Source organism: Gorilla gorilla, chromosome 7 (genome assembly GCF_029281585.2).
Source record: "Gorilla gorilla gorilla isolate KB3781 chromosome 7, NHGRI_mGorGor1-v2.1_pri, whole genome shotgun sequence".
Classification (NCBI taxonomy): domain Eukaryota; kingdom Metazoa; phylum Chordata; class Mammalia; order Primates; family Hominidae; genus Gorilla; species Gorilla gorilla.
In genome coordinates, this window is record NC_073231.2 from 25,467,636 (window position 1) to 25,539,724 (window position 72,089).

A 72,089-nucleotide genomic window follows, 5' to 3' on the forward strand; every position below is an offset into this window, starting at 1 on the left:
ACACAGGCTGAGCTGCATAATCCTGGGACTAGCTCCCAGAATTGCATACACATCAGGGATCTTGAATCCAGGCACTCAGAAGAGCCATATTATTGGTAGTCAGGAACTGGAAGGGCTTTAGACATATGAAAATCATGCCTGTAAAGGAGGTAGCTTCTGCTCAACTCCAGACAAGTGTTTCCATGCAGGAATACAGGTTCTGTGTTGTCAACTTCTCCAAAAACGTAAAAGAAGTTAGAAGTTTGGTTTGCTGTTTTTTTGGTTTCTTAAGGTAGGTATTTAGATGATTGAGACCTTTCCTTTTTTCTAATATGGGCAAGTAAGCCTATAAATTTTCCTCTAAGCACTGCTTTAGTCACGTCCAGAAAATTTTGATATATTACATTTTCTTTTCCATCAGTTCAAATATTTTCTAATTTTCCTTATGCATTCTTTAGCCTGTAAGTTATTTATAAGTCATTTTGTTTGATTTCAAAACATTTGCTGATCAAATTTATTTTGTTTTTAATTCTGTTATAAACAAGGAGCATACTTTGAATAATTTTAATCTTTAAAACTTTACTGAAATATATATTAAAGGCTAGCATATAGCCCTTTTTCGGAATTTTTTTTTAGATGGAGTCTTGCTCTGTTGCCCAGGCTGGAGTGCAGTGGCACCATCTCGGCTCACTACAACCTCCACCTCCCGGGTTTGAGTGATTTTCCCGCCTCAGCCTGCCGAGTAGCTGAGATTACAGGCGTCTGCTGCCACACCAGGTTAATTTTTGTATTTTTAGTACAAACAAGGTTTCATCATGTTGGCTGGGCTGGTCTCAAACTTCTGACCTCCAGTGATCCACCCACCTCGGCCTCCCAAAGCGCTGGTATTACAGGTATGAGCCACTGTGCCCAGACTAGAAAATGTTTTAAGTGCTCTTGAAAAGAATACATAATCTTCTCTTTTGGGTTGGTATGTTCTATAAATATCAGTTAAGTAACATTGATTGGTAAGGTTATTCAAGTCTTCTATTTTGTGGCTGACTTTTCATCTGTTTTTTCAAATATTGTAAATGTGGTATTGAAATCTGCATCTCTAATTGTTGAATTGCCTACTCCTTTCAATTCTGTTTTAGATTAATATACTTGGGGCCTTTTTGTTATGTGCATGTCTATTTTAACTCTTATATCTTTCTCATACATTGGACCTTTTATTATGAAATGGCTTTTTCTCTAATATTTAAAATCTATTTTGTCCAATAATGATATAGCCATTCCAGCTCTCATATGGTTGCTATTTGCATACTATATTTTCAACCTGTTACTTTCAAATTCGTTGTTTTTGAATCTGAAATATGTCTTTCATGGGTAGCATATAGTTGTACTTTGCTTATTTTAATCCAATATGAGAATCTTTCCCTTTTGATTGGATCATATAGTTCATTCAAATTTAATGTAATTATGTTTGGATTTACATCTGCCATCTTGATATTTGTTTTCTACATTTTCATATCTTTTTCCCCTTCTATTCCCCCTTCTAATGCTTCTTTTAAGTACTTTGTGTTCAATTCTTTTGCTTTTAATCTGTTTCAATTCCTCTATTGAGGAATTAACATTTCTCATTGTTACATTGTAGATTTAACAACATATTCTTCAGTTATTTCCTTGCTCTGTGGATTATAATATGCATCTTAATTTATTACAGCATACTTCAGGTTAATTTTGACTTAGAGTAAAACACAACTTTGCTCCAGGATAGCTCCATTTTCCCCTCATCCCCTGTGCTGTCATTTTCATATATGTTACATCCATGTTATAATCCCAAAACAGTGTTGTGAGTGTTGCTTTATGTTCTTTTAAATAAACAGAAGTAAAAAAATGTATCTACACAATCTTCTATATTTAGCCACATATTTCTAGTGCTCTTCATTTCATCCTGTGGATTTTAGTTATGTGTCATTTTCTTAGTCTGAAGGCTTCTTTTAGTGTTTCCTGTCTGCTACTCTCAGTCTTTGTTTCCTGGGAATGTTTTAATTTCAGTTTTGAAGTATGCTTCTAGCGGATATAAAACTGTTCCTTAACAATATTTTTCCCAATGTTTAGAATGTCCTTCCACTGCCTCCTGGCCTCTATTGTTTCTTTTGAGAAGTCAGCAGTTTAAAATATTGTTGTTCCTCTGTATATAATGAGTCATTTTTCTCCTGTAGCTTTCAAGATTTTCTCCTTGTCTTTGGCTTTCAACTTTTTAAATATCATGTGTTTAAGTGTTTATCTCTTTGTGCTCATCCTATTTGGGACTCATTGCATTTCTTCATTTCATAATTAAATGTTTTATACAAAATTTGAGAAGTTTGGGCCATGTTTCTTTGAAATTTTTTATATCTTGGTATGCTTGAAGCTGTCTCTTGGGCCTCTAAGGCTCTGCTCATTTTTCTATTTATTTTTAAATATGTATATTGAATTTTTATTGACCTATCTTCAAGACCACTGATACTCTCTTCTGTCATCTCAAATCTGCTATTAAGCCCATGTAACAAATTTTTCATTTCAACCATATTTTTCAACTCCAGATTTTCCATTTGTTCTTTTTAAAAAGTTTTGCCTTTATTGAGATTCCTTATTTGTGAATTATTGTCACCACTTCTTTCCTTTAATTTTTAAAAGGTTTATAAAAGTTGTTTTGAAGTCTTTTTCTGTTAAATACCCCATATCTGAGCCCACTTAGACTTAGTTTCTGTCAAATGTGTTTGCCTGAAATGTTTGCCTGAAAATAAGTCACACTTTCTGTTGAATATTGCATGTATTTACTCAATATATTTGAGCAACTTGGTCAAGCTCTGATGCTCCACAATGAGCCACTGCAGCTTCCCTACCCTGGCACATATCCTTACCACACTTGATCCTGCCCGTGTTTTGAAGACTGAGTTGTTGGAGAAAGGAAGGTGCTAAAGGAGATAGGAAAGGGGAAGAAGAGCCCTTTACTTTTTTGAGCCTCAGTTTCCCATTTGTAAAACAAGAAAACAACAACTATGTCACAGGTCAATGCAAAGATAAAACAAGATTTTACATATAAGAGATATATATATACAAAATTATATATTTTATGCACATATACACATACATACAAGCATTTTGTAAATTCAAAAACATTATACAAACATGATGAAATAATATTTATAATAGTTATTTTTATTTTTTTTTTTTGAGACAGAGTCTTGCTCTGTCACCCAGGCTATAGTACAGTGGCATGATCTCAGCTCACTGCAACCTCCGCCTGCTGGGTTCAAGCAAGTTTCCTGCCTCAGCCTCCCAAGTAGCTGAGATTGCAGGCATGCACCACCATGGCTGGCTAATTTTTGTATTTTTAGTAGAGACAGTGTTTCACCATATTGGCCAGGCTGGTCTTGAACTCCTGACCTCGTCATCCACCTGCATAGGCCTCCCAAAGTGCTGGGATTACAGGAGCGAGCTACCACACCCAGCCTGTTATTTTCTTTATTCAGCAGTCAGATAATTAACCAATCACAAGTGTGACGGCTGGGAAAAGAGTAATAGGAAAAAAAAAGAGAGAGAGAAACAAGTACCTAGGAAATCTATGTACTTAACAAAGAGAAAATCATAAGAAGAGACAGAAAAAGAGAAAAGAAACAAAATAGGGAGAAAAGGAAAGTAAATTAGGAAAAGAGAGGAGGGGAAGAAAGAAAGGGGAAAAGAACAGCCTTTAAGCTTCTTCCCTTTTATCTCTCCAGAAACAGAGCACAAAAGTCATCATTAGGCTTGTTAACCTTGTAGTAAACGTTTTAAAGATCCCATGGAGCCCTGTAATCAACTTATTCTAGGTCTATAAATAAGACTCCCCTGAGAAGCCAGAGTTAGTACTTGGCTGAAAGAGGAAAAACCATGGTCCTGCCTGCAGAGTAATGGGAAAGGTGAAGTTGGATCCAGAAAACTGGTTGACTCAGTACCTGCCATTCCCCTTCCCCGTCTGCTCTTCCCCTTACAGAAATGCTGCCCTGCGGGCTTACTTTTCCTTACTTTATCCTTGCAGCCTCCTATGTGTCTCCAGCAGTCTGACCAGGAATTCAAAGCAATCTAAGAGAAAATGGAAGCCTTTTAACCTGTTGGGATGTTGGCAGGAGATGGGTTGACAAGCAGCAGTACTTCATGTGGTTTAAGGTAGCTGCTTTTAGCTTCCAATCTTGTCTCAGTAATGGCTCCTGGCAACTGTTAACTCCTTTTAATGGTGGGAGAGCGTATTCACGCTCATTATCTCTGTGATTGATCATGGATATTCCCAGAGATTCCCACGTTTTCTCCAATAATTTCATTTTGAATATTTCTCCAATCATTTCTCAAAAGATTCATTTTGAATGTTTTATCTTCATAATCTAAAACAAATAAAAAGCATATTTCATACAACCAGATACGACAAAGTAGTCTGGCACATCATTTTCATGCCCAAGCTTAAATTTGTCTTAATACAGTAATCACAAGTAAGAATTACCATACTAATTGTGTTGAACTAGTGAGAAAAGAAGAAATTATGCTTAGTTACCAAACAGAGGCTAAATACTGTCATTGAAAACAACTGACACTAAGGCAGCCAGTATGATTGCAAGTAATAATTCATTCTCATTTTCAAAAATCCGTTGCATGTTGTTAATTTTGTTTATTTGAACTCTATTGGTTTTGTGGATTTGTTTATATGTAACTTATAAATTTGATTTGCTTTTATAGACTATCACAATACAAGCATAAGGAGTTTACTCCTAGTTTCATTTTGTAAATACGTAAGATATAATTAAAAATACTTTGAGTCAACAATTAGAGAGGAGGGAGTGCAAAGGTATTCTTTTTCTAAAAGGATTTCATATATTGCTAATTTTAGGTGGGGTGGGGAGGGGCAGGTATTATTTTCTTACTCATTACCACAGCCCAACAAGGAAATAAGTGGGAAATTATGATTATCTAAGTTGACTAGAACCAATGTTCAGACAAGTTGAGTGACAAGTTCAACATGAGCAGCTTTATTAACCAGGTATTGGACCCTCCCACAGGGCAGCCCACCCACCTGTATCAGGCAGGCTTCTCTCTTGTCAGGAGTCATGACATCATAGAATCTAAGCATAAGAGAGACTAAAGGACCATCTTGTCCTGTTCCTACCCAATGTAAGAATCTCGCCTACAATATTTTTTCCAGGTGGTCTGCAAGCCTTTACTTAGAAAGAAACAGAGACAGGGACCTATAACTGTCCCATTATGAAGTCTTTTCAACATAGCAATGTGGTTTAACAAAAAGGGCACAGAAAATTAGCATCACAGGTACAGAGTTTGAGTCACAATTCTGCCATGAGCAATGGATATGTTTAGATAACATTCCTTGAAAGTACTATTCTGATTTATTCCTCCCAACAACCCTATTGCAATCTATCAGGTTAATTAATTCGGTACCAATATCATCCACATTTTACAGATGGGGAAACCGAGGCACGGAAAAGTAAAAGTGATTTCCCCAAGTGCTTGTAGTTAACTATGTGATAGAGCTAAAATGAAAACCCAGGTAGTTCTGATTCAGGAGTCGTTGATTTATGGCAGCCATGAACGTATGCCCTGAAATCTCCTGCAGTGGGGAACATAATGGACAGGAAACCCAGCTATCCATCACCCACACAGTGACTGGGAGAGGCAATGACCTCAAACTAGTTCCATTCCTGGGAATCGCATGTCTCCTCTGATAGGCAACTTTAGCTCAAGGACCCACACCCCTTGTCTATAGGCAAAACTTTTTAAAAAGTGTGCTGCAGTCTGAGATCTTTACTATCCACTTCTTCCTTCCCTCTCTACTTTACAGAGGAAAGATTTTGTTGCATGCTCAATAACAGGCCCCCAAACTTTCCACATCCTAATTTCCAGAACTTGTGACTATGTACCTTCTATGGTAAAAGGAACTGTGCAGATGTGATTAAGTTAAGGTCTTCTGCTGGCGATTATCCTGGATTATTCTGATGGGCTTCATTTAATCACCTTTAGAAGACATGGCAAAAGTGTCAGAGAAGATGTGACAATGACAGCAGGGGTCAGAGTGATGTGACTGTTGGCTTTGAAGATGGAAGTAGCCACAAGCTAAGAAATGCAGATGGCTTCTAGAAGCTGGAAAAGGTGAGGGATTCTCTCCTAGAGCTTCCAGGAAAAACACAGCCACACAAATATCCTGACTTTAGCCGGTGAGACTTCTCACCTCCAAAACTGTAACATCATCAATTCGTGTAGTTTTAAATCACTAAGTTTGTGATACTTAGAGCAGCAATAGGAAACTCATAGGGACCTACAGCATAGCGTGATTGCTCTTCCTGCTTCATCTTCCTCCCCTTTTCCCCCTCACAGGTGTTTCTCCTCAATCATATATTGTATGTCTAATCTCGTCTTGACATCTGCTTTTAAGAAGACCCAAACAAACACAAGTGGTACCGAGAGCAAGCTTTTAGCAAACAGGCAGTGAGTGTAGGACTTTGGACTGGCCCATTCACCACACTCCTGATCCCAAATGGGAAGTGGTGCAAGGAGAGGCCACAGCAAAAAAGGATGGCCCAACTGCTCAGAACTCCACTGGGGCTGAGCTAGGAAAACATCTCAGTAGACGAGAACACTATTGCAGATGAAGAAAAATGTTCTGGTGGACAGAAGCACCAATGCACACACAGTGATCCATGCATTTCAAAATATGTGGAAACATTGTCTACAAAGAAGCTAGAATTGGTTGGTTACTGCTAAATTGTACTGATGTCATGCAAAGGAATGATAAGAAACAAGCAGTTAATGGCTAGGGGTGCATGTGCTCTTATACTCTGCTATGGAAGAGCATACACAGCTGAGCAACATTTGAGTGCTCAGACAAGGAAGGTATTTTATCTAAGATCAGAACCCTACTGGGGAAAACCTGTGGCACTGAGAAATGAAGATGTTAGTCCTCCAGGCTGCCTTAAATCCTCAGAGTTACAGAAACTAGGGAAGGTTCTCACTCTTCCCTAACAAGAAGATAGCACTTTCACTGGGACTCCTTCCTGAAAAGCAGCAGGTGCCTTCCTCAGGGGCTTCCTCAACCTGCTCCCCACAAATGCAAGTACTGGCTGCTAGGCTGATAACTAGGATTAATTGGCTACAGATATACTGAGCATAATAAGGGAGGAAAAAGACTGCACCAAAGATGTTCCAAGATTCAGCTAGCAGTTGCAGGCAGGAGCCAAAGAAGTATGACTAGATTTCGATTTTAAGGGTGCCTGATCAAGAGAGTCAGAATGTAAGGCTGAATAAGAAGCCTTGGGGGTTCTTTCTTGGGAGACATCCTAACAGGATGTCTGCTGCTAGGAAGTGGGGGAGGGGATATCTTAGACGCCTAGAGAAAGAAAGAGTCAGCACTGGTAAAATGGAAGTGAGTTGTTCTGGAAGAAAATAGAGGAGGGAATAAGGAGGATGAGAAAGTGGACATACTGGCAGGGATATATTATGGAAGGTCAGTGACCTACCACCAGGAGACTCTGACCCATGGAAGGACCTTAAAGGCAGACTAGGAGGCTTGACTCAAGGGCATTATGGAGACAGTTTATACAGCATGGTGTCCATAAGGGAAAAAAGACATACAGCCAACAGGATGCTGCTTATCATCAAAACTCCCAAAAAGGCAACCACAGAGGAGGTGGTGGCTGACCGTGGTCACCCTAAGAAGTCACAACCTTGTAGTCAGTTCTCAAACCCGAGCCAATATGCAGGTCCAAAACCCACTGAATGACAAGGAAGGGCCCTGCAGTACTATGGCAAGAATATATAGTTGACCCTTGAACAACACGGGGGTTATAGGTACTCTGTTAGTCCGTTCTCACACTGCTATGAATAAACACCTGAGACTGGGTAACTTAGAAAGGAAAGAGCTTCAATTGACTCACAGTTCTGCATTGCTGGGGAGGCCTCATGGTGGAAGGCAAAGAAGAAACAAACACCTTCTTCACCAGCAACAAGATGGAGTGAGTGCAACAAGGGGAAATGCCACACACTTATAAAACCATTAGATCTCGTGAGACTCACTCATTATCACGAAAACAGCATGGAGGAAACCGCCCCCAAGATCCAATTACCTCCACCTGGTCTCGCCCTTGATATATGGGGATCATGGGGATTAGAATTCAAGATGAGATTTTGGGTGGGGACACAGCCAAACCATATCAGGTACCAACACCCCACCGTGTCCAATTCGAAATCTATGTATAACTTTTGACTCCCCCAAAACATAACTACTAATTGCCTACTGTTGACTGGAGGACTTTCTGATAACATAAACATAGATTAACACATATTTTTATATTTTATATGTATTATATTCTGTTGGGGTTTTGTTTTTGTTTTGTTTTTGTTTTTTGAGACGGGGTCTCATGCTGTCACCCAGTCTGGAGTACAGCGGCACAGTATCATCTCACTGCAGGCTCACTTGAGCCTCTTGGGCTCAAGTGATTCTCCCACCTCGGTCGCCAAAGTAGCTAAAACCGCAGGTGTACACCACCACGCCAGGCTAATTTTTTAAAATTTTTAAAAAATTTTTGTAGAAACAGGATCTCCCTATGTTGCCTAGGCTGGTCTCAAACTCCTAGACTCAAAGGACCCTCACACCTCGGCTTCCCAATGTGTTGGGATTACAGGTGTGAGCCACCACTCCTGGCCATAATCTGTATTGTTACAATAAAGTAAGCTGTGAAGAAGAAAATGTTAAGAAAACAGTAATCAAGAGAAAACGTATTCACTCTTCATTAAGTGGAAGTGGATCATCGTAAAGATCTTCACCCTCGTTTTCTTCATGTTGAGTACCCTGAGGATGAAGAGGAAGAGCAGGGGTTGGTCTTTCTTTCTCAGGGTTGGCAAAGGTGGAAGAGGTAGAGGAGATGGAAGGGTAGGCAGAAAAGGCAGGCACGTCCCATGTAACTTTTATTGACAAAAACCCACATATAAGTGGACACACACAGTTCAAATCCATGTTGTTCAAGGACCAACTGTAATGTGATGATTCCCTCAGTTCTTTCCCAAAGGAACGGGTGGCCATTTAATTGGGCAACTGTACACTGGAAAAACGGGGAAACTGAAATATTTTGAGAATTATTAGACACAGGGTCTGACCTTAGCATTGATATTCAAATATGCAAAGCATTAACCTGGTCTTCCTGTTAGAGTGGGTACTTAGAGTGGCCAGGTAATAAACGGAATCCTGGTTGAAGTCTGACCCAGGGAAGGTCTCTGAGCCCCACCCAGTAGTCATTTCCTCTGGCCACTAGTATGTAATTGGAATTAATATACTTGACATTTGGAGTAACCACCATATTGGGACCTTGCCTGTGAGGAAAACGTTATCATAGTGGGGGAGGCCATCTGGGAACTTCTGAAACAGCTCTGGCACTGGCCACAACAGTAAATCAAAAACAATATTGCATCCTGGAGCCGATGACAGAGATTGGTGCCATCCTTAAAGGCAAAAAATGCAGGAAGAGTGGCCCCTATCTACCTCCAGTGTGACACTGTGGCCTCTGCAGAAATTAGATGGACCCTGGAGACTGGATGCAAACTAATATCCCAATCATTGCCTCAATCACAGCTGCTGTCCCAGGCATGGGGTTTTTATTACAGCAGATTAATATGGTTTCGGGTACATGGTGTGTGGCCATTAATTAGGCAGATGTGTTCTTTTCCACTCTGATGTGAAAAGAGAATCAAAAAGTTTGTATTCACATACGATGGACAACGATAATTGTTTTAGGGTTAGCCTCAGGGCTGTGTTACCTCTCCTACCCTCTGCCATATTATCTGAAGAGACCTGCACTGCCTGGACACCCCACAGAATGTCACACTCACCCATTACATTGATGGGATCATGCTGACTGAACGGGATAAGCAAGAGCTACTCTTCTGCAGGTCTGCCTAAGGCTCATGTGTTCCTGAGGGTGATAGATAAGGCTGATGAAGATTCAGGCATCTACCATTTTAGTGATGTTTTTAGGGTACACAGTGATCAGGGGTGTGCCAAGATATCCTCTCCAATGCAAAGACAAATGACCGAATCCTGAATCTCAACCGTAAGAAGGAACCATGGTGCCTGGCTACGCTTTCTAGGTTCTGGAAGCAATGCATTCCATACCTAGGAATACTGTTCCAACAAGTATACAGGGTAATATGACAGCTACCAGCTTCAAGTAGGACAAAGAGCAGCAAAGGGCTCTGTGGAAGTTTCAGGCTGCTGTGCAAGCAGCCCTGCACTTGGGCCATACACTCTGGCAGATCCTGAGGTGCCAGAGGTGTCAGTAGTGGGAAAATACACTGGATGGGGCTTTTAGAAAGGCCCTGGAAGAAACCCATACCATAGGTTCTTGGGATCTGTAACTAGGCCATGCCATCTACAACAGAGAATTATACACCTTCTGAGAAATAGCTCTTAGCATAATGCTGGGCTTCGTTGACCATGAGGCACAAAGTGATCATGTATCCTCCAGCACTGCTCACCACGACCTGGTTCTCCTGGACCTGCCAGTCAAAGTCAGACGTACCCAGCAGCCATCACCACAAGATCAAGCCTAAGCAAGTTCTGAGGTCATACATGAGCTGTGTGAGCAGTTGGCCCAGAACACCATGTCAGCAACCACAGTCACACCAGCCGTGTGGGGGTCCAGTATGACCAGCTGAAGGAGGAGCAAAAAACCCCAAGCTTGGCTTATGGACCAGTTGGTTTGGCATATGTGTGCAAGCCAAACTCAATGATGGCTACATTATAGCTTTATTCATGGCTATCCTAAAAAACAATGAAGAAGAAAAATTGTCCCAGTGTGTGGATATGTGGTACACCTTTTCATGTACTTTGTGTGGAAGGGGAAGCAACCCAAGGTGAAGATATGTACAGATTACTGGGCAGTGGCGAATGGAGCCTAGAAGAGAAGAGACTGAAAGATCACTGACAAGGAGGTCTGGGGTAAAGGTATGTGAATGAACACATCAGGAGTGGGCACAAAGTGTGAGTATTTTTGTACCAGAAATCAATACACATTAGAAAACATCCACAACAGAAGAGACACGGACCAAGTGAACAGTGAAAATGATGTAGTCATCTTGCATTAGGCAGCCTTCATCACTGGCCACGTTGAAACTAGCATGATGAGCACATAAATGGAGTAGTTCTAGTGGCAGAAACGGAGGCCACACAGGGTTCCAGGAGCATGGACTCCCACTTACCAAGATGAATTTAGGTCTTGTGGCCTTGGAACATCCAGCCTGTCATCAACAGAGACCAATGCTGAACCCCTGATATGTCATTATTCCCCAAGAAGACCAACAGCCACTTGGTGGTACAGTGACTATAGTTGGCCCAACACATCCTTAAAAAAAGCCAGCATACCCATGAGGACAGAAACTTATTCTGGGTGTGAGTTTGCCTTTTCTGCTCTTAGAGCCTCAGTTGGTGCCACTATTCAAGGGTGTATGGATGTCTGATCTACAGGCATAGAATCTCATGCAGCATTAACATCCAAGTAGGAGACCCACTTCTGAGGTATGGAAGCAGATCTATGCTATGATTTACATGTTTGTCCCTGCCAAAACTCATGTTAAATTTAACTGCCATTGCAGCAGTATTAAGGAGTAGGACCTTTAAGAGATGATTAGGGCACAAAGGCTTCACCCTCATGGATGGGATTGGTGCTGTTTTAACAGGGCAAGTCTGGCCCCCTCTTCCTCTCTCTTACCCTCTCACCTTTTCTCATGTGATGACACAGCAAGAAGGCCCTTGCAAGATGTTGGTAGCTTATATTGGGTTTCCCAGGCCCTAGAACTGTAAGCCAATAAGTTTCTGTTCATTGTAAGTTGTCCAGTCTCAGGTATTCTGCTAAGTGGCACAAAATGGACTAAGACAACCTGTAACCACCCAAAATCAGCTGGCCTCATAAAATGCTGGAATGGCCTTTTAGAGGCCCAGCTGATGTACCAGCTCAGAGGCAACACACAAGGGATGGGGCACCATCCTTCAGGGTACAGGATCTACATTATATCAGAGACCACTCTAGGTTATGGTACCCCAACAGGAAGGTCACACGGATTCAGGAACCAAGACAGCAGGAGTAGTCCCAATGAGCTCCTGGGGCACTTTTATGCTTCTTGTCCCTGAAACCCTGAAACTTTTAAAAGAGTTGCAGGTCCTGGTATCCAAAGGGGACACACAACTTCCAGAGCACACAAAACAGATCCCATTGAAATACAAGTTATGGCTGCTGCCAGGGCCCTTGGGTTTCCCTGTGTCCATGCCCCAGGAAGAGACCAGTCAATATACTGCTGGGCCACTGGCCCTGAGTAGTGGTGCTTTCATACAATGGCAGCATTGAGGAATATGTGTAGAACCCAGCTGATTCAGTTGGGTACCTCCTGGTACTTCCATGCTCCCTTGTAATGATGAAACTCCTTGTATAGCCACCTGTTTTAGAAACTCAGACACCTCAGGAATGAAGGTGTGGGTCACATCACCAGTAAGCCCCCCAATATCTTCTGAAGTTACTGCTGAGGTTGAGATAGTTTAGAATGGACAGTAGAAGAAGAGGAGGGAATACTAGTTGCAGCCTTGAGGTCAACCACACTAATGGGGCTGTAGTTTGTCTCACTAAACTCCTTCTTAAACTATGCTTCCCATGGGCCTGACACAAGGATTTTAGCCAAATGTTATACTACATTATCTGTAAGTGACAGATTTACTCAAAGTTTTAGTTTCCCTTTCTGAAATGGGAATGGTGTTCACAGGGAAGGTTATGTGAAATGTGAAGGCTATGTAAAGTTTTTGGTAATTTTTTTGCTGGATTTTGAAATCTCCTCTTGCTAACCTCCATGGTTTTTGTTCCATCTTCCAGCTCCAAACAGAACAAATCTAACCCCTCTCTTGTAGTCACCCTTCAGATATAGCAAGTCCTCCTTAATGTTTTCTATAGGTTCTTCAAAACTGCTAATTTAAGTGAAACAATATATTATATCACAGGTACTCAAATAATGCTCTTTCATTCAATGCTTCACCATAACATTGGATAAGGAAAACAAATGGGTCTTGTTGGGCATCATTTTGCTTAAAGTCATAGTTTCCAAGAACCTATTGATGCCATTAAGTGAGGACTTATTGCACTTGAAATTAGCATTGCTCATTAGCCACCAGACCAGGCCCCAGTCTTAAGCTTACACTGTTTCTTCTTCCTCCTGCTGTTAAGTTGATCAGCCTTCTGTTTGCTGCAGTCATCAGTGTCCTTTCGAAACATGGCACCCATAATGACTCCCTGCACTCTTAATATGGACTGACAGGTGCAGAAAACAGAGAACCTGGCCCCTCTGGGGAGCTGGTAGATCTTCACCTGTATTGCAGCCAAGGTCTGCATCACAGAATTAGTACTTTGATTATGTAATTAATCTAAAAACCCTTATCTGTCCCTAGAAGCTGCAGCATTGGCAGGTTACCCCTATTCTATACATATGTAATTGATTTTTTGAGCATGAAAATTGGCAAAACTTTGGAATCTGAATTTTCAGTGGCTGACAGTGGATATCTGCAATTGATATCTCCCCAGCATCCTTTCCACTTTTGGAAGGTCCTTCTCTCATTCTTTGTGACTCTTGAGAAGTCGCTGTGGCAAACACCTACTAGCTTTCCCCACTTACTAGCTTTTCCTCCCTTTTCTCTTTCTAGAGACCTGACGTTTATCATATGGCCCATGGCTCTGTGCTATAGAGGGGTCCGAGCCCTTCCCCAACCCCAGGGATTGAAACACTATTGCAGTATCACAACCATCCGCAAAGATTGGGTAGACAGTGGGCCAATGGTGCAATCCTGACCAAGGAAACATGAGAGTGTCTGCTCAGAGACCCCTAAAAAGACTTCTAACAGGCAATATTTAAAAAAACAAAAACAAAAACAAAAAAAAAGCAGGATAAAAAGGAGAGAGAGAGAAAGGTACGAGAGAAAATCCTTCTGTTAAAAGAAAAACCTTGGACAAATTAAAGAGTTTAATTGAGTAAAGAGTGATTTGTGAATTAGGCAGACCCCAAAGCAGAATAGGTTCAGAGAGGCTCCAGTGCAGCTGCATAGTAGAGGAAATTTATGAACAGAAAAGGGAAAGTGATATGCAGAAAATGGAAGTGAGATATGGAAACAGCCGGATTGGTTACAGCTCGGGAATTACGTTATTTGAACTTAGTTCGAAAAATTGGCCACCTGTGAATGGCTGAAACTCTGTGCAATCAGATAGAGAGTAAGAGAGGAGGTTACAGTCTGTTTACACATCCAGTTAGGTTGAGTTACACATCCAGCTACATGGTGGAGGAAATTACCATGGCTCACTATGGCCAGAGAAACCTTTAGGCCAAACTTAAAATATGTCAGGAGGCAGCTTTAGACTAAACTTAACACCTTCTTTGCAGCTTCAGGAAGTGGTTGCTGGAACATCATCCCCGGCCCACCTGACCCATCTGAGAACGATGGGGAAGGGGCGGTGAGGAGGGCAGGTAAGAAAATGAGCCACAATGTTAAGATGACAACATGATTTCTGATTATACCAACTCTGCAGCCACCCTGCCTGGCAATGCTTTTAAATGGGAGATTAAAATGCCCTTATTGTTTCAGAGGACTTTGGGCTCCCAGAGTTTCCTCTCGTTTCTGGGGATCAAGTTTTGGGCACTTCGTCTGATCCCATTGAGCTGGCCAGTATTTCTACCAAAGTCCCTTTTCGCTATTAAATGTGCTGTGTTAATTTCAGTTGCTTAAATCTAGAACCTCAGCTCAGGTACTGTTTGTAAGGAAAGGGAAACAAGACAGAAAGGTTAACACGTGTCAGGAGAGGAAAGGACAGCCGCACACATGTCACTTAGCCTGAAAACAAACAGCCATTTATGTATACGGAAGTACATTAATTGCCAAAATTGAACTAATGAAAGAGACATAATTAGCTTCTGAGAACGGAAGAAACCAAGTTGATCTCCTAATGAGGTCTGAATAGGCCTCTCATTAGCCACATGGCTGGGGACTGACATGAGGTGGCAGAGCTCAAAGAGAACACAGAAAAGAACAGGTTGGAAGGCAGATGGGGACCTGGGGGTCCCTGGGTCCTGGATCCTCCAAGGGAACTTCATCCCAACAGGAATAGAGAAGCCACCCAAGGAAAAAAATGGCTCATAGATAGAAGGTCAATGGACATTTCCCCATAGCCCCTGCTCTTGCTCATAAACCTACTTCCCTCATGAGCTTTTATTTCCTCAGGTGAAAAGGGCCACCAATTTTTCCCACAACCCTCAGCCTGTTGCCTCCTAGGGTATACTGCCTGGGTGCCCCTAGCCTCAGAATCAGCTGAGCTGTTTCGGGGCCCCACTCAGACTTACTTAATTGCATCTCTGGGTGTGAGTCCCTAAGCTCTGCTATGCAAGATGCCACCAAAATATTATTAGGAAACTGATGCAAACACCAAGTTAATTTATCATTTTACAGAAGCCAATGGGGGAAAAATTTAAATGATTGACCCAAATTAATAAATCTCTAATTTTGAAATCTGCCTTGGCTTGGTAACAGAGAAAACCAGACATGAGATGGATAGTTACCCCACATAGATAAAATCTGCTTCCATCTAAGTACAGCCAACGACAGTCAGGCCCCACATAATGACCTTCTGCTTAATGATGGACCACACAAATGACATTGGTCCCATAAGATTATAATGAAGCTGGAAAATTCCTATCGCCTAGTAACATTGCTGTTCTCATCATAAAGTACAACACATTACTTACATGTTTGTGGTAATGCTCAGGTAAACAAACCTACTGTGCTGCCAGTCATATAAAAGTCTAGCTTATATGATTATGTACAGTACGTAATACTTAATAAATGACTATTATCATTCACTGGTTTATGGATTTACGATACTATACTTTTTATTGTTTAAGAGTAGTATACCCCTTCTACTTAAAATATTTACCTGCATAATGTCCTCAGGCAGGCCCTTCTAGGGGTATCCAGAAGAAGGCATTGTCATAGGAGATGACAGCTCCATGCATGTTATTGACCCTAATGACCTTCTACTGGGACAAGATGTGGAGGTGGAAGACAGTGATATTGATGATCCTGACCCTGCATAGGCCTAGGCTAATGTGTTTGTTTGTGTCTTAGTTTTTAACAAAAATCTTTTAAAAGTTTTTTGGAAGGCCAGACACGGTGGCCCACGCCTGTAATCCCAGCACTTTAGGAGGCCAAGGTGGGTGGATCACCTGAGGTCAGGAGTTCAAGACCAGCCTGGACAACATGGTGAAACCTTGTCTCTACTAAAAATACAAAAATATTAGCTGGGCATGGTGGCAGGCGCCTGTAATCCCAGCTACTTGGGAGGCTGAGGCAGGAGAATTGCTTGAACCTGGGAAGCAGAGGTTACAGTGGGCTGAGATCATGCCACTGCACTCCAGCCTGGGTGACAGAGAGAGACTCCATCTCAAAAAGACAAACAAATAAATTAAAATTTAAAAAAAATACAACTTTTTAGAATGGAAAAAAGCTTATAGAATAATGATATAAAGAAAGAAAATATTTTTGTACATCTATACAATGTGTGTTTTAAGCTAAGTATTATTGTAAAAGAATCAGAAAGTTTAAATTGTTTTTAAAGTTTATAGAGTAAAAAAGTTATAGTAAGCTAAGGTCAATTTCCTATTGAAAATTTTTTTTTTAATTTAGTGTAGCTTGAGTGTATGGTGTTTATAAAGTCTACAGTAGTGCACAGTAATGCCTTAGGCTTTCACATTCACTCACTGCTCACTCCCAGACTCACCCAGAGAAACTTCCAGTCTTGCAAACTCTGGTAACAGCCCTATACAGGTGTACCATTATTTTTATTTTTTTGAAATGGAGTCTCACTGCATCACCCAGGCTGGAGTGCAGTGGTGCAATCTCAGCTCACTGCAACCTCTGCCTCCCGGGTTCACGCCATTCTCCTGCCTCAGCCTCCCAAGTAGCTGGGATTACAGGCATGTGCCACCACGCCCAACTAATTTTGTATTTTTAGTGGAGACAGGGTTTCACCATGTAGGCCAGGATGGTCTTGATCTCTTGACCTCGTTATCCACCCACCTAGCCCTCCCAAGGTGCTGGGATGACAGGCATGAGCCACAGTGCCAGGCCTCTTATCTTTTATACTGTATTTTTACTCCACCTTTTCTATGTTTTGATACATTTAGACAATCAAATAATTATCATTGTGTTATAATTGCCTGCAGTATTCAGTATGGTAGCATACTGTATGGGCTTATAGCCTAGGAGCAATAGGTTTTACCATCTATACTATAGGTTATACCACCTACAACATAGCCTAGATGTGTGGTAGGCATTCTACCCAGCTTTGTGTAATAAGTGCACTCTATGGTGTTAGCACAATGACTAAACCGCCTAACAGTGCATTTCTCAAAACGTTTCCATGTTGTTAGGTGACACATGACTGTACTGTTCTTTCCATCCAGATCAAGACAGGTACACTTTCTTCAATTCTCCCAAACTGTTTTCTATTACATTTTGTTAAAATGATTTCATCAACTACACTAGGTCAAGCACTGCATTAGGGGCTCCATCCCCAGAGCCCAGTGCAATTTCTGGGGCACAGTGAAGTTCAATGCACTCACTGAACATCAACAAACCTGGCTATCGTCCTCTCTGTGTTCGGCACTGTGCTGGATACTTGACACATATTTACTCATTCAATCCTTACAACCACTCATTTACAGATTGAGAAAATAAAGCTCAGAGAGGTTCAGAGACTCGCTCAAGGTCACACAGTCAGCCAAGTACGGAGCTGCTTCAAGCAGGCCCTCTGCACATTGTCCCCTACTGCGCTACCTTCATACAACTCGTAGCTTCTCAGAAAGACAGGCTTACAGAGAAGGAACCATGTTTCCATGTTTTCATATAGCTCATTGCTTTCAATTTTTTGTAATGTCTTTTTTTTTTTTTTTGATGGTGTCTCGCTATGTTACCCAGTCTGGTCACCTTAAACTCCTGGGCTCAAGCCATCACCTCATCTCAGCCTCCTGAGTAACTGGGACTACAGGCACACGCCATTGCACTTGGCTAGTCATTGCCAGGTTGGTGCAAATGTAATGGCGCGTCTTGCCATTAAAAGTAACGTCAACAACTGCAATTATGTTTGCGCCAACCTAATAGTAAAAAGTCATTCACCTCAAAACATTTTTGGAACGAAACAAGGTATGATTAGTCAGGAGAGCATCGCGTTAAAGACATGGAGGGAAATGGCATGGGTTTGGATCAGGGCTGCAACTGTTGTGGCCCCTCCCTAAGGACTGAATTTCCTCCTGTGGTTATTAAAATGGAACCAACAAACACACACAAAGCATTCAGAACAGTATCTAACACTGAGGGAGCAACAACAAATGTTATGACTGTTACCTAAATAACAGTAATACAGAATCATGAGCCCTTCCAGTTTAAATGAACCTTAGACAACACCATTTTTCAACAGAACATGACAACACTAAGGCTTTCTATGATCATTTAACACACCCCCATATTGCCTGTTATTAAAACACTTAAAGTATAATAAATATATATATATAAAAGAAGAATATGCAATCAAAAAAATAAAACAAAATAAAATAAAACACAATCCACATGTAGAGGTGACTACATTACGGCCATGTGGCCTAAACAGATTCTGACAATAGGCACGGATAATAAAGAGTGGCATGGCTTTTCAATCTTTTGTTGGTAGTTTTTTGTTTGTTTGTTTTTTGTTTTGTTTTGTTTTGTTTTGTTTTGAGATGGAGTCTTGCTCTGTCTCCCAGGCTGGAGTGCGGTGGTGCGATCTTGACTCACTGCAACCTCCATCTCCTGGGTTCAAGCAATTCTCCTGCCTCAACCTCCTGAGTAGCTGGATTACAGGTATATGCCACCATGCCCAGCTAATTTTTGAATTTTTAGTACAGACGGATTTTTGCCATGTTGGCCACACTGGTCTCGAACTCCTGACCTCAAGTCATCTGCCTGCCTCAGCCTCCCAAAGTGCTGAGATTACTGGCGTGAGCAACTTGTCCCCAGCCAGTACTTTTTTGTTTTTGTTTTTGACTATAAAATACAGCTTTGTCTAAACTGTAACTGATTTTTAAAACATGTACACTAAACCTAGTGCTTAACAAATGAAGAGATAAGTATAATTTGATGTTCTTTTCACTGATTTCTGTTATTATCACAGCATAATCTAACTATCATTTCATCACTGGGCTTCAAATTAGTTATAAACATATTCCTCTTGACAACATGGAAGACGCAATGTAGGCACTGAAAATGCATACATTTGTTGCCCTGAACAATTGTATAAGGCAACACTAGAAGCCTGCGGAGGGTCTGAAAGGAGAGGCTAAGGAAAGAGGGAGGCACCTACAGGCCAGAATAGAATAAATATTTAAGAAACTTGCAAACTACATGTGTGTGTGTTGGGGAGGGCTGATCAATAACGATTTTATAGAAAAGCTACCATTTGGGGTGAGCCTTACCGGACCCTTGGGACGCCAACAGGCGGAGATGAAGAAGTGTATTCCAGGTGGGGATAGCCTCTGCCCCAGTGCCTGGGGGCATCCAGGTTCCTCCTGCTGGGCTCTGCACAGCTTCCTGCTGCCGCCCTCCTCTGCCCTGGCCCAAGGGGGGGAGGGGCGGCAATTAAAGGCTGCGACCTGGGTGCTCCCCTGGCCCCTCTCTGCTGTCTTCGTGTTGCCCCCCATTCCCTGGCCTGGTGCCCACCTGCCGTCTCTCCCTCTCCTTTTTCTCAGCTTCTCCCTCCCCCCACTCTTCCTCCCTCTCTTCCCCTTCTTTCCCTCTCCTCTCTCCTGTATCTCTTTCCTTCCTCACTTTTTCTCTCTCCCTCCCCTCTCCCCCCGGCTCTTTCTCTCCTCTTTCCCCTATCCCTTCTCTCTCCCTTTTTCTCCCGGTTTTTCCCCCTTCTTTCTTTCCTTTCCCTCTCCTCCTCCCTCTCCCAATCCCCTTTCTCTCATCTCTCCTCTGTGTCTCTCCCCAGTCTCTTTTATCTCCTTCTCTCCCTTTCTCCCTGCTATTTCCCTCTCTACCTGCTTTCTTTCCCCTGCTCCTCTCTCCCTCTCTCCTTTGTATCTCTCCCCCCTCCTTTCTCTCCTTCTCTCTCCTCTAATTTCTCCTTTCTCTCCCTTCTTTCCCTCTCTGTATCTCCCCCCTTTTCTCTCCTCTCCCTTTTTCCCTCCACTTTATTTCCCTTTCTCTTCCCCCTTTCTTTCCCCCCTCTCCCTTCTCTCTGTCTCCCTTTCCCTCTTCCCCTCTTTCCCTCTCCCCCCAGCTCTCATTCTCCCTCTCCCCCCAGCTCTCACTCTCCCTCTCCCCCCAGCTCTCACTCTCCCTCTCCCCCCAGCTCTCATTCTCCCTCTCCCCCCAGCTCTCACTCTCCCTCTCCCCCCAGCTCTCATTCTCCCTCTCCCCCCAGCTCTCACTCTCCCTCTCCCCCCAGCTCTCACTCTCCCTCTCCCTCCCTCCCTCATCTCACCTAACCTGGATTCTTCGTGACTGATTTTTTTAATTCTATGGGAAAAAATGTTTCGTTTTCAGGAACAAGAGAGAAAAGCATTTCTCCTCCCCAACAGATCAACTATTTGAAATGCACATAAACTCTAAGTTTCTCTCAGCAGAGAAATTGGTCCCTAGAAACTGATATTTTCCCCCGAAATTTTCTTACGGCACCAGAACTTTGTCTAGCCTTATTTACCATAAAAACAACATTGTACACTCTAAAAGTCAAGACAGGATAAACAGCAAAAATCTCACCTGTAATCTCACCTTAAACCTAACATACTCTTCCCAGCCTAACAAAATCATTAGCAATTCTTGGATTCCCTCCAAGTCTTCACTCATGCACTGACTTCACGTAGCTGTAATTGTTAGCAAAACTTATTTCACGAAGAGCATCTATTCCTACAAACTCAGGTTTAAAGCATTTTAAGATGAACTCAGTATAACAAGATAAACCCAAGTGACACCAATTTTGAGATTTTTTTTTTTTTGAAACCTGGGAATTCAAACTGCAGTGGGCTGAATTGGAGCTGCCTCACCTGGACAGGGTGTTGTGCCCCTATTTAGGCTAGAAAACCCTACCTTTGGGTAATTTGATGATTGGTTGCATTGGAGCTCAGAGCCTGCAGGTGGGAGTAAGCTTCTCTTGAAACAAGGGAAAGGTCAATCCTGGGACTCGGAGGGGTTGAAAGGCCAATCTTGGACAGCTGTGAGCAAAAGAACTTCCTCCTCTCTCTAGGCTGAGGGGTAGAAATTGGGCCAGTATCTCCACACCCCGACAACTTCCAAATGCCGCTCTGGCCACAGGGAGGCAGGAAGTATCCCTGGTGAGGGACAGTCCTGGGAGGGTCCCAGGATGGCTCTGGGCCTACTTTGTGCTTATAAATTATTCTCCATACTCTTCTTCCTTCCATTATCCATAGACTTCCCCCTCAAACCCCGAAACGGAGTCTCACTCTGTTGCCCAGGCTGGAGTGCAGTGCCGTGGTCTCGACTCACTGCAACCTCCGCCTCCCAGGTTCAAGCGATTCTTGTGCATTAGCCTCTGAGTAGCTGGAATTACAGGAGTGCACAACCACTCCCGGCTATTGTTTGTATTTTTAGTAGAGGCAGGGTTTCACCACGTTGGCCAGGCTTGTCTCAAACTCCCAACCTCAGGTGATCTGCCCAACTCCTAGGCCTGCCAAAGTGCTGAGACTGTAGGCGTGAGCCACTGCGCTGGGCCTATCCTCAGGCTTTTACTAAAGACACTTAAGGGTTACAGCCTGGTCTTTATTTGAGTTAGTTTCCAATGACTGCTGAACAGATTCACAAACTTGTCTTAACACGACAGAAATTTGTTATCTCGCAGTGCTGGAGGCCAAAAGCCAAAATCAAGGTGTCGGCAGGACTGTGCTTATTACAAGGGCTTGGGGAGAATCCTTCTGTCTGTCTCCCGCTTTAGGCCCCTATGTTCTTGGCTTGTGGCAGCATCACTCTACGCTGTCTGTCTCCACGTGGCCTTGCCTCCGTGCCTGTTTTCCCTCTTCTTCTCCTATGTGAACACCGTCACTGGAATTAGAGTGCACCCTGGTAATCTAGGATGATCTCATCTTGAGATGCTTAATTTCATTACTTTGCAAGGATCCTATTTCCAAAGGTCACACTCACAGATTCCAGTCGGACATGATTTTTTTTGAGGCAGGTCCATTCAACTTGCTATCATTGTGGTGTGGGAAATGCAAGACAGAAACTGCACCACCTTGGAGACAAACTGGACTAGTGGAGAGCAGTGTCCCTTCCCCTACAGCCAGAGCTGGGGGAACAACTCGGCACAGTGGAGGTCTCACAAGGCACCAGGAGTAAAGCAATAGGCAGGGCTATGACAGCAGACCCGAATCCCAGGACCCGGGGATAGGTCGTATCTTAGGAATATCTGCCCATGAAGGCAGTGGGCCGCAGCATCCCACTTTGAGGTGCCAGTGCTGATTCTCATTCCTTCCAAAATGGTAAACCATTAGGACGTCTGGATCCCTCCCTAAGATCAACCCTGGAGGAGCTGCAGAGGAGAAACAGGGCACAAGAGGACCAGACAGGGCTGTGGGGAGTGGGGAAGAAGAAAACGAATTGTTAAAGTTCTGTTGCTCCCTCTCCCCCAACATCCTCCTGGGACATACAGTGATGGCCCCCACACCTGGAAGGACTCAAGCTCTGAATCCAGCACCTTCAGGAAGCAAGTGATGGCATCCCAGAGGCCCTATGCTTGAGACAGACTGACGAAAACAGGTGGATCTAGGTAAAATCAGTCTCTGCTACCCTCCTCATCTAAACCCTCAGTGCAGGTGAGTCAGGATGCAAATGTAAGGAGGGTTCCCTCCTGATACTGCTTCTCCCCAGCGTACGGACAGAAGAAGGTGACAGGGTGACTTGAGGAGTTATTTAGGGGCCGGGGTGGAGGTGCCACTCCAGCTCTCTGGTGCTGGACAGTCCTCTCCGGGCATATCTTCTCCATTACATCCACACTAAGCTCACAGAGACTCACAGTTACAGGGTCTATTTCCCTGAATACTCATTTCCTTACAAAATACCCAGTATCTCTGTTGCTGAGGGAAAGGCATATATGTCAAAATAAAAAGATTTTGTAAGGCCCAATCATTTCAAAACAAAAACATGTTAGGTTATTGTGTGCACTGGAAGTAAAATAATTAGAAGCAAAATAATTAGAGAGCCAATCATTTTAAATTAGCCAAAAAAACTTAAAAGGAGGTTGCAAAGAATAATTTTCAAACAGTTAAAGATATGACTCTCATACAAATCATAGTGAGATGTATTTTAACTCAGATTTAACTCCAAAAGAATGCTAAAGTTGGTTCAAATGAGAATTTCAAAGATGGGGTATATATGTATAGTCAATGGAAGACAGATTACTAGAATATGATTGCTAAATCAGACACCAAATCAATGTCTTACAGAGCAAAAGAAAACAAAAATAAAACCTTTAAGGTATTCTTTTCTACTAGACAGAAACTAGTTTTTATTTATCAATTATTGACAGATTAACCTGTAGCTTCACACAATATGAGCCCTAAGCAGTTATAAAGAATAAGTCAAAAGCAATTATCCTAAGAGTTAGATAATCTTTGAATGGAACTAAACAATGCTCCAGTATGACACTAAAAGGACTTGTGCTTTTCCTTTGCCTTAGTTCCAAGTTTCAGACAATTTTTCTTAAGAGAGATAAAAGAGGCCAGGCCCAGTGGCTCACGCCTGTAATCCCAGCACTTCAGGCAACTGAGGTGGGCAGATCACTTGAGGCCAGGAGTTTGAGGCCACCCTGGCTAACATGGTGAAATCCTGTCTCTACTAAAAGTACAAAAAAATGAGCCGGGTGTGTTGGTGTGTGCCTGCAATCCCAGCTACTCAAGAGGCTTAGGCAGGAGAATCATGTGAACCTGGGAGGTGGATGTTGCAGTGAGCCGAGATTGCACCACTGCACTCCAGCCCAGGCCACAGTGCAAGACTCGGTCCCACAAAAAAAAAAAAAAAAAAAAAAGAGAGAGAGAGAGATAAAAGAAGATAGGAGATAGCAGACTGAATGAATGAAGAACGAAAAGGCAAACTAATAGAAAATATAAAAGAAGTTAAGAGAAATGGAGAATAGAAGTTAAAGTGCTTAAATTTCAATTAAAAAGAAGTACCAGAAAGAGAGAGAAACAAATAGAAAAGAGAAAATATTTGAATATTTGAATAGTGAGCTATATTGTCTAAAATTGTCTTTTAAATAAAGATCTCAGATAAAAAAAAATCCATAAAGGAAGAGATAAGGAAAAGCCCACTTTCAGACGTACTATTAAAAAGTTTAAGGATATATCCCTAATTATATATGTGGAAATTATAAAAATTTACAAAGGAAAAGAGCATATAGCATTCAAAAAACAAAAATCTAAAAACAAGAAACAGATTTTATAAAAAGCAACACTGAATGCAAGATGATAATAGAGTAATAATTTCGAAGTATTCAGAAAAATAACCATAAAATTTAGTATATTTAGCCAAAGAGTCCTTTGAATATGAGGGCATGACAAATAATATTCTAGGCAGACAAAGGCTCAGATAAATGACTGTAGAAAGACCCACACTGAAAACAGTTCTGAACAAACTTCCTAAATAAAGGAGAGAAAATTCCAGATGTTGCAAAAGAGGAATGAAGTAAGGTGATGAAATCTTTTGTAAGCAGAAAATACAGGACAAATTGAAATATCAAAATTTTATAAATAGGCCCAAATATGTAAATAATTAAAATGTATTTTAGACAATTATTAAACAAAAAATTGGCAGGTTGAATTTTTTCAATACTGGCATCTGTTGTCTAAAACAGAAATTCTAAAGAAAAAAATGGTTGAAAAAGAACGGAAAAATGTATCAGGAAAAATCTAAAGAAAGATTATATATATATTTTAATATGATTTAAACAAGATTACTAGAAAAAAGTTATTAGTGATGAGAGCTATTTCATAGTGATTAAAAGTTTTGATATACCAAAACCATTTAGCAATTTTTAAAACTTTATTGCTTTAATATTCTCAAAATATACAAAGAAAAAGTGATAAAACTGCTAAAAAGTTTTTGATTAAATCACCATTATGGTAGGAAATTTCAACATACCTCTCTACTTGATAGGTGAAATAAAGGAAGATTATCCAGAATAAAGATAATATATACAACACAAAGAACTTGACTTAATGGACATATGTAGTGTCTTCAACAACTTTATAATGTATATTTTCAAGCTTATATAAAATATTTATAAAATTATGAGTAATAGAGTAATAATTTCAAAGTATTCAGAAAAATAACCATAAAATTTTGAGTATTATATTTAGCCAAAGAGTCTTTTGAATATGAAGGCATGACACTCCCTAATTATATATGTGGAAATTATAAAAATTTACAAACAACATTTGTAAATTTCCTAGGCACACATGAAAACCCTCAACAAATTTCAAACTGTATCATACAGACCTGGGTTTCTGATCGTAGCTTATTTATGTTAAATATAAACAAAAAAATAAATTTCCCGAAATTTGAAAATTCAGAAATGCATTGTGCTTAGTTAATAAGTTAAAGAAGAAATTGTAGTAAAAATTATGTCTTATGTAAGTTTTTATATTTTTATCTTTTAATTGTAAATTGACAAATTATAGTTGTATGTATCTATGGGGTACAAAATGATGTTATTATTTATGAATACCATGTGCAATAATTAAATCAATCTAATTAACATGTACGTATCACCTGAAGTAGAGTCATGCACCACATAGTGATGTTTAGGTCAATAAAGGACCAAATATATGACAGTGGTCCCATAAGTTTATAATACTATATTTTTTCTGTACCTTTTCTATGTTAAGATATGCTTAGATACATAAATACTTACAATTGTGTTACAATTGCCTGCAGTAATTGGTACAGTAGCATGATGCACAGGTGTGTCGCCTGAGAACTATAGGCTGTTATCATATAGCCTGGGTATGTAGTGGACTATGCCACCTAGATTTGTGTAAGTGCACTCTATGCTGTTCATACGATATAATTGCCTAACCATGCATTTCTCAGAATATATCCCCATCTTTGTGAATTTCTTACATTGACATTTTGTAATCATTCACCTCCTTGGTTAAATTTATTTTTCTAAGTATTTTTTAAAGCTATTGTAAATGGAACTGTTCTCTTGATTTCTTTTTCAGACAGTTCATTGTTAGTGTATAGAAATGCTACTTGTTTCATTGTTGATTTTGAATCCTGCAATTTTACTGTCTTTGTTTATTAATTCTATCAGTTTTTTGTGGGTTTTTTTGGTAGAAACTTTAGGGTTTTCTATATATAAGACCATATCAACAAATGGTGACACTTTCACATCTTTCTTTCCTATTTAGATGCATTTTACTTTTATCTCTTGACTAACTGCTCTGGCAAGGACTTCCAATACTTTGCTGAGTAGAAGTGGCAAGAAGGAGTGGGAATGTTTGTCTTGTTCCAGATCTTAGAAGAAAAGGTTTCAATTTTTCACTATTGGGTACAATGTTTGCTGTGAACCTGCCCCACATGGTTTTTATTGTGTTAAGGTGCATTCCTTCTATACCTTATTTATTGAGAGTTTTTGTCATAAAAGGGTATTGGATGTTTTCAAATGCTTTTCTGCATCCAATGAGATGATCATATAGTATTTGTCCTTCATTCTGTTAATGTGACGTATCACATTTACTGAATTGCCTATGTTGAACTATGCTCACATCCCAGGGATAAATCTCCTTTGATCATGGTAAATGATCATTTCAATGTCTTGTTGAATTTGGTTTGCTAGTATTTTGTTGAGGATTTTTGCATCTGTTTCATAATAAAATGTTTAATGATTCAGAATTGAATGACAATGAAAATAATTGATAATGTATTAACAATTGATAACATATGATAATGATAATCAAAACCTTAGGGTACAGCCAAAATAGTAATTCAAGATGTAAACACCTGTGTTGGAAAATAATGAAACCTCAGATTAATGAGCTAATTGTTTGTTATTTCAATGAACAAAACAATAAGCCAAAAATAATAAATAAAATGGAAGAGATAATAAAAATACTAATGGAAGTTAACAAAATAGGAAACAAACGTATAATACAGGATGTCAGCAAAGCCAAAGTTGATTTGTCAAAAACAAAAAACTTGAGAAGCCTCTGAAAACTAACAAGAAAATGAAAGAAACCACAAGTGAAAAATATTGCGACTAAAAAAGGGGAGAATCTGCAAAAAAGTACTTGAGATAAAGAGATTAAATGACATGCCCATGTTCATAGCAGCACTACCCAAAATAGCTAAAACACAGAAGCAACCCAATGTCCATCAACAGATGAATGCATAAACAAAATGTGGTATATACACATAATCAATTATTCAGCCTCAGAAAGGAAAGAAATTCTGACATATGCTACAACATTGAGGAACCTCAAGGACATTATGCTAAATGAAATAAGGCAGTCACAAAAAAACCAATATTATATGATTCCACTTAAATGAGATACTTAGAGTAGTCAAAATCACAGAGACAGAAAGTATAATGGTGGTTGCCAGTGGCTGAGGGAGAGGGGAATAGGGACTTATTGTTTAATGGGTACAGAGTTTCTGTTTTACAAGATGAAAAAAACTATGGGAGATGGATGGTGGTAATGTTTGCACAGCATTATAAATGTATTTAATACTGCTAAGCTGTACACTTAAAATGATTAAGATGGTAAATTTTATGTTATGTGTATTTTGCCACAATAAAAAAATTAGGAAAAAATGTAAGTGATAATAAAATAATACTACCAACAACTGCTTGCCAGTAATTTTGAAAACTTAGATGAAGTGAATAAACTCTTACAAAAAAAGTAATGAACTAGAACAACTCAAAAAGACATTAAAACATTAAACAGCCTTAGAACTATTAAAGAAATTAAAACTGTGTCTTAAAATCTTCCCACAAATAAAATATTTGACTATTAATATTTTTCTAAACTTTTAAGAAATAAGCAATTTTGAGTTTTTCAAATACTTGCAAAAAATAGAAAAGGGGGCATGTTCCCCAGCTTATTTATGAGTTCAGAATAGCCCAAATACTAAAACCACAGAAAGCAAAAATGTCATGCCATTCCATTTTTAATATGAATGCAAATAGTTTTTAAAATGTTAAAAATGTCCAAGTAACCTAAAAACATATTTAAAAGAAAATACACTTTGACCAAACTGATGTTATCCCACGTATGCAATAATGATTTAATACTTTGAAAATTAAGAAATATAATTCACCACATTAAGAGATTAATAGGAATACATATAAAATTTTTTAGTTAATACAGGAAAATAATTTCATAAAACTCAACATCCACTCATAATAAATTATCATTAAATTCGTAGTAAACAAAAACTTTCTTATGAAGAATATCTGTTTTAAAATCTAGGTAAAATATGATCCTATGTCTGTAGATTGTAGAATAATTACAATTCCCACTTATACTCCAGCATGTAGGGGAAATCTTAGACAGCAAAATAAATCAAGAAAGAAATTAGACTCATAAGGATTTGTAGAGGATATAGTTTTTTAAGTGGACAACCTGCAAGAATATATGGATAAATGACAAGAATGGGAGTTTAGCAAAGTGTCTGGATATATAATAACATCAACTGATAATGCATCAAGAAACAACTGGAAAATATAAACACAGAACACCATTTATAATGGTATCAGAGAATAGCTAAGAATGTATTTAACAAAAGACATGCAAGATTCTACAAGGATAATTTTTAAATTGTATTAGATATTTTACTAGAAGCAAAGAAATGGAGAAATTGATAGATTCGAACAGAAAATAAGCAAAATAGGCCGGGCGCAGTGGCTCACGCCTATATTCCCAGCATTTTGGGAGGCCGAGGTGGGTGGATCACCTGAGGTCAGGAGTTTGAGACCAACCTGGCCAACATGGTGAAACCTCATCTCTACTAAAAATACAAAAATTAACCTGGCATGGTGGTGGGTGCCTGTAATCCCAGCTACTTGAGAGGCTGAGGTAGGAGAATCAACCTGAACCCGGGAGGCAGAGGTTGCAGTGAGCTGAGATCGCACTACTGCACTCCAGCCTGGGTGACAGAGCGAGACTCCATCTTAAAATATATATATTCTTCAAAATATTATTTAAGGAAAGTGAAAAAAATTTACAAATTGGGAGAAGATATTTCTATTATTCAGCTCCAACAAACACTTTACATATAGAAAATAAGTTTCTTTCAAATCAATAGAAAAAGTACAAATGATCAGTTAGAGAAACAGACAAATGTACAAATGGACATTTCAAAGAAGAAATGCATGGCTAAAAATCATAAGATGTATTTAATAACAGAAATGAATACTAAGACCACTATGAGGTACCATTTTATAGTTAATTAACTGGCAAAATACATACAAGTTTAGAAAAATCAAGTATAAAAAAAGATGTGAATTCACAGGATCACATTGCAACTGAGACTGATGCAATAAATTGCATAAATGGTTGTCCATCAATGGTTTTTCAAAGTGCAACTACTTTAAACAACAGTTTGGTAATATTTCCTAAATTTGATCATTTATACAACCTATAAGCCAGCAATTCCACTCCTAACTAAATACTCAAAAGAAATTTATGAACATATACAATAGGAAGTAGATACAAAAACATTCATATTGTCACTGTTCATCTTAGCAAAAAAAGTTGAAACTACCCAAATGCTCATCAATGGGAGAATGAATGAACCAAGTATAAAAGGGTGAAATGATCGCATATTATAAACAGAGGAAGTGAATAAGCTATAATTTGTGAAAATAGAGATAAATCTTAGCAATTTAATGTTAAATAGGAAAGTTACCCCCCAAAGATTACATAAATCTCCATATCATTTTTATAGTCTAAAATAACTAAAATCAAAATAGACTTTTTAGGACGACAAAGAGGTGAAATAAAACCATTTTTTAAATAAAGCAAAAACATGATGCATACAAAATTCAGCATAAGACTTGCCTCAGATGGAAGAAACTAGAAAAAGTGAACGGGCGGAGGTACCCTTATGGTTAGATTAGGTTTATTATCAATGGCTGAGCTTTTATTTGCATTGATGGTTTTGCGAGTGCTCATTATATTATTAAAAATAACGAAATAAATCCCCATGATGAAACTGAGTGAGGTACTAAGGATAGGACTGATCTAATTCTGTGGACCTAAGGTCCATAGAGAGTTTAAAAATAGGACAAACATTAAAATGCAATTTGGTGGAGATATTATCAGATGCGAAGTCACTTAGGAGTAAGGAAAAAGTTGCAAAAGAAAAAGTACAATGGAATGAAATAAATAAGCAGGAAGTAAAGGAATAAATAATAGATGGGAAAGGACTTTCACCACCATCTTTTGAGTCACACGTCCAGATGTTTGCTGATCCGCAATACCATTGAGCCATTCTCGCCTTTGGTGATAAAGGCAGTTACTGTGAAAACACGCTGTTCTATTATAAAGAGATATTGCTAAGTTGAACTCTTCTTTCTGGGGCAGCTTCTACTAGAAGGCAGTTGCTAAATGTTTCTAGAGGGAACCAGCTGTGGGAAAACTATTAATTAGCCTCAGTCATTATATGCAGATTAAATTGGTTAATTCAATATAGAAAGCAGATAGGAGGAGTTGGGGTGATGTTCTTTTGATATGGTAAGAAAAGCATACAAGGTTTTATTATTCCCAGTGGAGCAGAAAGAGGATTTTCACTCAGAAAAAGCTGAACGTAGCTCCAAACTAAACAAATAAGACAGGATAGGCTGGGCACAGTGGCTCGCACCTGTAATCCCAGAACTTTGAAAGGCCGAGATGGGTGGATTACCTGAGGTCAGAAGTTCGAGACCAGCCTGACCAACATGGAGAAACCCTGTATCTACTAAAAAATACAAAATTATCCAGGTGTGGTGGCACATGCCTGTATTCTCCGATTTGGGGAATGAACACACTATCCCTGAAGGAGGAGGTAATCTGTCAGCTGAGATATGCTTTGAGTCTTTAGAATCCCCAAACTCACAAAGCTGAGGTCCAGAAATGGGTAGAACATAAACAACTAAAATAAAGTTTTGTGTGAGTTCCAAAACATAAGTTGATACTTAGAATAATTACAGTAAAGATCACTCAGAAATTACACACAAATGTATCACGTAATTTTTTCATTAAAAAAATCTAAACTATCTTAAATCTTCCCATCACTAAAACTAAAAGGAGTGATCTTGAACTCCTAGGTGTCCAAGGGTCTGGCAGTGCCCACTGCAAGCACGTTTTTTATTTGAAGTGCCATTTTTAATCTTAAAATTTCAGACCAATTTTGGATTCCTCTATACATATATTCAGGTTTTGTTTTCAATAGTAAAACATTTAAAATATCTTACTAATAAGCAAAAACTAATAGTTTGGGTATACCACGCTAAGTCTACGGTCTTACATCCACTTGTTTATTAACACATATTCTATCTTGAGAAGAATCACTATAATTAACTTTTTCTGATTTAACTTTTGCCTGAATGTGATCTTTTTATTTAGTAAAAATATGTTATTTCAGATGTGTACTTGGAAATTTAGAAACATAATTCTCAGAAGGTTGAAAAGAAATGGAAAAAGTGCCCAAATTCAGAAATGGGCCCTTGTTTGCTTTTGGTACCCACTCATTTTCACACCTGTAAAATGTGGATATGAATACCTACCTTTGATAGAGAGTTGGCTAGCTATTCACCAAACCCCTTCCACTCTTACTGGGAGTAGACTACATTTCCCAGCTTCCCCTGCAGTTGGGTGTCGCCACGTTCCTGAGTTTTGACCAAAGCAATAGGAAGAAGAAGAAAGGATAACTCATGCAGGATGGGAAATAAACCAAAAATTTTAAGAAACACCAAAGTTATTCCTCTTTCTCTCTCTTCCCTTTTTGACAACCTTTTTTTCCACACCTAGGGCCACCTTGGAAGCCATGTGTTAACACTGAGTGATCCTCATCAGCCAAGTCCCTAATGCATGGAAAAGAACCTCCTGACCCCAGTCCCCAAAGACTGGACTTTTCCTTTGCAAGAAATAAGGATGTATTGTATTAAGCCACAGTGCTCTTCTATTACAGAAGATTAAGCAGTGCTTAAATTAACATATATCCCCCAAAAAAAACATGGTCAGGAGTGAGATAACTCTTATAAAGTAATTAGCACCTAGTGTCACGGAACGTGGATTTCTGTCAATGTGAGGCCATGGGACCCTGGAACAATGCTGCCACTTCCTATCAATCTGTTTCTTAAATTGCAGGGTAAAGTTCACCATAAATAACAAAGTCATGGAGTCAAGCTGTCACAATTGGCCACCGTTTCTAACGCAGTTGAATTGTATGCATTGACAGGAAAAAGCAGGAAGGAGTGAAGACAGAACAAGGGGAGAATGTAACCTGAGTTGGAAGGTGTAATATTTAAATGTATTTGCAAACCCGTTTTGGGCCAAAAGGGGTAGGAGGAAGAGAAGACGCATTTGCTGAGATCTATTATATGCCAACTGGAGGACTACAAAATTCACAATTCACATCTGTTGTCTTATTTCTTTCTCATAATCCCAAAGTTAATTCTCAAGTTACACATTATCATCTCCATTTACAATTAAGAATTGATGCTCCAAGAAGAAAGATCTCACAGTGTGTAGGCAACAGACCTGGGATTCAAACCTATATTGGTGGGTGTTAATGTGCTTGTTCTTTCTGATGTAAGCATGTAAGCTTTCCACATCTCTGATTCCATGCTCAAGGTGGGCCAAGCCATGCTGCTTGTAAGACAGGGTGCCTGTGATGACACGAGTCATTAATGCAAGTGTCAAGTGCCATGCAAGCACAGAAGCCACTTAAAATGGGTTTTCAGAAATGAAAGCTGGGCTCAAACAGAGCCCACTTTCAAGGGGGCCTGGTTTAAGTGGCCAAACTCTCAAGAAGAAAGGCATTAAAGGAAGAGCCTTTCTGCTGGGCTGGCAAAACTTTAGGTTCATGAATTCAGGAGGAGACTGAGGAGGAGAAAACAGGGTTTTAGAATGCAGCCTCAGGAGCTTCCTGCACCTCTCAGGCCAGGAGGTTGGCTTTTCCAATTGTGCGATTAAGCTATTCTACCCAGCCCCACCTCTCATTTTCAATTAATCTGCACTAATGAATTCAACAACCAAAATGCATTTGCTAATTGAGGTGCTTGCTGGCCAGGTCATCCCCGCTCCCTTGTCTAACAGCTGGTACTCCCCACTGTGCCACGGTAAAGTAGGGTAGTAGAGGCCTCTGCTCCCCTCATCCCCTGCTGCCCCTGAGGGGAATACCCAGTGGGCAAGAAAAGGCCCAGCCTGGGAGAGAATGCTCATAATATATTACTAAGTCACAGACAGAAATTGCTCCTCCGGGCAGTCTTTCACTTTTTGTTTCTAAGTGAAAGCTCATGACCATCCCAGCCATATTATCTCCCTGGCCCTTGGAAGCTGTTATGTAATGGAAAGGGCATTAAACTCAGGCCAGGAAATTCTTGATACAGAACCCAGACTGTTGTTTATAACTGGGTTGACTTTGGAAAGTGACTGCCTCCCTCTCGGTTTGCTCATCTGGAAAATGAAACTAATGGAACTGACCTTGGAGTCATGGTGAAGTGCCCGTGAATGTAATCAGAACATCTCAGTTTCTTCTTCTATACTGAGGGGCATGGCCAGCTGGGCATGGGGAGATGGTAAACTAAGGGAAGCTTGAGTTTACCAGTGGGTGGTAAATGTACAGAGTACAAAGAATGGGGGTGAGGGTGGGTCAGGGGGAGCTGGGAGTAAGGCATCAACTGGCAGGAGATGGGTTGGAAGTGATGGCAGTGGAGAAGGTGGGTGGCTGAGGAGTTGAGATGCTCATTGAAGGAATAAACAGACAAGACAGGGGAATGAGACTCCAGGCAGGAGTGGAGAATGAGAAGGAAATAAGAACAGAACAAAGCAGAAAGACAGAGGAAAGCTGGGGGCTCAGCCTCCCCTTCTGTTCCTGCATCTCACCCTCTGCAATGGCAGCCTTACAAAGGATGATGACTTTTGCAGGCGCCACCTGTGAAGATGGGTTAGTGGACTCTCCAAAAGCCATGTGCAGCCTTAAGATTTCTTTTCTTTTTTTTTTTTTTGGCAAAAAGGGCCTGACAAAACCAGCCCCCGGCCAAGATTCCTTTGTCTATGTGGATGCAGAGAAAGGGAATGAGCCAGACCCGGGGGAGTCACTGTCACCATCACCTGGGAACCAGCTCTGGAGGCAGAAGCCCAGACCATCCCCTGATCCTAGCACTGCCCTTGGGGCTGAGGATTTTAAAACAAAAAGAAAGAAAAAAAAGGCCTCAGTGCCTTTCCCCAGGGGAGTGAAGGGGCTTAGAACACCTGGGAAGTTACCTCAGACACTGGGGTTTCCCTAAGTCAGAACTATGAGCCACCAAAGGGAAGGTTCTGGAAATTTGCAATTCTAAGGATGAGGCTGTAGGACAACACCAGAAAGTAGTCCGGGGCTGAGAGTCAGTGAGAAAAGATACACCGTAATCCAGTCTGGGGCTGGTAGTCAGTGGGAAAGGACCACACTGGGATCCAGTCGGGCTAAGAGTCAATCAGAAAGAACAACACTGGGATCCAGTCCAGGGCTGAGAGGCAGTGGGACAGGACCACACTGGGAGCCAGTCCGGGGCTGGGAGTCAGTGGGAAAGGACCACACTGGGATCCAGTCCAGCTGGGAGTCATGGGAAAGGACACACTGGGATCCAGTCCAGCTGGGAGTCAGTGAGAAAGGCCCACACTGGGATCCAATCTGGGGCTCGGAGTCAGTGGGAAAGGACAACACTGGGATCCAGTCCGGGGCTGGGAGTCAGTGGGAAAGGACACACCAGCATCCAGTCTGGGGCTGGGAGTCAGTGGGAAAGGACCACACTGGGATCCAGTCCGGGGATGGCAGTCAGTGGGAAAGGACACGCCGGCATCCAGTCCGGGGCTGGGAGTCAGTGGGAAAGGACACACCAGGATCCAGTCTGGGGCTGGGAGTCAGTGGGAAAGGACATACCAGGATCCAGTCCGGCTGGGAGTCAGTGGGAAAGGACACACCAGAATCCAGTCCAGGGCTGAGAGTCAGTGGGAAAGGACATATCAGGATCCAGTCCGGCTGGGAGTCAGTGGGAAAGGACACGCCGGCATCCAGTCCGGGGCTGGGAGTCAGTGGGAAACGACACACCAGGATCCAGTCTGGGGCTGGGAGTCAGTGGGAAAGGACATATCAGGATCCAGTCAGGCTGGGAGTCAGTGGGAAAGGACACACTGGGATCCAGTCCGGGGCTGAAAGCCAGTGGGAAAGGACACACTGGGATGCAGTCCGGGGCTGGGAGTCAGTGGGAAAGGACCACACTGGGATCCAGTCCGGGGCTGGGAGTCAGTGAGAAAGGACCACACTGGGATCCAGTCCGGGGCTGGGAGTCATTGGGAAAGGACACACTGGGACCCATTCCAGCTGGGAGTCAGTGGGAAAGGACGACACTGGGATCCAGTCTGGGGCTGGGAGTCAGTGGGAAAGGACCACACTGGGATCCAGTCCGGGGCTGGGAGTCAGTGGGAAAGGACACACCAGGATCCAGTCTGGGGCTGGCAGTCAGTGGGAAAGGACACACTGGGATCCAGTCCGGGGCTGGGAGTCAGTGGGAAAGGATGACACTGGGATCCAGTCTGGGGCTGGGAGTCAGTGGGAAAGGACCACACTGGGATCCAGTCCGGGGCTGGGAGTCAGTGGGAAAGGACACACCAGGATCCAGTCTGGGGCTGGGAGTCAGTGAGAAAGGACACATCAGGATCCAGTCCGGCTGGGAGTCAGTGGGAAAGGACCACACTGGGATCCAGTCCGGAGCTGGGAGTCAGTGGGAAAGGACCACACTGGGATCCAGTCCGGAGCTGAAAGTCAGTGGGAAAGGACACACTGGGATCCAGTCTGGGGCTGGGAGTCAGTGGGAAAGGACAACACTGGGATCCAGTCCGGGGCTGGGAGTCAGTGGCAAAGGACACACTGGGATCCAGTGAGAAAGGACACATCAGGATCCAGTCCAGCTGGGAGTCAGTGGGAAAGGACGACACTGGGATCCAGTCCAGCTGGGAGTCAGTGGGAAAGGACACACTGGGATCCAGTCCGGGGCTGGGAGTCAGTGGGAAAGGACCACACTGGGATCCAGTCCAGCTGGGAGTCAGTGGGAAAGGACACACTGGGATCCAGTCTGGAGCTGGGAGTCAGTGAGAAAGGACCACACTGGGATCCAGTCCGGGGCTGGGAGTCAGTGGGAAAGGACACACTGGGACCCATTCCAGCTGGGAGTCAGTGGGAAAGGACGACACTGGGATCCAGTCTGGGGCTGGGAGTCAGTGGGAAAGGACACACTGGGATCCAGTCCGGAGCTGGGAGTCAGTGGGAAAGGACCACACTGGGATCCAGTCCAGAGCTGGGAGTCAGTGGGAAAGGCCCACACTGGGATCCAGTCCGGGGCTGGGAGTCAGTGAGAAAGGACCACACTGGGATCCAGTCCGGAGCTGGGAGTCAGTGGGAAAGGACACACTGGGATCCAGTCCGGGGCTGAAAGTCAGTGGGAAAGGACCACACTGGGATCCTGTCCGGGGCTGGGAGTCAGTGAGAAAGGACCACACTGGGATCCAGTCCGGAGCTGGGAGTCACTGGGAAAGGACACACTGGGATGCAGTCCAGGGCTGGGAGTCAGTGGGAAAGGACCACACTGGGATCCAGTCCGGAGCTGGGAGTCAGTGGGAAAGGACCACACTGGGATCCAGTCCGGAGCTGGGAGTCAGTGGGAAAGGACCACACTGGGATCCAGTCCGGAGCTGGGAGTCAGTGGGAAAGGCCCACACTGGGATCCAGTCCGGGGCTGGGAGTCAGTGGGAAAGGACCACACTGGGATCCAGTCCGGAGCTGGGAGTCAGTGGGAAAGGACACACTGGGATCCAGTCCGGGGCTGAAAGTCAGTGGGAAAGGACCACACTGGGATCCTGTCCGGGGCTGGGAGTCAGTGAGAAAGGACCACACTGGGATCCAGTCCGGAGCTGGGAGTCACTGGGAAAGGACACACTGGGATGCAGTCCAGGGCTGGGAGTCAGTGGGAAAGGACCACACTGGGATCCAGTCCGGAGCTGGGAGTCAGTGGGAAAGGACCACACTGGGATCCAGTCTGCGGCTGGGAGTCAGTGGGAAAAGACACATTGGGATCCAGTCCGGGGCTGAAAGTCAGTGGGAAAGGACAACACTGGGGTCCAGTCCGGGGCTGGGAGTCAGTGGCAAAGGACACACTGGGATCCAGAGAGAAAGGACACACCAGGATCCAGTCCGGCTGGGAGTCAGTGGGAAAGGACGACACTGGGATCCAGTCTGGGGCTGAAAGTCAGTGGGAAAGGACGACACTGGGATCCAGTCCGGGGCTGGGAGTCAGTGGGAAAGGACAACACTGGGATCCAGTCCGGGGCTGGGAGTCAGTGGCAAAGGACACACTGGGATCCAGTGAGAAAGGACACACCAGGATCCAGTCCGGCTGGGAGTCAGTGGGAAAGGACGACACTGGGATCCAGTCCAGCTGGGAGTCAGCGGGAAAGGACACACTGGGATCCAGTCCGGGGCTGGGAGTCAGTGGGAAAGGACCACACTGGGATCCAGTCTGGGGCTGAAAGTCAGTGGGAAAGGACGACACTGGGATCCTGTCCGGGGCTGGGAGTCAGTGAGAAAGGACCACACTGGGATCCAGTCCGGAGCTGGGAGTCACTGGGAAAGGACACACTGGGATGCAGTCCAGGGCTGGGAGTCAGTGGGAAAGGACCACACTGGGATCCAGTCCGGAGCTGGGAGTCAGTGGGAAAGGACCACACTGGGATCCAGTCTGCGGCTGGGAGTCAGTGGGAAAAGACACATTGGGATCCAGTCCGGGGCTGAAAGTCAGTGGGAAAGGACAACACTGGGGTCCAGTCCGGGGCTGGGAGTCAGTGGCAAAGGACACACTGGGATCCAGAGAGAAAGGACACACCAGGATCCAGTCCGGCTGGGAGTCAGTGGGAAAGGACGACACTGGGATCCAGTCTGGGGCTGAAAGTCAGTGGGAAAGGACGACACTGGGATCCAGTCCGGGGCTGGGAGTCAGTGGGAAAGGACAACACTGGGATCCAGTCCGGGGCTGGGAGTCAGTGGCAAAGGACACACTGGGATCCAGTGAGAAAGGACACACCAGGATCCAGTCCGGCTGGGAGTCAGTGGGAAAGGACGACACTGGGATCCAGTCCAGCTGGGAGTCAGCGGGAAAGGACACACTGGGATCCAGTCCGGGGCTGGGAGTCAGTGGGAAAGGACCACACTGGGATCCAGTCCGGGGCTGAAAGTCAGTGGGAAAGGACAACACTGGGATCCAGTCCAGCTGGGAGTCAGTGGGAAAGGACACACTGGGATCCAGTCCGGGGCTGGGAGTCAGTGGGAAAGGACACACCAGGATCCAGTCTGGGGCTGGGAGTCAGTGGGAAAGGACACACTGGGATCCAGTCCGGGGCTGAAAGTCATTGGGAAAGGACAACACTGGGATCCAGTCCAGGGCTGGTAGTCAGTGGCAAAGGACACACTGGGATCCAGTGAGAAAGGACACATCAGGATCCAGTCCGGCTGGGAGTCAGTGAGAAAGAACCACACTGGGATCCAGTCTGGGGCTGAGAGAAGTGGGAAAGGACGACACTGGGATCCAGTCCGGGGCTGGCAGTCAGTTGGAAAGGACACACCAGGATCCAGTCCGGCTCGGAGTCAGTGGGAAAGGCCCACACTGGGATCCAGTCAGGCTGGGAGTCAGTGAGAAAGGACCACACTGGGATCCAGTCCAGCTGGGAGTCATGGGAAAGGACACACTGGGAACCAGTCCGGGGCTGGGAGTCAGTAGGAAAGGACCACACTGGGATCCAGTCCAGCTGGGAGTCATGGGAAAGGACACACTGGGAACCAGTCTGGGTTTGGGAGTCAGTGAGAAAGAACCACACTGGGATCCAGTCCGGGGCTGGGAGTCACTGGGAAGGGACAATGCTGGGATCCAGTCCAGGGCTGAGAGAAGTGGGAAAGGACACACCAGGATCCAGTCCAGCTGGCAGTCAGTTGGAAAGGACACACCAGGATCCAGTCCAGCTGGGAGTCAGTGGGAAAGGACCACACTGGGATCCACTCCTGGGCTGAGAGAGTCAGTGGGAAAGGACACACCAGGATCCAGTCCAGCTGGCAGTCACTTGGAAAGGACACACCAGGATCCAGTCCGGCTGGGAGTCAGTGGGAAAGGACACACCAGCATCCATTCCAGGGCTGAGAGTCAGTGGGAAAGGACCACACTGGGATCCAGTCTGGGGCTGGGAGTCAGTGGGAAAGGACCACACCTGGATCCAGTCCAGGGCGCTGGCAGTCAGTGGAATGCCAAGTGAAGGATCCTTCCTGGGAGACTGCCAGTGGGTCAGGCCAGGGAAACACACAGTGACCGCGGGTGGTGTTGCCTTTGCTGCCAGAGACACTATCCCTGGTTCTGGAACGCGGGTGCTGTCCAGGGACTGCAGGTTCCAGCTCTTCCCTGCTGCTGGAAGGGGATGTAAGTCACCCAGGCTATCTTTCTGAAGCCAATTGCCCTCTGTGGACACCTAACTCAGGCTGCCAGTTATCTGCCTCTGGCTTTATCACGCTTGAAATGAGGAATCAATTTCTTAAAAAAATCATCTGCCCCAAGGAAGATAGTTCAGATACCACCCAGCATCAAAGAGGAAGAAATGGCAGGAGGTTGGGGGTGGGGAGGGAATTTTGACTCTCTTGAGGGCCTCCAGTCTCAAACCTATGGGCAGGTGTCAAAGAATATTGGCTGCACTTCATTCATTCATTCAATAAACAGTTATTGAGTGCCTCCTTCATGACAGTTTCTCTGCTATGTATATTCTATGAAAACGACAGATTTCCTGCCTTCAGAGGTCTGGGGAAGGAGAAATTCAGCAAAGAATAACAAAAGGTGGTATGTGACATGCTCGGGCATACTAACACCAAACAATGATGGCAAGAGATGGGAGGAGGAAGTGATCATACACATTCTTTATTTCAAACTCTCATTTCACAAGTAAGGGAAGCAAATCCTTGAAAGGCGAGTACTTGTTAATTTTTTAAAAAGAATTTTGTAGAGACGGGTCTCACTATGTTGCCCAGGCTGGTCTTAAGCTCCTGGCCTATACTCGAGCCTCCTACCTCAGTCTCCCAAAGTGTTGGGGTTACAGCTGTAAGCCACAGTGCCAGGCTGAAAAGGGAATTTACTTAGAATAATTTAGTGCTGATGGGAAGTGTTGCAGGTGCTTCCAGGTATTCTCATCTGGCTGGTGTTAATTCTTAGGAACTAGTGAAGAGATGGAAACCTTGGGTTCTGAGTTCAGGCTCTTCCAGAAAATCTTCACAAATGACATCAGCCTTAAACAATCCCTCCTTTTTCTGAATTCAAAGCTCTCTGTTGTCTGGCTTGCTCAGATTTAACACAGCATGTTCTGGATAGTGTGCACTGACCAGACGCAGCTCTTACATAATGAACTGTTTGGCTCATTAAGCTTGGCTACCAAGCTTAGGAGCTAGAGTTACTCAACTTCCAAATGGAGTCTCACCCTCTATGGAACAGGGAGTTAATGTTATCCTCAGAGAGTTGAGGACACTTTGATTATAGTCTCAGAGATCTTCTTTAAGGTAATATTACCACTAGAACTCCACTCTAACCTCAAACATTCTACTCCTCCAAGACTGGACTCCAGATTTTGCTCTTTGAAGTCATACTTTGTTCCCTATAACCTGGACTGGGTTCTGTCTTATTTCCCTTACTCTGTCTTGGCCCAGAACCAAGGGGCTAGATTTCTCTTCCCCAGATTTCTACCTCCTAATGTGTAGCACCTGCTGCCTCCTGCCTGCCCTTGCCAGAGCTGACCATCACCAGTCCGGACCTTTGCACGAAGGGTCTGCTCTCTGAGTCACATCTGATATGCCCCAACCTCAATCTGTGCATAGATTCCTGGTTAACTCACATGTCACCTGTCCTTTCTTCTCATTCACTAATCTATTGGTTTCAGACTCAACTTTCAACCAATTTCCATGTATAGATTTCCCTCCTGTTACAGATCCACGGCTAACACCCACCCTTCCTCAAAGTCCTAGTTCTAGATTCTTGGCAACATGCCACACTTTGGTCTTCTTTATAGTCCACCCAGGTCTCAGGTGTCGTAGATTAGCAGTGGTCTTTGAATGATGGGCAGATCCTTCCTGGATGGTCATCTCCAGCGTCGCTGGGGCACTTGGTCAATCTGCAGCTGCTCTGATGACAGCACAGGGGCCCTAGCACCACATCCCCCTTCCCATCCCAGCCTAGTCCACTGTCCACAACTCCAATTCCAGGCCAAGGTTGATGCGTTCAACTCTTGGCTGCTCTCATCTCAGTTGCTCAGAAATCAGAGGGATGTTGTCCATGCTCTAGAGGAATAAAAAATCACCACCACTGTTCAGGTTCGACATTTTGCACCCAGGTTCCAACCGCACCCTGCTCTCCCCTGCTATTCATCTTCTCCTCTCCTCCCCCTTCCCTCCCACTACCTACAAGGAAAAAGTAATAACAAATAGGAAGGCTAATTCTAAGTTTGTGAGCCCCAGCATGTATGCTGGCCCGCCTTGAGTCCTGTTATTTTCTCCAGTGTCTGGCTTTGACAAGACTGATGACATTTACGTTTTCCAAAAGCTTCAGTAAAAGGCACTTTAGCTGCAATCACCTCCATCTAATTTCCCCAGTCAAAATTTTTTTTTTTTTTGGCTTAAATCACACAACAGAACTAAGGCCTGAGCTGCTCTGACAACTTGTCACCAAATAGGGCTCAGCCCAAATGGGCTGTCTTGAGAACCAAGGACAAAAGGGGGGAAAATGGACTAAGTGGCCTAAAAATGAAGTGAAAGGCTGCAGAAAAAGAGGAGATTGGCAGGAGTCAATTTGTTAAAGTTCTAGAACAGGTGGCATCGTGTTGTGTGGGGCCCAGAATAAACAGAAAAGATGTTATTTCTTCTTTTTTTTTGGGATGAAGTCTCGCTCTTGTCTCACAGGCTGCAGTGCAGTGGCACGATCTTGCGTCACTGCAACCTCCGCCTCCTGGGTTCAAGCGATTCTCCTGCCTCAGCCTCCCGAGTAGCTGGGATTACAGGCGCCTGCCACCACGCCCGGCTAATTTTTGTATTTTTTAGTAGAGACGGGGCTTCACCACGTTGGCCAGGCTGGTCTCAAACTCCTGACCTCAGGTGATCCGCCTGCCTCGGCCTCCCAAAGTTCTGCGATTACAGGAGTGAGCCACCGCACCCGGCCAAAGGATGTTATTTCTCTAGAGAGGAATAAGAGGGTGCCTATGTCTGGCCGGCTGCAGTGGCTCACACCTATAATCCCAGCAATTAGGGAGGCCAAGGCAGGTGGATCACTGGAGGCCAGGAGTTTGAGACCAGCCTTGCCAGCATGGTGAAACCCCATCTCTACTAAAAATACAAAAATTAGCCGGGCATATTGGCGTGTACCTATAGTCCCAGCTACCTGGGAGGCTGAGGTGGGAGAATCACTTGAACCCAGGAGGCAGAGGTTACAGTGAGCCAAGATTGCGCCATTACACTCCAGCCTGGATGACAGACCAAGACTCCATCTCAAAACAAACAAAAAAAGGGTTCTATGTCTGGAAGGAGAAAATAACGCCATTGCCCATGGGAGTCGTCATCCTAGAGAGGGAATGTGGCTGGCACAGGGTACCCACCTTACAGTAGAACCCAAGGGGAAGGGATGAATGGATACCTTTCTTTTGTGCAACAACTCTGAATAGCAGGATAGTGTGCTGGGGAAACTAAGGCCCAGACTTTTTGCCCAGAGCTGCACAGTGACTCAGAACATGAAGGAAAGACATTTGATGAAACAATGCATTCATTGTTAAAATAAATGTATTCACTGAAGAACTATGTGCATACAGAAAAGTATTCAAATCATGAGGGCTCATCTCAACCAGTTTTCATAAAGCAAACTTGCACCACCACCCAGATCAAGGCAAAGAACATTTCAAGAAGCTCTGCTCCTGCTCTCACTTAGTCGCTCACTCCCTGAAAGGTATTATCATCCTCATTTCTAAAACTAGTGATCAGTTGAGCCTATTTTTGAATTTAATATAAATGGAATCATATATAATATGTACCTTTCTGTGTCTAATTCATGTTTGTAGATATGGTGATGTCATTCATTTTCATTGTTATATCATATTCCATGTAATTATATCACAATTATTTATTCATCATACTATGGACAGATCTTTGTGTTCTTTCTAGCACTTGTCAGTAATAAGACTGTGAACATTATCTCTGGCTTGGTGCATGTAAGCATTCACTTCTGTTTGGGTGCACATGTAGAGAAGAATTGCTAGTTCATGGGATACATGTGTGCAGTCAGCTTTAGTAGGTCCTACCAAGCAATTTTGCAAAGTGGTTGTACCAGTTCATTCTCTTCCCAGCAGAGTATGAGAGGCCCAGTTGCTCTGTTCTTACCAGCACTTGATGTCTCAATTTTATAGCTTGATATATAAATTATATGGTAAGTGTGTGTGGTTTTAATTTGCAGTTTGCTGTTGACTAAAGTTTTGTACCTTTCCATGTGTTACTGACCACTTGGATATCTTTTGTAAGCCTTCTGTCTATTTTTCTAAGGTGTGTATTTTTCTAATGTATTATTTGTCTTTTTCTCACTGATTTATAGTTCTTTATATATTCTGGAGATGAGTTCTTTGTTACTTACATGTATCCCAGCAGAAGTTGTGGCATGTCACTTACAGAACTTCATGACACCAATCTCAACTCTTTACTCTTTTTTTCACCCATCTCCCAACTTTGCTTTTGATCTGATGTCACTTGTCCCATTCTCTCTATGATCAATCCAGGCTCCCACAAATATGTCTGATTCTTCCTCTTCTCCATGTGGCCTAAGCATCACACCCAGAAGCAATGCAGCTAACAGCAGACAGATGCAAGTTCATCCAGCCCCTGTGCTCCAGCCCTGCTCCATGCAGCAGCCCTAAAATAGCCCCGAGACTCACCCAGGACTGTGAGCCTAATAAGGGTCAGGGGATGTGTGGAGGTGAGCCCTATGGAGAGTAGAGGACAATGCTTTCACCTTCTCTGGGCTCTAGAGCAGTGTGGGGGCCAGACATATCAGTGACAGAGCTTCTGCCGAAAATGGTAAACACTGAGAGAAGATGGACTTTGTATAGAACACTTGTTTCATAGGTTGAAAAGGCTACTAGTCTGGCTGGAAATCAGGGGATCAAAATCTTACCTTGTCACTGCCTCGGTTGAGTAGCCTATGTTGGTTTACCCAGGATTGTCCCAGTTTTAGCTTTTAAAGTCTTGCACCCTGTGAAACCCTTCAGTGCCAGGGTAATTTATCACCCTGTTGCTGCCTTCTAAATAGCTGTGTGTTTGAGAAAAACAACTTTCTTTCTCTGGGCTTACTTTCTTCTATAAGTTGATTTGGGAGTAGGATAGAGGAACTCTACTTTTCCTTTTATATCTGATTCTCTTTATTGTTGTTGCTCTTCCAGGATATTCCAATAACTTACAGTCAAGAGGCAGATACAAAAATTCCATGATGGAGGTGGGTGTGGTAACCTTGCCAAAATAAGAATGGCTACAGTGCTGCAGGCCACCACCATGTGCCAGGCACTGTACTCCAGGTTCTAGGGTCAAAATACCCTTTCATCTTCATGTCATCCCTGGGATATAAGCATCAATGTCACCATTTCATTTATGTATGAGGAAAGAGAGGCTCAGAGAGTTTGAGCACTGTGCCCAACACAACACAGCTATACAAAGGACTAATATTTGGCCTCTGATCTGCCTGTTTCCAAAGCCCTGGGGTTAGTTGCTGTGATAAACCAACCTGCAGGTAACCTTATAGGCAGTTACCCTGCTTTCCTGATAACAGTTGTAAAACAATCCTCTCTCACCCACCCGCCTTATGCCTGTCCCATGACAAAGTGCCTTCGTAGGCATTATCTCATCTGATAACTGCCTGACAAGGCGGTCAGGAAATCAAGTAAGAGCCTTGAATACTTTTTAAAAATTTTTAATCAAAGGAATTGTTATTAATAATGTTTGGAGAAAGGAGAGGTGTATTGTGCAGCTTGGGTAACTAGGATGTGGAGGTTTCAGAAAATGCTTCCCCTCTGAAAGAAGCTATCCAAACTTCTTCTATGTGTCTAAAGAGACTGGAAGTTCCTTCAGAAAGAGAAAAATATTTAAGAATTAAAGAGAAAGCAACAGCCGGGGGACCCAACAATCAATTTCCAAGAGTCTACTTCCACAAGCACAAGAATTTACTGGAAATATACAGATTTGGACATTTAAACTGTGTTTCCCAAGCTGTTTTCACATCTCAAATGTTATGAAAATCCATGTCAGATCCTCTCTCAACACAGAGGTTGGAGTCTTTGGTCATTGAAAGGCTAGACAAGCATTGGTCCAGATAACAAGTAAAAGAAAACAAAACAACAACAACAAATATCAAAGTAATAATAGGACTAGAAGAGGTAAGTAAAAAGCCCAGGAGAGGAGACTAAATATTGTCTTGGATGGGCCTGTGCCTGAGCTGTAGACTCTAAGAGGATTTTTAGATGTCAAAGGGAAAGGAAATTCCTATTCCCAGGACCTCCTCTTGAGGTCTTAATGAAAGCTGTAGACCTTTACCCCAGGAAAATGTACAAACATACAATTGCACACAGAGAATGTTACATCTGGCTTCAGGGGGTTCACAGATCCAAAGCCCAGCCCCAGGACCTTGAATCATCACCAAACCCTCATTTTCATGAGAAAGAAATGTAAGACCCATAAACGCAGGGTGGCTTCCTCAAGGTCAGAAAGTTGGTGGATTATAGACTCAAAAGGGCCTCACAGGTTTCTTGTCTCTAGACCAGAACTATTCCCATGGAAGGAAGCTGGAAGAAACGCCTGTCTTCAACTCCAGAGTCAAAGTTTATTGGACCCCTGTAAACATCCTAAAACCAGCTTCAGTCTTGCTGTCCATATCAGAAAGTCCACTGATGTGCGCACCCACCTGGGTGTGTTTCTCGTGTGATACCTCACCATGAAGATGCACTGGGATTCAGGGAAAGCTGAGCTGCCTTCCTTGAAGCTTAAAGAGATTCCCCAAGCCATTCCCAATCAGAATAAATAGGAACATATGGCCAAAACAAATTCCATAAATGAAACTGGCCATGATTCTAAACCCACTTTCCAGACAGCAAAAAACACCTCATCTTTGTGCTAGCTCCCAGAACAGAAGTTTTCCCCAAGAAAGGGGGTGGCTTGCCTTTTATCCAGTGGATATCTAAGAGCCTCCCACCCCTACTTCTTGAGGCTAAGGCAGAAAGGGTCGTGATTGTGTGTGAATTGCTGTGTCAGCACTCCTGGGGGCAGAAGAGGGGAAATGCCAGGTGGTGTCATCAGGAGATGAGTTCACAGCCTAACAGGGCCCAATGGGGATGAGTTCCCTAAGGGGAAACTCTCCATCTTCATTCTTATGTTCCCTGGCTGAGCAGGAGGTTCCAACAGCTTCGTAACAGCTGGCTGATGCCCAGAAGGCAATGAGCAGATAATATAGATAAAGTCTTCGGATGATTGCTAACTTGATTATTTCTATCAGTGTATTATAATTCTTGTAATGGCCTACCCTACTTTCAACCAGCCCCGCTTCACCTCCCCTCCACTACCTGACTCTCTAGTTCTCTCCTGCTCATTTTCTTTCTCTTCTTCTCACCCTTTACACAGGGCTGTCCAATTAATTTACTTACGGAAAACAAAATCCACTGTTGGGAGCTTTTGCTTTCAAAGGCCGATTCCCTGCTGCCTTACAACTGCTTCTAACAGCAACGAGTCCAGAGAAAGTCATTAGGAGGGAGGGACAGCCTCCTCCACCGCTCCCTCATGGCTTCAAGGTGCTTGTGTTCTTTGCTGGTGCTGCAGAGCCCTCACAAGCAGGGGGAGGCAGAGGTGGAAGAGCCAGAGAGAGAGTAAAGGAGAGGTTTGTTCCAGGGGACTAGTGTGTGCTCGGGGAAGCAGAAGCTCCAAGGTCTGGATTTTCATTTCCAGAGAAAACAGCTGTGGCCACTGCAAAAACCTTCATGTCTAATTTAACCCAAGCTTGCATCTCCAGTTCACTGCTATTAAAACACCTGGTGGGTGGGTGGGTTGGTTGGCTGGTTGCTGTTAAAATAGATACCTGGCTGGTTGATTGGCTGGTTGGTTGGTTGGTTGTTGGTTTTAGGTCAATGTTTATCTGTGAACCTACAAGATTACTGAGGGACCACCACACCTATTGCCTTCGTGACCTCAGCACTTCCATTCTCTCCTTTTGGCTCAAAATTTGGCATAAATGACAGAAACAACTTCAAAACATTGCAGCTTACTCACTGCATCAGGGACTTTATCGTGACATCTAGTAGTTTTCCACTGTCCTGCCTGGGATGCAGCAGCTTGTGTAACAGCTTTTTTGGGGGTATCCCTCTGCCTCATCCAGTTCCTCAGGTCCCACACACCTACATCACTCTCCCCCAGAAGAGGATGCTCCTGCCAGCTTCTGCAGTATTTTCCAATCCTCCCAGTGATCCCAGCAGCAGGGGCTCCCAGGCTATGAATATTCACCACTCTTCCCTGTAAGTCACACTCAATGAATCAGCAACTCCCCCGTTCAGCCTTTTCTGCACATGGCATCTAGGACTCTGCTTGTCTTCCCATTTCCCCTGTACCATCTTAAAAGGGATGAGCTCTTTGTGCTTTCTTTTTAAATTATATTATTTTGTTTTACTTAACAGACCCTATGCAAGGTTCAGCTATGTACCAGACAGTTTCCTAAGCATTTTGTAAATACTGACTCATTTAATTCTCATGCCGGTCCTCATTTTACAAGTCGAGAAACCAAGGCAGGGAACATTTTGGTGACTTGCCCATGGTCACACAGGCACAGTGGCAGAGCCAAGATTCTCAACCAGGCTAACTGCCTCTCAGTCCATGCTCTCAACTGTGACCCTATCATGCTTCATTTCTGCTGCTGTGGCCAGATCCTGCCCATCCCAGGAAGCAGGTGCCTTGTCACCATCCTCTTTGCCTCCTGTTGCTCCACCCCCAGTTATGCCATATTTGTTTCAGGAATGTTCTGTGTCAAGGGCCGTTTCCTCTCCAATCTCCTAACCATCTTCCCTATAATTGCTGGCTCCCAAATGAACAACAGAAGCCATCAGCTTGCACACATCCAAGCCTTATCTCTTCACTTCCCATATCTCCCTTGTGACGAACTACAACGATGATGCCCAGATGTGCTCAAAAGCAGAGGGCTTTAAACCTGCAGGGACATTGCTGGCCACACCTAGGGTCAAAACTCAAGGCCTTCTGAAATGCCCACACTTGCCAGCAGAGTCCATCCCTACGAATCTGTCCAAACCCAACAGGCAAACACCTCTTAATTCACTCAGCTTGCATTTGCATAATGTCCCATAGCCTACACTTCAAATCTCCACCCCAGTCCTGTCATCCGTCTCTGCTTCTAGCAACTCCTCAGCCAAAGGCAGCCAAAAGTAGGTAGCCAAAGGTAGGTAGATAATATCAGTATCTGACCTTGGCTTCTGTCCTTACACATGAAGCTTAAGGGGTTTAGCCGGACCCTGGTAGGGTCTGACTGTGGTCCATTTACACTTGGAGTCTTATTACTCTCACTCAGGTGCCCCGAGCTTGAATGGCCCCTCTGATGCCCTGTGCTCAGCCTGCGCCAGGCTTCTACAGGATAAGCCTAATTAAAAACCACTCCATCTTCCTGCTTCCACTAGGAATAGCTACTGTCTGCTTCTCTTCCAAAATCTGCATCTCATTTGCTACCAGTACTTTCTCCCTGTGGGTCCTTTCAGTTTTCCAGAGCCTATTAAAACAGCCATGTCTGTCTTATTTATATGAGATTCGGTTACGATATATGCAATTTCCTTCCTTTCATGTCCAGGGCAATTTACTCTTCCTCTTCTTCCGCATGTCACATGCTTTCTGTCCTTCTCCTGCATTCTTTCTTTTCCCAGGCTGGGATTTGAGTTTGAGATGGATATTGCCACCGTCATCCCCTATTACTCAAGTTTGGTGGGATGGGAGGAAAGGGACTTCTTGTGTTTCTGACTTGGAAACTGGGTACTGGGTATATTATTGAATTGGCCTCCACAAAGGAAAAGAAATGCAAGCTATGGCCACCAGATACCAGTACGTGAGTTGGGGTAGGGGGAGCAACCTTGAGATGGTTTTAGCTGCAATGCACTGGTTTTTGCATCTACTCTACAATTCCTATCTTAGAAATTGGCAACTCCAGACTAAGAGATGCTGTTGAATAAATGATGGATGGGAAAGGAAAAGAAGTGGAAGGGAAGAGAGGTGGAAGAAAGAGAAGGATGAAAGGAGGAAGAAACAAAAGAAGGAAGGTAGAAGGGATAGAAGTAAGCTTTACAGGACGCTTAGAACAAGCTTCTAGCACTTCATTAGCTACCCAGGACATCAACCAAACAATGACTAGCCAGGTTTAGAGTGGCAACTCTGTCTTCAAGTTATGAGTCTTAGCAACCGTAATTCTAATCATTAGCATCTATATGTTTTCACAGTTTACAACCACTGTACTAGCACTTGTTAACACAAGTCTGGCTCCCCTAAGACTAAATAGCTGTTATGGCCTGGAGTTAGAAAGCAGCTCTTTGGACACAAAGGCCTGTTCCCCTGCACTGCACAGCCACAGACAAGAGAAGGGTACAGCCACGTTCTGTCCTGTGCTTTCAGGGTGGCCCAAAGAGCTTACCAGCCAGAAAACAGTTGTGGTCAGGACTGCAGTACACTGGAAGGCTATGTTGGCCTTGGCCTCAGCAGTGTCATTTGCAACCCAGATTCTCCAGGTTGCTCAGTAACGCTTAACAAATGGAAACCTCCTGAACTACTCCTAAAGCTCAGGGCTAAAAGACAAGCTCTACCAAATTTGTCTCAGATGCTCCCTTAGGATTGAGCTCATCTTTCTGGATTTCTGATAAGAAAAAGTGAGAAGAGGTAGGAAGGATGCAATTAGCAGCAGCCAAGAATATTGGCTCTGCAGCCAGCCTGCCTGGGTTCATATACTTGCTGCACCATGCCCTAGTGAATTGTGAATTGGGGGCAAATTACTTAACCTCTCTGGGCCTCTTGCTTCTCATCTAAAAGATGGAGATGATAATCACACCTGGATCACAGGGCTTGTTGTGAAGATTAAATTAAAACATGTAACTATAAGACAACTTGGCACACTGCCAGTGTTCCATAAATAGTGCTGTAATTAATTCAATTTTTATTATTGGTACGAAAAAGGTATGATCTTACCTATGGGTAAAAGGAAATTTGGAGAAAGTTCCTGAAAGAGTAGAAAGGACACAACTTACCCCTTTTAAAATCTTACACTGAGGCATTGTGTCAGTTAGTTATAGCTGCATAACAAACCACCCCAAAACCCAGTGTAACAATTATATTTTTTCTCACAAATCCATAGATTGGCCAATGGGAAGGGAGCATCTCTGCTTTAGGCTGCAGATCTGGCTGGACATGGCTCTTTGCTGTGTTTTAGACTCGGGTCTGCACCCCTCGTGGGACCCAGGCCGATGCAGTGCCACAACCTGGGGAAGTGCTCCTCACGGTGATAGCAAGCAAAAATATACAATTCTCTTAAGGGCTAGCCTCAGACATGGCACCCTCTCACTTCTACCCTATACCTCTAGCTGAAGCAAATCACAAGGCTACCCCAAGTCAAGGAGGAAATCCACTGCACAATTAGTGGGAATGGAGGCATCAAAGTCATAGGGCCAAGAGTGTAGAAACAGAATCAGGGCCAATAATTCAGCCTTCTACAGAGAGGTCCACCTGTCTCATTCCCTCTATCCTCCTGCCAGGATTTAGTTTTTCTCAATCCTCCCCCCACACATTGGCTACCTATCCACACAGCTGATTATCGAGCCATCTGGGATGGAGACTAGATCTTTTCTGTGAAATGTGTGTATCTCCAAGGACCAGAGCACACTGTGCACTTGACTGAAGTCCAGCCCCCAAGGAGCCCTGCCTCCTACAGAGAGTATTCTGGAATAACCAGTTCCCCTGTGAGCCAGTGCCACCACCCACCCCAGGGAGGCCAAGGCATGGGCAGGCCAGCTCGGGGGTGGAAGCGTGCACCCAAGCTCAGACAGCAGAGGGAGGGACCCACTGCCATTCCAGAGCTGGACTTACCTACAAGAAGCATCTGATCCCCAAGCAAGGTCTCAGCCCCATTTCGAGAACAAAGTACAGTTAATAGCTTTGAAAATGCACAGCTAGAATAAAAATTGTTACCAAAGTGGGTTCTTCAGATTTTAGAGAATGCAATTGCTTGGAAAGCTTCTATCAGTCGAGTCACACTGAATGCAGGGAGACCACTGAAGGCACCTATGATAGAGAGTCAAGTGCAGGCATTTAGGAATGGTTAAATTTCTGGGAGCAAACAGTACCTGTGTTGGCTGCCAGAAGACAAAGAGGGGCTTGAGGGGTGAGAGAAGGGTCCCTCTCCCAGAGAAAGGTCCCAGCAAAAGTCCCGCTTTGAAGGGGGTTGGCCAGTAAGCTCCGGGGGTGCCCCACAGAGATGCCACCCTGCTCCTACTCAATGGCCACACTGCCCTGCTCAGCACCAACTATATACCTCGATGCCTGTCTGGCAACCAGCACAGTTCCTTCATTCATTCTAACGTTCATTCAGAACCTACATCCAGAATAGGATTCCATTTCCTCAAGAAGCTCAGCGTCTCTTCAAGCAGACAGACAGGAAAATCAACTTTTCAACACAGGCTGATAAGTGTTGTGATAAAGACCTGTTCTTGGTGCCACAGGAGACCAGAGAAGCACCTGGCCAGCGGGACGTGCAGGTGGGAAATACAGACAGGAGCTGCCTCTTTGAGGGAGAGGCTGCTCAGCAGTGTAGGAGAGAGAATGATGCAAGCAAAGAAATGAGACTCAAGACATTTGAGAATTGTGGGCAAATCCCCACTGGTAGGACAAAAGGGGGGTTAGACCTGATGAAAACTCAGGCTGGAGAGGTGGGCAGTGTCCAATGGACAAAACTCAACTCCAACCAATGGAAAAGAGGCAAGCAGGCACTGTGTCCATATCTAGCATAGAGAGATTCTCCTATCAAGGGAAAGCAGGACACAGGATGTATATGTGCTACGTGCCCTTCTCTGCCCCCTCTCTTTCTCCCAAAGAATGACCACATAGTTCCAATCATCTCTGGATTTCCCAGTCAGCTGTCAGGTATCCCACACCTTCCCAGCAGAAAGAGTATCTCTGGGTTGGTATTCGTGATAGCCCAGGGGTTCATCTGTGTTGTTGAAAATGTCAGGACCTCCTTTTTTAAGGCTGAGTAATACTCCATTGCACATATATACAACAATTTCTTTATCCACTCCTCTATCAAGGGACATTTGAACTATTTTTCTATCTTAGCCATATGCATAATGCTTGGCTTATAAATAATGCTGCAGTGAATAAGGGAGTGAAGACATCCCTTTGAGATGCAGATTTTGGATTTTCCTTTGGATGTATATGCCCAGTAGAGGAATTGCTGGATCGTGTGATAGTTCTCATTTTAATCTTTTGAGAAACCTCCATACTGTTTTACACAGTGGGTACAATTTACATTTTCACCATGCTGTTGGTTTTCTACGCTCAGCTTACAATGCTCTTTTTAAGATGATACTAGAATCTTCCTAACCCTTCTTAACAAGATAGGAAGTGACTATAAAAACCTTTTGAACTCTTTTTACCCCCCAAAGATGATCACCTGCCCAAATGCATAGTATGCTATAACTTTAAATTGTTCATTTCCTTTACAAAAAAAGAGCCAAGTGCTCCCAATTTGCTGGTGTTCTGGTCTAGCATGTGGCTATCAATAACATGCTTCCTAACAGATGGTTTCAAAACATAACCATATTGAATCAACCTCCTTCAAAGTTTAATGCTTTAGGGCCAGGTATGGTGGTTCACACCTGTAATCCCAGCACTTTGGGAGGCTGAGGAAGGAGGATCACTTGATGCTAGGAGTTTAAGACCAGCCTGGGCAATGTAACAGAATCCAATCTTTACAAAAAGTTTAAAAAATTAGTCAGGCATGGTAGCACCCACCTGTAGTCCCAGCTACTTCGGAGACTGAGGCAGGAGGGTTGCTTGAGCCCAGGAGTTCAAGGCTGCAGTGAGCTATGATGGCACCACTGCACTCCAGCCTGGGAGACAGTGAGACCCTGTCTCCAAAATATAAAAAGAAAAAAAGTTTAGTGTGTTAGGAATGAATGTGAAGAATCCCTTTCAAGGAATCTTGTGCTAAGGAGAGAGCATCTTAAAATAGGTATTTGAAAATGTTAAAATTGTTACATTTTGTTGCAAAAAATGATACAAGTCATTTACTTCTAAAATTTCTCATGTAGACACAATTTAAAAAGTTGAAAATAGACTATTCTACCCTGTCTAAAATCGTTCAAATTAAGTGTTTAATTTTTTAGAAAGTTTGTTAAAATTACAAAAAATGCAGCATCTTCTGACCCTTAAAGAACAACTGACCGACATAAAGGAGAAGAGAAAAGTACTAAACAGGCCAGGCACAGTGGGTCATGCCTGCAATCCCAACACCTCGGAAGGCTGAAGTGGGCGGATCACGAAGTCAGCAGTTCAAGACCAGCCTGACCAACATGGTGAAACCCCATCTCTACTAAAAATACAAAAATTAGCCAGGCGTGGTGGCGTGTGCCTGTAATCCCAGCTACTTGGGAGGGTGAGGCAGGAGAATCGCTTGAAACCAGGAGGCGGAGGTTGCAGTGAGCCAAGATCGCACCACTGCACCCCAGCCTGGGTGACAAAGCAAGACTTTGTCTCAAAAAAAAAAAAAAAGAAACAAGGTTTTGTTTTCAACATGGTTTAGTAAGTATAACCAGTGAAGTGTTTCTTGCCTTTGTATCTGCATATCTTTGCGAAATGTCTTTTCCAGCAATGGACAGATAAGAAAACTAAATCTTGAAATAAACTCTACTTAAAAATTGATGCTTGAATTGTTTAGTCACAAAGTCATATACCAAGATACAATAAACGTTGTGAAGCATAGTCAATCACATTTTTGAGGCATTAACAAATAAGTTAAAACAAAAATATTTTAAGTAATATTTTATCTTTAAATCAATATTGTTCATTTTATATTCTTTATGTATATTTTATATGTGTAACAGATAAATAGATAACTTTTTTTTCCCCAGGCTTGAATGCAATGGTGTGATCATAGCACACTACAGCCTTAAGCCTTAAACTCCTGGGCTTGAGCAATCCTTCCAATTCAGCCTCCCAAGTAGCTAGGCTTACAGGTATGTGCCACTACTCCCAACTATTTTTTTCATTTCTTATAGAGAAGGGCTGCTACTATCTTTCCCAGACTGTTCTTGAACTCCTGGCCCCAAGTAATCCTCCTACTTTAGCCTCCCAAAGCACTAGGGTTATAGGCATGAGACACTCTACCCAGCCTAAATATACATTTCTATTGTATATTTTTTACATATATATGAAATAAGGCTTATAATAGATTAGTATACTTTTTGGAAATCAATTGTAAAATATACACATTGGAAGTACCAGCTCAATGTCTTTCCATTGGTGGAGTTCATAATCACACAACATAAAGACCACTGGCCTAGGCTACCGCAAAGCCTCCTAGAGGCTCCCCACATCCACCCTGCCACCTCTTCAAGCCAGTCTCCATCCCACAGGCCAGCAACCTGTTCATATTCAGCTCATCTTACTGCCCTCAGAACAACCACACACATCTCATGCCTTGTCCTCCTTGATTGCTTACGGTTACCCCCTTCTAGTTCCTTCAAAACTAGTACAGCACAGCATACAAAATGTGTGACCACTGATGTGAGAATCTCGGCCCCTCTAGGGTGGCAGGGGAGCCCTAGGCGGAATAAATCAAAAGTATCTGAGACGGGTCTCAATCAATTTAGAAAGTTTATTTAGCCCAGATTAAGTACTCATGCCCAGGAGGCAGGTCTCTGCTTTTCTCCAAAGGTGATTTTGAGAACTTCAGTATTTAAAGGGGAAAGAGTGGTATTGGGTATAGAGGATGAAATATTTTTAAAGTATGGGTAGATAAGAGACAAACAGTTGCATTCTTCTGAGTCATTGATCTGCCTTTCACTGGATACACAATTTACATCTGGGGGGGGGCGGCGGACAGAGGAATAGTCACTTATGACTTAGTCTGGCTCAGTGAATCTGCATTTTTGCATCAGAGGAAGCAATCAGATATGCATTTGTCTCAGGTGAGCAGAGGGATGACTTAGGGTTCTGTCCTTTGTCCCACACCTGTGAAGATAAGCTATCAATTTACATTGTTAGGGTAAAATTCAACAGAACGTTTTTAGGGTAAAGATTTGGAGGCTCACAAGGAATTTCCTAGTGGGCAAATTGTGAGGGAGGTATGTAGCCTTTTTAAATCTTTGTAGCTATCTTGTTTAGGAATAAAATGGGAGGCAGGTTTGCCTGATGCTGTTCCCAACTTGACTTTTCCCTTTGGCTTAGTGATTTGGGGGTCCCAAGATTTATTCTCCTTTCACAGTGGGCATCCCAGACTCAGCACTTATGCTCAGCAACTGTTCTCTGAAGACTACCATGTTGTCAACACTCCAAAGATAGAGACCGTACAGATTTTATCCATCAATGTATACCCAAAGCCCAGACCAGTGTATGGTATAGTCCATAAATATTTATTGAATAAATCAATCATTATGTGGGTAAGTTGTGTCCAGAGAGACTCCTGCCATCAGCCACCTGCTGCATCAAAACATCCTTCCTTCCCATGATGGTCCTGGGTCACCAGACTTGGCACCCCTTTGCCTTAAATTTGTTACATTTTTCAAGGCATTTGTGGCCCTTCCTGCACCCTTTAACACACCCTAAAAGTGCTCTATTCATCCAAATCCCAGGGAGAAGGGATTAGAAGGGACCAAGTTTTTTCCTCCACCTGGACCCTGGAGCTCCTCATGTAAATAAAACCTCCTTTGCCAGGCAAGGACTGGATCAAATTACCAAAGACTCTACAACTCACAGGGTAATAGAGGCCTCCCAGCCTTTGCAAAACCAATACGGCCACTTACATAACCCTCAGCTGACTAAAGAAGGTCAGTTTTCTTTGGGGAAATTCTTCTGTGATACCTTTAGAGCAGGCTCTGTAACCGTAATAGGTTCATTGCCCAGTGCACATAACAAGTCAATATGCTGAGACCCTGAGTTGCAGCAGAGAAGGAGGTTTAACTATAGCATCACCAAACAAGCAGATGGGAGGAACTTGGAGTTAGGCCCTTTAAGAGTTTCGGCGTGAGCCAAAGTTTGGAGATTGTTGATTGGTCTAAGAGTGCAGAGTGACATCATGGGATGGGAAGGTGAAGAAGCTGCATTCTCATGCGGGTCCCACTCCTCTGTGGGGGTCTCCAAACTGGTTGCTGAAATTCATGTATAAGAAACATCTTAAGGGATCTTTAAACAAAAAGCTTATGATTCTAATGTCAGAGATCCTGTCTGTAGGAACAATGGAGATGTACATGGTCAATATCTAGTGACTTTTAGCAACAAGGGAGTGGACCAAACGCAACCTGATGAATGCTTAATTATAATTGTAATTCTGTCCAGAACCTGACATGCAATTCTTGTCAATCCTATGGGGGTAGTTTCAGTCCCAGCCCCGTGGATTTAGGGTTGGGGGAGCAGATCCTTATTGGAAACTGCTGTCAGAACTTTGTGACCTGCCAGCTGTGTGTAGAGTGTCACACAGGGTGTCCTCCAGCTTGGCCAATCCAGAGGGACACTCTTCTTACTTGGGATGACATAAAACCTCCCTAGCTATGAGCCTTCCTAGCCAACAATGGGAACAAAAAAATCACATTTATTAAGTTTTATTTTCTAATCGGCACATAATAATTGTATATAATTAAGGGGTACACAGTAATATTTCTATACATACAATGTATAGTGATCAATGAGGGTAGCTTAGCATTTCCATCATCTCAAACACTCATCATTTATTTGTGCTGGGAATATTCAATGTCCTTCTTTCCAGCTATTAAGCAGCAGAAAGCTATAGAGAAAGAGAGGAACAAAACAATAGCCACCAGAAAAACAACTTACACCCTTCTTCCCCATCACAAAATGAGTGCAGCAACATATTAGGCTCCAATACAGAACACACTGACTGTAGACCCACGGGCTGCATAACCCGTGGATTTACTGATAATGGAAAGCGAAGACTGCTCAGCAGGGGTAGGCCAGGCCAGGGTCCCTGCAGAGGGAAAAGATGTAGTTCAGAGAGGGTACTCCTGCTACCTCCATGATTGGGGCTGGGGAAGGTGGGGTGAGGATGTAACTAGAATAAACTAAAGACAGAGGGGATGAAAGTCAATGGAAGCAAGGAATTCTAGAAAAACCAGGAAGGTGAGCAGCCTAGCTAGAGAAACAAGCCTCTCCCAAGGTTTCATGTGCCACCCTGGGGATGCCGTAGAGAAATTATCAATGACTGTGGGTGAGATGAATGGAGTTCTGAACTTGGAGCTGTCTGCACATTCTGTTTCTCTATACAGACTCTACATGGAAAGCTTGATATTCCTACTACAGACTGTTTTATGTGCATTTAAATTCTAAATATAGCTATGTGGTAAGATTTCTCTTCCAGTAGTTTAGCTACCCCCAGGAGTGCTTGGAAAGGGGGTAAAGATGTGCCAAATAGCAATACTCCATAAAACTAATTACCTGGGAAATTTTGTGGGGAAAATGCATTGTGATACAGGTATTCTGTGCAGTTCTTAAGTCAGGACAAGCCCTGCATTTATGAGCCATAAATGAAAATATTGAATATGCAATATCTTTTAGCCTCGCGGCTCCAGATTCTGAATCACTTGTTAAGTGTGTCCTCAACGCATGAGTGCCACGAGCCATGGTGATTAGACCACCATCCCCACGCCTACTCAATCCTGAGCCAGTGGCCTCACGTCTATGTGTGTTTTGGTTGATGTTTTGATTTTTCCTTGGGTCAAGACCTGAGTGGCTCATCTAGTCCTTACGTGAAGTGATTCAGCCTGGTGTCTAAGCACACTGTGACAGCTCCAGCCTGTCCATTCATCTCAAATGTATCCCCGACACCGAGTCTTTAGGTTCCCTTTTCTCTCTCCATAAAGATTAGACAGCAAATAAAAATGATGCCAAAATACATTATAATAAATATAGACAGATCAGCTATATGATAAGAAATATGAGCATATATTAGGCCAGGCGCAGTTGCTCACGCCTGAATCCCAGCACTTTGGGAGGCCAAGGTGGGTGGATCACCTGAGGTCAGGAGTTCAAAACCAGCCAGGCCAAGATAGTGAAACACTGTCGCTACAAAAATACAAAAATTAGCCCGGCATGATGGCAGGTGCCTGTAATCCCAGCTACTCCGGAGGCTGAGGCAGGAGAATCACTTGAACCTGGGAGGCAGAGGTTGCAGTGAGCTGAGACCTTGCCATTGCACTCCAGCCTGCGCAACAGAGTGAGACTCCATCTCAAATTAAAAAAAAAAAAGAAATATAAGCATATGTTAAAGTAAACCTGAAGCCCTTCTTCCCATCCTTACTCTCAGCCCTTTATCACCCTCCCACCTTATCTCACAGAGGACACTGAAATAGCAAGAAGAGAGGCATTCCCCAAGCTCTGCTATCACACACACAGCTATAGACATTCAGTCTCCCTGCCTTGATTCCCATTGTTGTGCACTGCCTGGCTGTCCTCTGAGCTCAGCCCCATGTCTCCATCTGTGTGCGCACTCACTACTGTCCCCTCTCACCCACTGAAGGACACTGCCCCAGCATTCTCCTCTCTTCTGCCCTGTATCATCACATTTTTTCTCTCTACTGATCTCTTACTACAGGCACATGTGTTGGACACCCCCAAGGGTGACCCCCAGTGAGTCACCTACTTGTGCAGCTCCCACCCCTTGACTGCAGGCAAAATCTATGACTTGATTCTAGCCCAGAAAATATGACAAAAGGGCTGTAGTATAACTCCCTGGACTATATTTCCTTATATGGCAAAGGTGAGAGCATCTCACAGATGTGATTCAGTTCCCCCTTCAGTTGTCTTCAGGTCCCTCAAAAAGGAGATTAGCCTGGGTGGGTCTGGTCTAATCAAAAGAAAGCCCTTTAGAAGAGGGCTAAGGCCTTGACTGAGCCAAGAAGTCTCCAGTTGGCCTTGGCATGAGCTGCCAGGTGTTATCAGGGCCTGAAAATTATGAGTGGCAGCTCAGAGATGAGAGTGGCCCCATGCTGACAGCCAGCAAGGAAACAGGGACCTCAGTCCTACAGCTGCAAGGAACTGAGCTCAGCCAACAACCATGTGAGCCTAGAAGAAGACCCCCTGCTCCAGAAAGGGACTCAGCCCAGCCAACACCTTGATTGCAGCGTCATGAGAAACCTTCAGCCAGAGGCATCCAGCTTTGCCATCCCTGGACTAATGGCCCAAAGAAGCCATAAAATAATACACTCCATGGAATACTATGCAGCCATAAAAAAGGATGAGTTCATGTCCTTTGCAGGGACATGGATGAAGATAGAAACCATCATTCTAAGCAAACTATCACAAGGACAGAAAACCAAACACAGCATGTTCTCACTTACAGGTGGTTGTTGAACAATGAGAACACATGGACACAGGGTGGGGAACATCACACACCAGGGCCTGTCGGGGGGTGGGGGCTGGGGGAGGGATAGCATTGAGAGAAATACCTAATGTAAATGACGAGTTAATGGGTGCAGCAAACCAACATGGAACGTGTATACCTATGTAACAAACTGCACGTTGTGCACATGTACCCTAGAACTTAAAGTATAATAAAAAATAAAAATAAAAGTTAATAATAATAGTATGCTCATATTGTTCTAAGCCAGTAAGTTTGAGTGATTTTTTACCCAGCCATAGAAAACTAATATAGGATACAAACACAAGTTATTTCTTCCACTAAGAAAACCCTCTCTTGACCTAACTTCTACTCTCAGTGCCCCCCTTTTATCTTTTTCCTTTAATAGCAAAAGACCTTCAAAGGGTAGGCCCATCTGTGTCTCCAATTCCCTCTAGTTCTCTCCCAAACTCACACCAATCAGGCTTCTGCTCCCATCACTCCTCAGAGTTGCTTTTCTCTAAGACCTCAGTGACCTCCATGTTGCTAAATCCAGTGGTGAATTCTCAGTTGTTCATTATTTGACCCAATCTGCAGCACTAGTACAGCTGATCATCCTCCTCATGTAAATTCTTTCTTCCTTGGCATCTGCCATACCACAATTGCCCAGTTTTCTCCCTGTCTCTCCACCACTTCTTCTCAGTCTCCTTTGCTTGTCACTCTCTTCTCCATGGCCCATCAACATGGGGATACCCCACTCTCACTTGCTCATGTCATTTGCTCTTATGGCTTTAGCTACCATCCATAAGTTGATGACTCCCAAATGTAATACATCTCAGCCTAAGCCTTTCACTCAAATTCCAGGTTCATATATCAAATTGCCTACTCATCATCCCACCCAGGGGTCCAATGGGCATCTCAAACTTAATATGACCAAAATGGAACTCCAGATTCCTGCCCACCAAGCCTGCTGCACCTCTCCTCCATCTCAGTTAATGGAACTCCACCTTTCAGGTGCTCAGTCCAAAAACCCCAGATCAGTATTAACTCACTCTTTATCTCACACACTGATTCGATCTCCCAGAATCCTTTTCTGTCTTCAAAATATAGCTAAAGTCTGACCATTTCTCACAGCCCCTACTGCTAATCCTCTGTTCAAGCCACCTAATGTCTCCTAGATTATGACAATAGCATCCTAACTGGTTTCTCAGTCTCTGCCATTCCCCACTAAACTCAACACACTAGCCAAAGTGAATTATCAAAATATGATGTCATATCTCTCCTCCAACTTTCCCACCACACTCAGAGTAAAACCTGACGTCCTCACATGGAATTCAAGATCCTACAGGATCTGCCCCTGCTGTGTCACTCACCTCATTTCTGACCACTCTCTCCTTTGCTCGCTCTGCTCTAGCCCATTGTACCCTTCCTGTTCTTAGAACATGCCAGGCGGGTTCCTGCCTCAGGGCCTTTGCACTATCAATTGCTGCCTGTCTTTGAGATCTCTTTCCCCAGATAGCTGATAAATTCTTCCCTCACTTCCTTCATATCTTTATTCAATCTCATCTACTTCTCTGGCCACTCTACCTAAAATGTTAACCCCCCCAACACTTAGCCTACTGCTCTTTCTGCCTTATTTTTCTCCTTAGCATTCATCACTATTTAACATTCTGTGTACTTTATTTAATTTTGTTTAATGTCAATCTTCATTGGGAGATTGGGGTGTACATTCTATGAAAGGCAAAGATTTTTGTCTTTTTTTAAATTAATCACTATGTCTCTAAGTGCCTAGAACAGTGCCTGGCATGTACTGTTCAATATATATTTGTTAAGTGAATCATTGAGTAAATATAAAACCTTCAAAAACATTCTGCAGCATAGGAGAGCAACGTGCTCAGTTCTCAGAGAAGAATCTGTCTTATTCACTGTAGGGAACAGAAGAAAATATAGGAAATATGTTTCATGTGTGCAATAAAAATGTGAGAGGACTTTGCCAATTTTAGGCAAAATAAGTAGAAATTTCATGAAGAAACATAACAGCTAAATTATGTTCCACATTGGATTCAACACTGTAGAAAATCAATCAGTGTCGTAAAGGATAGACTTGGTAACAATCTCTAAATAGAAAGGAAAAAATAGTCTGGCATTATGGGAAAAGGATGTGACCCAATTATTTTATACATAATGACAACAGAAAATCAGTTTTTAAACTTTCTAAGTTTAGAAAGTATACTTGAGTTCTCTTTCTGAAAAACTTCTTACAACATTCTCTAGAACACTGGAATCAAGAATAGAAGAATTGTAGGAAGATGGGGGACCTCAAAAAGCCTGGTAATAAACACGGAAACTAAGTAGAATGGTCCAGATAATTTGCTTTAGGTGTGGTTATAAACTTGATGAAATAAATCAAATAAAAAAACAAAAAGCAGAAAGAGAGAAAGGAAAAGGAAACAAAAAGCCTCAAGTTGTTTAGGGAGGTCAACGGTTTTTATTTTGGCGTAAACCTTAAATAACTAGAAATGTAAAGTTATTTTCAAGCATTAGGTACCCAATATTCTAATTAAAAACTGAATGTTAGTTGTAAAAGCTAGAAGTTAGCAAATTTTGGCATTGTAGATGATAAAAGCAAATAAAACAATGTATTTAGCAAGAGTATGATTTTAAAAATTTAATATCTATCAAAAAATCAAAATTATTTATAAATCACTGAAATCTTCTGTAATCTTATTTGTCACTTAATCTACTTGATCAAAGACTAAAATAGTTTATTCAAATATCCCACTATGGTTGTGGTCTTGTGACATAATCATATCTGATGTGTTTTAGAGATAATTTTTATGAAAAAGTAAATTTTGATAAAGAAGAAAGGGCAGGCCGGGCACGGTGGTTCATGCCTATAATCCAGCACTTTAGGTGGCCAAGATGGGCGGATCACCTGAGGTCAGGAGTTCGAGACCAGCCTGGTCAACATGGCAAAACCCTGTCTCTGTTAAAAATACAAAAACTAGCCAGGTATGGTGGTGCAGGCCTATAATCCCAGCTACTCGGGAGGCTGAGGCAGGAGAATCAGGAGATGGAGTTTGCGGTGAGCTGAGATCGCTCCACTGTACTCCAGCCTGGTCAAAAGAGGGAGACTTTGTCTAAAAGAAAAAAAAGAAGAAGGAGAAAGGGCATTTAACCTACCGCCCATTTCTCAAGAAGGGTGACCAGTAGCAAAAGTAGGAAATGGGGCTCTCTATGGCTAGGAAAGGAAAGCAAGATCTCACCTGAGATATTAGGGAAACTGGAGGTCAGAGGAGGAAGAAAATGGGGAGAAGTGAAGGTAGCCAAGGCCTGAGATGCCAAAAGCATGTGTTAGATCAAACCTGGTGGGAGGTCAGGGGCAGGCATCAAACTCAAGAGGCTGAAGGACGTGCTTGGAGCCAGTGGGGAGGACAAGAAGCAGGTCTGGAGAAAATTTTGGCAAGAAGCCTGTATCAGAGGTGCCCTAAAAATGGCCAGGAGCCACAGAAATCCAAACTGTTTTAGCAATGAGACCTTTCCTCCAAGTGAAACTCAATCGGCCACAAAGATGAAAGAGAACAGCTCTGTCAAGAGCAGGGAGGGGGCCCAGAAACAACCCCCTGACTTCTCCCATACTTCAGGGGCAGCTGGGAATTGCTTTTATCGGATGTCTACAATTCCCTGGAGCGAAGGTTGGAAACTGCAAGCAGGGCTACCCTGGGCAAATGTTTTTTTGGTAGAGTCCTGTCTATATAAAGAAATCTTATTATTTTGAGATACGTCCCATCAATACCTAATTTATTGAGAGTTTTTAGCATGAAGAGTTGTTGAATTTTGTCAAAGGCCTTTTCTGCATCTATTGAGATAATCATGTGGTTTTTGTCCTTGGTTCTGTTTATATGCTGGATTACATTTATTGATTTGCATATATTGAACCAGCCTTGCATCCCAGGGATGAAGCACACTTGATCATTTTTACACTGTTGGTGGGACTATAAACTAGTTCAACTATTGTGGAAGTCAGTGTGGTGATTCCTTAGGGATCTAGAACTAGAAATACCATTTGACCCAGCCATCCCATTACTGGGTATATACCCAAATGACTATAAATCATGCTGCTATAAAGACACATGCACACGTATGTTTATTGCGGCATTATTCACAATAGCAAAGACTTGGAACCAACCCAAATGTCCAACAATGATAGACTGGATTAAGAAAATGTGGCACATACACACCATGGAATACTATGCAGCCATAACAAAAGATGAGTTCATGTCCTTTGTAGGGACATGGATGAAATTGGAAATCATCATTCTCAGTAAACTATCGCAAGAACAAAAAACCAAACACCGCATATTCTCACTCATAGGTGGGAATTGAACAATGAGAACACATGGACACAGGAAGGGGAACATCACACTCTGGGAACTGTTGTGGAGTTGGGGGAGGGGAGAGGGATAGCATTAGGAGATATACCTAATGCTAAATGACGAGTTAATGGATGCAGCACACCAGCATGGCACATGTATACATATGTAACTACCTGCACATTGTGCACATGTACCCTAAAACTTAAAGTATAATAACAATAAAATAAAATAAAATAAAATAAAGAAATCTTAATTTTAAAATGGGCTATAAAATCCACGGATCCAATGTCAATTTCCTGGTTGATATTACACTATACCTACATAAGTGGTTACCGTAAAGGGTGCGATACTGGATTTTATGTGTCAGCTTGGAGAGTGTTTGGGGATGAAATTAACATTTAAATGGGTAAATTTCAAGTAAACAGATTGCCCCCCATAATGTGGGTGGGTCTCATCCAATCAGTTGAAAGCCTGAATAGAACCAAAAGACCAGCTTCCCCAAGTAAGATGGAATACTCCAGTACGCTGCCTTCGGACTTCATCTGCAACAATGGCTCTCCTGGGTCTCCAGCTTGACCATCTCACATTGTAGATTTTGAACTCACCAATCTCCATAATCATGTGAGCCAATTCCTTATAATAAATCTCTCTCTCTCTGTTTACATACACACACATACACACACACACACACATAAACACACACATAAACACACACCCTATTGGTTCAGTTTCTCTGGCAAATCCTAATACAGGATTATTAGGGCAACTGGGCAAAGGGTGCATGGGACCTCTCTGGACTCTTCTTGCAACTCCCTGTCAATCCATAATAATTTGAAAATAAAAAGTTAAAAATAAAAGTCAGCGTCATGAAAGTCAAGGAGGGACTCATAGATTGCTCCAGATTGAAGGATTCTAGAGAGACATTACAGACCTCATTACCTGAGATTGGATCCTTTTGCTATTAAGGATGTTATTGGGTCAATTGGAAAAACATGAAAGGCGTTTCTGGGGCAGAATATATGAGAATTGTTAGTATTACACACACACACACACAGACACATACACACACAAATTATGTTTGAAGTTGTTTCAAAATAAGAGGTTAAAAAAATAATCTATGGATCCATGTAAGGTGTAGTGATTTATGGATGAAGATTTAGAATAGAGGTCAGCATACTTTTTCTGTAAGGGCTAGATAATAAACATTGTTTTTTTCAGCCTTGCAAACCATATAGTCTCTGTCATCACCACTCAATTCTGTTGTTATAGCACAGAAAGCAGCCACAGAAAATACGTGAATGAATGGGATGGCCATATTTGGCCTATGGTGGGCACAGGCTGAAGTTTGTCAATTCCTAGTTTTGAATAAGAGATGTATCTTTATTGACCAATTGGTGTGCCTGATGATTCTTTGTAGAGTACAGGCAGCATCTCTTCCTTCTCAGGCCCAGAAACCATCTCCTCGTGTTCTTTAACAAATGTGCCATTCCTGGCTAACTTTCCATCTCTCACCTTAGGAAAAAGATAGAAGGCTGGGCACAGTGGCTCACACCTGTAATACCAGCACTTTGGGAGGCCGAGGCAGGCGCATCACTTGAGGCCAGGAGTTTGAGACCAGCCTGGCCAACATGGAGAAACTCTGTCTCTACTAAAAACTACAAAGATTATCCAAGCGTGGTGGCACATGCCTGTGATCCCAGATACTCGGGGGGCTGAAACACAAGAACCACTTGAGCCTGGGAGGTGAAGGTTGTAGTGATCAAAGATTACCCTACTGTACTCCAACCTGGACGACAGAGTGAGACTCCGACAGAGTGAGACTCTGTCTCAAAAAAAGAAAAAAGAAAAAGATAGCAATGTTGTTATTTACTTATAATACTGTAGCTCTTTGAAATCTATTTGCCCAGAAACCATAAAGGTTTTCTTGCTTCTGCTGTTCCCTGGAATTGTGTATTTCACACCAATTATATCACTGCATGGGACTCTTCACTGTCCACATGCTGCCCTCAACATACTGCCCTTGAGAGGTATTGCCCTCAAGTTTGCAATACCTCTCAAAGCTGCTACAGTGCTTCCCTGATGAAGGTCACAAATGCAAGTCTACTTTGTATCAGGACTACCTGATACATGGCACAGAGGGGATGAGGGACCACCTCAGATGCCAGTAGCAGGGGTGTGCAATGTAAAAGACCCCTGCCACTATCACCATCACCTTAGGGTGCTGTAGACTGGAGGTGACACTGCAGGCAGAACATATTCGGGCAAGAGTCTCTGCATGAGGCTCAGCCCCAAGAGTTGCTGATGGACCCGAGGCAGATTAGAGCCCCAAATTCATCCTCAGCCTGACATAGGCGAGAGCTATCTGCAATCAGCATGTCAGCACCATTCCTGCAACCGAATCTCATGCACACTTAAGAAAGAAATGTCATGCCTGCCAGTGAAAGAGATACACTCAACAGAATGCTCTTCTGGAGTGCAGCCACAGGGCCTCAGTATAGCCCCATAGGTGTGTGAGTCCTAGAGCTGCTTGAAGCATCACTTTGACCCTGTGAATGGGATAAAGGGTGAGGTGGCATCCTAAAGAGGAGAAAAGACCAGCATCCATTTGGATCCTGATTCAGGCTTATAGCACTGGCCTAGACAACTGGCCCCCAGGATGGAAGGGGCACCAGGAGCAGAGATGAATGGGGCCATCTGCCTAGCCTATATCACACTGCCTTTGCCACATCCCAATGAAATTATCACAAAATACAAGACAAATTGAATCATCAAAAACCAATAGCACCATAGGGGTGCAGGGGATGAGGTTATTAATTCCTCCTGAAGGGACTGGGATAAGCTGTGTGAATGTAAACCGGGCTTCATTGTAGAGATCATGCTCAAATAGCTGGGTACCACAGCAGAAGCCCCTCGAGGTGGAGGACCTAGCAGTAAGTGCTGTTTGAGAAAAGGAAGGGCAAGAGAGAAACCTCGAAGGGCAGTCCACGGGGTCAGGGTGTAGAGGACACTAAATACCCAGAACTTCCAGTGGGGGCTTGTCACTGGATTCTTGAAGATGGCCAAGAAACATTGAAGGGAGAAAATTACCTGAGAGCAGAGAGGCAATCACAGGGAAGATGATACAAACACCTTAAAGAGCCAGGTTAGAACTAATGCAACCCAAGCCATCTCCATCTGGCCAGATCTCTTTCGGATACAATCATTAACACTGGAGGGATGGAGGGACGGAGGGGAGCTCTCCAAGGAACTGTCAGCACCAGAGTGTTACAGCAGAACAGATAAGAGTAGCTAGTACCTGGGTGTGGGGAATAAGAGAAAAGGGGAAAAAAGTATTGTATTAGTTGTGGGCATTTTTTTCTTGCATTTTATGATGTTTTTAACATCATAAATTTAAAAATTTATTGGCTGGAAGACTGCCACTCCCAGGGCTAGCCAAGTCTTAGAGATAACAAAATGCTCAGCCCCCAGGGGGCTTTCATATGCAAACCTACCAATCCTGAGTCTACAGCCCCAAATACCTTTCTGTCTAAGGCTCACATACCAAGCTAATATTTCTTCTGTCCTAAATCATCCCAGGGCCAGGTACTAGGCAACTTGAGACTGCCCTTATAACCCAAAGCCCACCGGAATTAGTCAAACTCACCAATTTGTTGACTTTTCCCTGCCTTGCCTTCTCCATGGAAACCCCAAAGCCTATGGGACAGGTTTTCCCCTTGCTCCATCTTCTGCCACCTGGCCCAAGCCTGGTGCTACCCCTGTGGCACTGCACAACACAGGGTGACCCTACTCAGTAAGACCTGTGAGTAGGAGAAACATCTCCCTTCCAGATCTCAGTCTCCTTTCCTCCTGTGGCCACACTGACTTTACCCAACCATACCTAACATTTACCTTCTTAGAATCACCATCTGTTTTCATTCTTTACTCAATGAGTGTCCAGTGTCATATTCTATGTGCCTTTTCTTTAGATTTATAGACTAGATACCTGGAAATGCTGTGGTTCCTTTCATACAAATAGAAAATGAGGAAGCGGGTGAAGTTTGAGGGTCAGGATCATGAGTCTGATTTGGGGATGTTGAGTTTTGAGGTGCTAGGCAGGGTGCACAAGTGTAGATGCCCTGAAAATGACAAATACAAGCCTGGACCTTTTTTTAAGTTTCCCTCTGACCTAGGACCTACTCCAATCATTCAGAAATTCCTAACTCTAGATAAGCCCAAACTCAAATGTGCAAGGAAGATGGTGGGTGTTCAGGAAGTGTTACATTAACTAATTAAAAGAAGCAATGGGCTGACCACTAAGAAACATGGGTTGAAGCCTAATCACTGTCCCTTGTTCTGGTAAAATTACTCCCCTCTCCCTTTCTAGGCCTCAATTTCCTCTTCTGTTAAACAAGAGAGTTGAACTGGATGTCTAAAGCTGCTGCCAGCTATAGTCCCACCCTTATCCTTATACTACTTCCCATCTTGGAGTTGAGCACAAAAGGATCCTTCTCAATAAAGCCCAAGTGCAATTTGAAGAGGTAAATATGGAACTTCCTCCTTCCCATCCTACATCCGGATTGGATGGGCAATCACATCAAATACCAAGTGCCCCTTCCTTGGCCCATGCCCATCCTCCACCCCAAGCTCTGTGTAGACTTGCCTCCAGCTCTACATGATGACATTCTCATGGCTTCTTACCTGGAAAACAAGGCCCTTTACAGGCTTACCCCAACCTAACTTTCTCGCCTTTCCCTTCCACATGCTGCATGCTCCAGCCATCCCTGCTGGAATTGTCGTCATTCCTTAAACACCTTCCTCTCCCCCACACCTCAGAGCCTTGCCTGTGCTCTCTCTCTCTCCCACATCTGCAACAGTCTCCCCACCTGGCAAATTCATCCCGTGCTTTGGACCAGAGCAAATGTGTCCTCCTCTTTGAAGCTTTATTTGAGCCGACTGGGAAGCAAGTTACTCACTCCCCACTAAATTTACCTTTATTTGCGTGATTCTTTCATTGCATGATTCTTTCATTATTTTATTTGCATGATTCTCTCATTTGCATAATTTCTTTCATAAATTTACATTTATTTGCATGATTCTTTCATGATTCTGTCTTGCATGCTTACACGACAATCTCTACAAAATCAGGACTGAGTCTTTAAACTCTTTGGGCTCACTACCATAACCAACAAGAAGCGCTTAATGAATGAATGAATGCTCTCAGAGAACTCAGTAAAACCTCTATGATGGTATTTACCATGTGTTATAATTATTTACGTTATTTCTCCCCCATCCCCCCAGAAAACTAAAAACCATGGGGCGGTGCTATTCATCTTTGTAGAGAGACTGTGGAGAGGAATAGTAGTCAACACTGGCTCTGGACTCAGGTTCTCCAAATACAAGACCCTTGTTCTCCCACTTTTAAGCTACTACCCTCAGGCAAGGGAGCCTTCCTAAGTCTTCATTTTTTAATATGTAAAAATGGACTAATGATAGAACCGACAGCATAGAGTTGGCCTCAATGTGAATTATATAAATCTGCGCAAAGCACTTAGCGTGGTACCTAGCAATGATATTAGCCAGTATTAGTCACTGTAGAGATGGTATTAATGCTGGTGGTAGCAGAGATTTCCCCACCACTTCACAAGGCTGGGCCCATAGAAAGCAATCAGTCATATCCGTATGTGATTGAATGTGTGAAAAAGAGCTCACCTTTCAGGGCTCTATTCAGTGAATCAGCTCCAGGAATTGCCATTTGTGTTTCTAACAGCACTGAGCCCTGGTGGGGGTGATATCCTAGCTTTCAGTCCAAGTTTTTGCAGAACATTCCTCTTCCCAGGCAACAGAGGTTCACGGCTGAAACTCAACTCTGCCTCCTCCCTATTGGATTTGATTCCATAGATTGGTTGCCCTAAAAGGTTGAAATTACAGTGTTCATATTGCTATAAAAGTCCTTGCCTCAGTGTTCCTGCTATTTGTTAAAATGTGTAATAGCCATCTCTGAGAACCTTGCATTAAGAAACAGAGGTTGCACACCTGGGCCCTGGCTGCCAGCAGTAACTGAAGCACCTCTGTGCTTGCACGAGGGAGCTGGGGACAGGTCTGCATACTGGGGGCTGGGGTGAGGCACACACCCTGACTCGGCTGGACTCTGGGGCTCATCAAGGTTCTGAGTGAGTGATGAATCCTGGAAATGGGGGTGAAAGTGGGAACCAGGGGGAGGAAGGGCCTGAAGTTGAACTCTGAGGTATCTTCCTACTAGCGAAATGCAAACAGGGCCCCCAGGCCTCAGCACAATTGGAATGCTGGCCCATGTTGCTCATTTGCAGGAAGAGGGGACTTGCCTAGAATATCACCTAAGCCGGCCTGTCCCACTAGCACGCTTCAGAATGTATCTACCTGGTTTGCTGTGTCCTCAGCCAGCTGTCTTTTTGGAAAGGGAGTCTGATAAACTAAACTCCTCCTCAAATAAAAACAATCCCCCAAATTCCTTTTAACCTAAAACTCTTGAATTCAGTAATGTCCTACTCAAAGGAATGACTTTCTAATGGTGAAATTTCAAGCTAGAGGCATGTCAGTCCAGGACAGATTTGGGAGCAGACTCGCCATCAAGAATCACTCAAATCACACAGGGAGAAGACCTTGTATATTCACCCAGCCTTGCTCTGCAAGGATGGCACAGCAAGGAAACAATAGTGTTATTTGGGAGGAGGGAGGATGTGTCTATTTTTAGAGTTCCTTGCAAGATTCTCTTCCACCCTCAACTCACATCAAAATTACAGCACTATCAGAGGAGCAAAGAGCTGAAGGGGACCTTTTCAGATGAAAAAACACAAAGAAGTTTGTAACTTATCCGAGATTACACCATTCAAGAACAGGTCCCCTGATTCTTGGTCAGATGTTCCCATGGTGTGTGGAAGATAGGTAACTCCCCCACTGCACCCCAACATGAGACCCCAGCAATGTAAAGACACCACACAAGGCTTTGTTTCCTCCAGCTCCCTTCTAAAAGTCATTTAGTAGAAAACCAAATAGGAAACATTCCCTTCGCCACACTTTTCCTGCTAACTGCCATGACTTAAGTGCTTAGGGCTAGGGAGGAAGCCAGGAGAGAAAACTCCAAAAGAGCTCTGGGCACTCAGGCAGCTTTAAGAGATGGTGTTCGCAGCTCGTCTTCCTTTTTAGTAACTCGAAGAGTCATCCTGACCTATATAAAACAAAGAACCTGAATGTTACAACCCTGCTTTGAAGAGGATCTGCCTCAGTGGAGTTCAAAGGGAATAAGAAACTAGGTCACTTGCCCAGGGTTTTTAAAAAAGAAAAAAGGAAAGGGGGAGAAAAAGTTATATTTCTAGGGAAATTGGTATCTTCCACCCTCTATTGTCTTGGTTTCTAACCAAATGAAACAAATAAACTCATAAGTTTTGAATTTATTTCAAATGGATGAGCCTGAATGCCCAAGAAGCATGAGTTAATTTAAGCCACTTCAGTTTGGGTCCATTCCTGTCTTTCTCTGGTTCCCTGTTGTGGGAGCATTCTGTCCCTACAGAGCACAGAGCTGGGGGTTCATTCTCTCACCCGCAGTGCCCGCTGTGATGCAGCAGGTCCCATGTGGGGTCTCACAGCGGAAGCAACTGCCACTCTCTCCTCTCTCTTCATCCTCTCATTCATTCATTCATCAAACATTCACACATCAACTCCGTTGTGCCAGCTCCTCCAC

General features: G+C 43.3%; 1 long non-coding RNA gene across 1 annotated transcript; it reads left to right on the forward strand.

Annotated features, from left to right (window-relative positions):
• The first annotated feature begins 22,745 nt into the window (after positions 1-22,745).
• LOC101128854 (uncharacterized) lies at positions 22,746-33,784 on the forward strand. The gene is made up of 3 exons (XR_175260.5): positions 22,746-22,914; positions 32,110-32,234; positions 32,449-33,784. It is a non-coding gene; the product is annotated as an uncharacterized lncRNA (long non-coding RNA).
• The last annotated feature ends 38,305 nt before the right edge of the window (positions 33,785-72,089 follow it).